Source organism: Hyperoodon ampullatus (genome assembly GCF_949752795.1).
Source record: "Hyperoodon ampullatus genome assembly, chromosome: 4".
Lineage (NCBI taxonomy): Eukaryota > Metazoa > Chordata > Mammalia > Artiodactyla > Ziphiidae > Hyperoodon > Hyperoodon ampullatus.
Window position 1 is genome coordinate 48,159,759 of NC_136917.1, and position 71,717 is coordinate 48,231,475.

Sequence of the window (71,717 nt, forward strand, 5' to 3'; positions counted from 1 at the left end):
AGAGGTTCTGACTGAGTGGACGGGACTGGGGGAGCCTGGGAATGTGCATTTCGTAAAGTTCCACAGAGGCTCCTGCCTCTCTGCTCCCTGCCTCTGCCCCTCCCCCACAAATCTCAAGCTCAACCAGGCTGGGAGAGCTAGGAAGTCATTTGTTTTTACCCAAAGTTTTCATTCGTCGGACAGCAGGACTCTGAATTAATTAGAACCCGTAGAAGTCCTCTATCTGAGCCAGGGTTTCCCAGAGTGCTGGAGAGGTTGTTAAAATGCAGGTGCTCGGGCCGCACCCCACATCTGCCAGAGAGGAATCTCTGGGGGCACAGCCGAAGAATCTGCATTTTAAGCAAGTTCTCCAGAGTAGCCACTGAGTCCAACTCCGTCCACACCCCTAAGAGATGAGGGAAACCGAGGATCAAAGCCTAAGAGTGACTTGGCCCGGTCACATCACACACTGATAGCAGAACTAATTCTAGACTGAGGCTCTTCTCAGTGCAGTGCTCCATCCCCAGCACTTCTCAACCATCTAGCATGGCTGAGGGCTCTTTGTCACCTGAGACACCCCACTGGCTGTCCTGGGACAGGCCTCTGCTATCTAGAAAAGCTTCAGTTTACAATCCATTGAATTGATCTTTGGTTTGACAGTCACCTTGTGTGTACGGGGGCGGCCAGACTGGCCGTGCATGTGAACATCCTTTTCTCCACCCTCCCCTGCGGGCCTTGCAAAAACGTCAGACAGACGGACAGACATGACCAATGGGTACAAACAGAACCCCACTTTATTAGCAGTTAGTTCAAGATTGTACATTAATGGAGGGAAGGTTCCCACTTTTAACACAACCCAAAACGGCTGGTTTGAGAGCCCTGACCAGGTGAGCGGGGTAGCGCCCCCCTCTCTACTCCTCTCCCCACTCCCACAAGGGCAGGAAACCTCTGCCTGCTCCCCTCATGTGCCCCGCACCCTCTCCAGTCAGCCCTCTCCTCTCCCCAGGAAATGACATGAATTTCATGCACAAATTACAAAAGGAGCCCTCTTGCTGATCATAAAAGCTACTAGCACAGTCATAGAAAACCCTCTCCGCCCTCATTCTCCTCAAGGGCCACAGAGAGGAAGGAGAGAGGGAGGGGCGAACTTATTAGGATAAAACACAGCCAGAGTCTCCCCATAGGCCCTTGACATAGACCCCACACAAAGCCCATGCCTCTCCCTTGTGGGAACTAAAAAATGTCTCTGGCTGTCTGAGCTGGCGAGGGGAAGCCTCTGGGGGCAGGCAGCCCTGGGCGAGCAGCCTGGGGACCCAGCAGTGCCTCGTGGGCAGCGGTGCGGGGGGCCTGGGACCTCCATCCTCACTTCAACTAGAGCAGACCTGCTTCCTTCTTTGACGTCTGAAAATCCATGCTGTAGGCCCATCTGCTCATTCTAGATGGGGAAATTGAGTCCCTGGGAGGAAAACTGTCACTCAGCTACTCAGCGTACTCAAGTGGGACACAATTTCACATCTCCTGCCTCCAGCCCAGCGCTCTCCTCCGCAGCCGCAGCTTGGGTGGGGCAGCGCCCCCGCGGAGCCCTTCTTTGGTGCATCCCAGGGGCTGGCTCTGCTTCAGTGCACACAGGCCACGGGCCTCCAGGAAATGAACACCCAGAGGCCACAGAACAGAAAGAGAGATGCTCTTTGGTGCCCTGTGCTCCGTCACCAGGAGCAAAGGGGGCAGCACAGGATTTTCTGAGTCCGGGATGTCTCATTCCCAACAGGCCCACACTGCGTGGTCCAGCCTCCTTTCTAGACCCTCCCAGGCGCGGCTGTGATGCTTCCTCCCTCGCCCTCTCCAGCTCTGGCCGGCCCCTCTGCTGATTTGGCACTTGGTACAGGTGACAGCAGAGGGGCATCTTAGGATGGACTGAAGTTTTCAAGTCAGCACAAAAGGTACCAATCCCCATAGCGTAAATTACCCCTGCCAATACAGGGGTTAGAGGTGTTCTATGACACCAGGAAGAAACAGACAAATCCAGCATGTGGGACTTCTATAAGACAGCAGCCTGCTAGCCTCCGAAATAATGTCATTCAAACAACCAGAGTGGGCAGAAGGGAAAGTTTACTGACTTGAAAGAGATTTTAGAAAACACAGTTCCAAGATGCAACATGTGTACCTTAACTAGTTCCCGATTCCAAAACCAGGTATAAGTTATTTGGGAGAACTGTGAATATGGATTGATCAGCAGATGTTGCTGGGAAATTACTGTGGTGATACTGGGTGTGATACTGGGCCAATTGTAGGAGAATGTCCTAACTCTTAGGAGATGCAGGCTGAAGCATTTGGGGTAGAGTCTCCTTATATTTGCAACTTTTAAACTAGTTCAGAAAAAATATGCTTGTACAGAAGGAAAGATTAAAATGCGGCAAAACATTAATTTTAAGTCTGAATGGTGGGCAGTGGGAGTTCATTATAAAATATTTGGTACAACATTTACTTATTTACTTGCTCTTTCTCCTAACAAACCTGTGGGGACAGCTCGATGTTGGGACCAGCAATCTCTGCAAGTCAACCTAGCAGTACTCTTCTACTGGGAACAGACCACTGCTCCCTCAGCTGGGCCCCAGAGGCACTGGCTGCTCCTACTTAGGGGCTCGAAAGAGACCAGTCTTTAAACCTCAGACTCCTTCTCCAGGCGCAAGATGCCCGCACTGTGGGCAGCTCTAGAGCCCCGAGTGACGGAGGCAGCTGCACATCCCACCTGCACCGAGCTTGAGGCACAGGTGTGTGGAGGAGATGGCAGAAGGGATGGTAGAGTTTTTTTTCTTGTTTTTGGCCAGTGACTTAGTAAACATGGAAGATGCTGAGGATACTGCACCCACTGACCTCTGGTTTTCTCCTCTCGTGGTGGGGGGGGGGAATTCTGTGTGCTCAGCAGCTGAGAGAACCTAGAGGGACTTCTCTCCCCTCCCCAGTACCTACCGGTCCTGGAAGTGGGTTCTCGAGAGAGATTCGTTAGTGGGAAGGGAAAAAGTAGCAGTGACAATACAGACTGAGAACATGTGACAGGTCAAGTCTCCAGCCTCCCAGAAGGGCCTGGACAAACGTCTCCAGCATTTCCTCTGCTACCACAGGGCCTCAAACCTGCCTGTTTCTTCCTCAGGCCAGAGGACGAGGGGAGCGGACCTGCCCGCCCCACGAGGACAGGCTCCGGGCAGCCTGCCCAGGTGTCCAGGCCCAGAGGGAAGATCTCAGACGGTGGGAGCTGTGCCGTCCTCACGGGTCACGGAGCAGAGCCCCGCGCTGGCAGATGGGAAGTGAGGCCCCGGTTTTGCACTATGGAAGCCGCTGCCCCCTCTGGGAGTCTGGTTCCTGGTGCAGGTAAGTCTTCACAAGCGTACACGCAGACATGCCACCCTGTCCTCAGACACTCCGCTTCTCATCCCCTGCAGGGTTAGCAGCAACCAGGGTTCCCAGGTTCTAAGGCCCCAGTGAGAAGCATGATGGAAACGCTTCACTCAGGAGGCAGCAGAGCCATATGCAGCTGGCCCCGTAGGACATTCCACTTCTCCATCCCAGTGGAGACCCTGGGAACTAAGACCCAGGCTCCCAGGCTGGGAAAGGACCGTTTGAGGTGGGGAGAGCACGACAGGGACGCAAATGCAGATCTGGAACTGAGAAGGCTCAAAGGCACCCTGGCTGGGAAGGAGTGGTTTGTCCCCATATCCTGGAATGACCAAGGGCGTGACTAAAGGAGGGACAGCAACCTGGCACCGAGTAGGGTCCCAAGGATGGGCTCAGAGGCAGCGTGGCACTGGAAGAAGAGCACTGGGCTCAGAATTGGGAGCCTCGAGTTCAATGCCTGGCCCGGCTCCCAATCAGTTCTGTGACATCAGCCCCAGAGGCCACCTCCCAGTTCTGGACCTGTGTCCACACCCGTTGAAGGACCCTTCACCCCAACATGGTAGAGTCTTCTGAACAAGACAAGGCTCTCCAGAAAGGATTTCCCAGGTGTCAGTTCAAAGCTGAACTGGCAGTGGGAGGGGCTGGGGAAAGGCACCCCAGCCTTAGTCACTTCACATTGTTAAAAGATGGGGGCGGGAGGGGTGGGTAAGAGCAGGCCCCAACCAGAAAATAGCCCAGAGATCCCCTTGTCGGCAGGGGGCCTAGAGACAGTTCTGTGGCTCCCAGGGCAGCTCCCAACCTAGCACCATGTGAGGGGAAGGGGAACAGGCCAGCCTTTAAGCCCCGGGGTCTCCTACCCCAGCCTGGCTGTTTCCTTTGGCCAAAAGTGCCCCAGGGTCACCGCGCTTCATGAAGCCAGATCTCCTGGAAAGAGTAGGTCTTCCTTATGTATCTCGCCACCTGTTCACCTGGGGCAGCCCCGGGGCAGCCATGGCAGTTGACCGCTCCCAGGGCACTTCCATACAGTGTCCTTGAGGCCTCCACACATGAACACGGCCCCCACCCCCCACCCTTCCATCCCATTCTCTAGCACTGAGATAGGACGCCCTTTGGGACTGGGGCTTGCCACCATTTTGTACGACTGAATTAAAAACAAACCCAACCAAAAAAAATATAATATATATATATACATGTTATATATATATATGTAACACAGTGCGACCCCAGCACCCAGGGTATAAACTCTGGCACCAAGAAAAAAAAATATTAAAATACTTTAGCTTCTTAGTATTTGGGAGGTTAAGGGGCTCTCTAGAAACCCTTGGCCACCGGCAGCTGGCACAGAGCAGAGATGGCGGTCTCATCAAGTCTGCCCAGCATCTGCCAGAGGCCAAGGCCAGGTGGGCTTAGGGACAACATATGTACACTGGGACATGTATACGGCCGACTCCACGACCGCCTCAGTCCTTTACCACAGGAAACACCACACGTCATATCCCAGGGGGAAGAACCGGGGTAGGGTTGAGGCCTGGGTCTCTGGGTCCAAATGCGTGGCAGTGCCCCAGGGCCCTGAAGGAGGCCTTTAGGACTGGGTGGGTACTGTAGGAACCAGCGATTCTTTCTCTAAAGAGGGAAGGTGAGATGGGAAGGTATGAAGCAGAACGGGTGTGGAGGTCCAGCGTTCTCGAGCTGGACACGCTCACGCCCAGCCTAGGGACCACCTCTGGGTTCCCAGCTGACCCCTCTGAAAAGCCTGGCTTGAACCATCAGGGAAACGTCCAATCTCTCCCCCTGGCTTGGCAAAAGCCCCAGCTGGGCTCTTCTCCTCGTTGTCTGGAGGACAGGGAAAATAGGGCAGCTAATACTGAGTGGACACCCTACTGGAGCAAGCAGGGAGTGATGGGATGGAGAGAGTAGGGTGGGTAGAACACAGGGACGGAAAACAGAGTCTTGTGGACTCCTTCCTACCAGCTTATGGTCTTCCACCAACAGGAAGTGGCCTCCCCATGAAAAACTATGAGCAGAATGGACCCCGGTTGGCGAAGGAGGTCCTAGAGGCCACCAACCCAGCACTGGACGCTCTGAGGCATGTGTGGACCTGCCTGGGCTCTTCTCCTGGCCCTACCTGGGCTGCAGCAGAGTATTGCTTGTAAGTGCTTGGCCAGCCCGGGCCCAGCTCCCCACTCTGCAGGTCAGTCTGGCTCAGCGTGTGGCGGGACGTCCCTGCCGTCACATTCAGTCTGGCTGTGGTGGCCGTGGCTACCTGGTGTTCTGGAGCTCCTCCCGTAGCCAGGTGGGCAGTGTCTGGCCCATCTTGTACAGCAGCTTGGAAAGCTCAATGTTGTGGTCCCGGTAATAGTCCTTCAGGAAGGCGCGGGACTGTAACAGGAAGGAAAGCTCAGATCTTGGTCATGTGCTGACTCAAGAGTGACCCCCCTCTTCTTTAAAACCACCATCCTGTTGGCATCATCCCACACTCCCATTATTTATTCACAATCTTCTTCAAAATCACAACCTTCAAAAGAAAACTCATATAATAGAAGCACCAAAATACAGCACACAAGGTCAAAATTCTTGTGATTGATAGGGAGAAGAGAGAGAGAATTAAAACCAGGAGCAAACAAGAAAAGGGAAACATAGTATTTTGTTGAGGATTTTTGCATCTATGTTCACTAGTGATACTGGCCTGTAATTTCCTTTTTTTGTGGTATCTTTGTCTGGTTTTGGTATCAGGGTGATGGTGGCCTCATAGAATGAGTTTGGGAGTGTTCCTTCCTGTGTAATTTTTTGGAAGAGTTTCAGAAGGGTAGGTGTTAACTCTAAGTCTAAATGTTTGATAGAATTCACCTGTGAAGCCATCTGGTCCTGGACTTTTGTTTGTTGGAAGATTTTTAATCATAGTTTCAATTTCAGTATTTTTGATTGGTCTGATCATATTTTCTATTTCTTTCTGGTTCAGTCTTGGAAGATTGCACCTTGCTAAGAATTTGTCCATTTTTTCTAGGTTGTCCATTTTATTGGCATATAGGTGCTTGTCACAGTCTCTTATGATCCTTTGTATTTCTGTGGTGTCAGTTGTTACGTCTCCCTTTTCATTTCTCATTTTATTGATTTGAGTCCTCTCTCTTTTTTAAAAAAAACGTATTTATTTTATTTTTTGTTTTTGGCTGTGTTGGGTCTTCGTTGCTGTGCGTGGGCTGTCTCTAGTTGTGGCGAGCCGGGGCTACTCTTCATTGTGTGCGGGCTTCTCATTGCAGTGCCTTCTCTTGTTGTGGAGCACTAGCTCTAGGTGCCTGGGCTTCAGTAGTTGCGGAGCACGGGCTTCGTTGGTCCACAGCATGTGGGATCTTCCCGGACCAGGGCTTGAACCCATGTCCCCTGTATTGGCAGGTGGATTCTTAACCACTGCGCGACCAGGGAAGCCCTCCTTTTTTTCTTGGTGAGTCTGGCTGAAGGTTTATCAATTTTGTGTATCTTCTCAAAGAACCAGCTTTTAGTTTTATTGATCTTTGCTATTGTTTTCATCTCTATTTCTGCTCTGATCTTTATCCTCAGCAAAATACTAGCAAACTGAATCCAACAATACATTTAAAGGAGCATACACCATGATCAAGTGGGATTTATCCCAGGGATGCAAGGATTTTTCAATATCTGCAAATCAATGTGATACACCATATTAACAACTTGAAGAATAAAAACCATATGATCATCTCAATAGATGAAGAAAAAGCTTTTGACAAAATGCAACACCCAGTTATGATTAAAAACTCTCCAGAAAGTGGGCATAGAAGGAACCTACCTTAACATAATAAAGTCCATATATGAAAAACCTACAGCTAACAAACATCATTCTCAAGGGTGCAAAGCTGAAAGCATTTCCTCTAAGATCAGGAACAAGACAAGGATGTCCGCTCTCACCATTATTATTCAACATAGTTTTTAGAAGTCCTAGCCACGGCAATTAGAGAAAAAGAAGAAATAAAAGGAATCCACATTGGAAAAGAAGAAGTAAAACAGTTACTGTTTGCAGATGACATGATACTATACGCAGAAAATCCTAAAGATGCTACCAGAAAACTACTAGACCTCATCAATGAATTCGATAAAGTTGCAGGATACAAAATTAATACACAGAAATCTCTTACATTCCTATAAACTAACAAACAATGAAAGATCGGAAAGAGAAATTAAGGAAACAATCCCATTTACCATCGCATCAAAAAGAATAAAATACCTAGATGTAAGGCCGGATACTATAAAACTCTCAGAGGAAAACATAGGCAGAACACTCTGACATAAATCGCGGCAAGATCTTTTTTGACCCACCTCCTAGAGTAATGGAAATAAAACCAAAAATAAACAAATGGGAACCAATTAAACTCAAAAGCTTTTGCACAGCAAATGAAACCATAAACAAAACAAAAAGACAATCCTCAGAATGGGAGAAAATATTTGCAAATGAAGCAACCAACAAGGGATTAATCTCCAAAATATATAAACAGCCCATGCAGCTCAATATCAAAACAACCCAATCAAAAACTAGGCAGAAGGGCTTCCCTGGTGGCGCAGTGGTTGAGAGTCTGCCTGCTAATGCAGGGGACGCGGGTTCGAGCCCTGGTCTGGGAAGATCCCACATGCCGTGGAGCAACTGGGCCCGTGAGCCACAGCTACTGAGCCTGCGCGTCTGGAGCCTGTGCTCCAGCAACAAAAGAGGCCTCGATAGTGAGAGGCCCGCGCACCGCGATGAAGAGTGACCCCCCGCTTGCCACAACTAGAGAAAGCCCTCGCACAGAAGTGAAGAACCAACACAGCCAAAAATAAATAAATAAACAAATGTGGGTTTAAAAAAAAAAAATTATAAAAAAAAGTATAGCACATAATATTTATAAAAAAAAAAAAAAAAAAACTAGGCAGAAGACGTAAATAGACGTTTCTCCAAAGAAGACATACAGATGGCCAGAGGCACATGAAAAGATGCTCAACATTGCTAATTATTAGAGAAATGCAAATCAAAACTACAATGAGATAGCCCCTCACACCAGTCAAAATGGCCATCATTAAAATATCTACAAATGACAAATGCTGGAAAGGGTGTGGAGAAAAGGGAACCCTCCTACACTACTGGTGGGAATGTAAATTGGTACAGCCACTGTGGAGAACAGTATGGCAGTTCCTTAAAAAACTAAAAATAGAACTACCATATGACCCAGCAATGCCACTCCTGGGCATATATTTGGAGAAAACCATGGTTCAAAAGGATACATGCACCTCAATGTTCACTGCAGCACTAATTTTTTTTAAATTTATTTATTTTTGGCTGCGTTGGGTCTTTGTTGCTGCACACGGGCTTTCTCTAGTTGCGGCCAGAGGGGGCTACTCTTTGTTGTGGTGCACAGGCTTCTCATTGCAGTGGCTTCTCTTGTTGTGGAGCATGGGCTCTAGGTGCGTGGGCTTCAGTAGTTGTGGCTCGTGGGCTCTAGAGCACAGGCTCAGTAGTTGCGGCGCACGGGCTTAGTTGCTCCGCGGCATGTGGGATCTTCCCAGACCAGGGCTCTAACTCATGTTCCCTGCATTGGCAGGCAAATTCTTAACCACTGCGCCACCAGGGAAGTCCCTGCAGCACTATTTACAATAGCCAAGACATAGAAGTGACCTAAGTGTCCATCAATAGATGACTGGATAAAGAAGATGTGGTATATATGCACAATGGAATATTACTCAACCATAAAAAAGAATGAAATAATGCCATTTGCAGCACCATGGATGGACCTGGAGATTCTCATACTAAGTGAAGTAAGTCAGACAGAAAGACAAATATCATATCACTTATACGCAAAATCATCATAAAAATGAACTTATTTACAAAACAGAAACAGACTTACAGACTTAGAAAACAAACTTATGGTTACCAAAGGGGAAAGGTGGAGGGGATGGGGAGGATAAATGGGGAGTTTGGGATTGACATATACACACTACTGTATTTAAAATAGATGACCAACAAGGACCTACTGTATAGTACAGGTAACTATGCTCAATATTCTGTAATAAGCTAAATGTGAAATGAATTTGAAAAAGAATAGATACATGCATATGTATAACTGAATCACTTTGCTGTACACCTGAAACTAACACAACATTGTTCATCAACTGTACTCCAATATAAAAGTTTTAAAAAAAGGGAAACATATTAGAACACTCTCTCATACCACATATAAAAACAAACTCAAAATGATATACAGACCTAAATGTAAGACATGACACCATAAAACTCCCAGAAAAGTAACATAGGCAAAATATTCCCTGGCATAAATCATAGCAATGTTTTCTTCAGTCAGTCTCCCAAGGCAAAAGAAGAAATAAAAGCAAAAATAAACAAATAGGGCTTCCCTGGTGGCGCAGTGGTTAAGAGTATGCCTGCCAATGCAGGCGACACGGGTTCGTGCCCCAGTCCAGGAGGATCCCACATGCCGTGGAGCGGCTGGGCCCGTGGGCCATGGCCACTGGGCCTGCATGTCCGGAGCCTGTGCTCCGCAGCGGGAGAGGCTGCAGCAGTGAGAGGCCCGCGTACCGCAAAAAAAAAAAAAAAAAAAAAAAGAACCTAGGAAAACTTAAAAGCTTTTGCACAGCAAAGAAAACCATCGACAAAATGAAAAAATATTTGCAAACGATGTGACCAACAGGGCGTAATTTCCAAAATATACAAACAGCTCATACAACTCAGTATCAAAAAAAACAAACAATCCAATCAAAAAACGGGCAGAACGGGACTTCCCTCGTGGTCCAGTGGCTAAGACTCTGTGCTCCCAGTGCAGGAGGCCCCAGGTTCGATCCCCGGTCAGGAAACTAGATCCCACGTGCTACAACTAAAAACAAAAAAAATCCCGCATGCTGCAACTAAAGATCCTGCGTGCTGCAACTAAGACCAGGCACAGCCAAATAAATAAAAATAAAATATTTTTTTTAAAAAGGAGTAGTGCAGAAGACCTAAATAGACAGTTCTCCAAAGAGGACATACAGATGGCCAACAGGCACATGAAAAGACGTTAAACATCACTAATTATTAGAGAAATGCAAATTAAAACTACAATGAGTACCACCTCACACTGGTCAGAATGGCCAAAATCAAAAATCTCCAGACCATAAATGCTGGAGAGGGTGTGGGGAAAAGGGAACCCTCCTACACTGCTGGTGGGAATGTAAATTGGTGCAACCACTATGGAGAACTGTATGGAAGTTCCTTAAAAAACTAAAACTAGATCTATACAATATGATCTAACAATCCTCCTCCTAGGCATATATCCAGAAAAGACAAAAACTCTATTTGAAAAGATACATGCACCCCAATTTCATAGCAGCACTACTTACAATAGTCAAGATGTGGAAGCAATCTAAGTGTCCATCAACAGATGAACGGATAAAGAAGATGTGGTACATATATATACACTATAAAATATTACTCAGCCATAAAGAAGAATGAAATATTGCCATTTGCAGCAATGTGGATGGACCTAGAGAATATCATACTAAGTCAGACAGAGAAAGACAAATACCGTATGATATCACTTATATGTGGAATCTAAAGAATAAATCTATTTACAAAACAGGCTCAGAAAACAAACTTATGATTACCAAAGGGGAAAGGGAGGGGGAGGGACAAATTAGGAGTATGGGATGAACAGGTAATACTGCTGCATAGAAAACAGAGACGCAACAAGAATCTGCCGTATACCACAGGGAACAATATTCAGTATCTTGTAATAACCTATAATGGAAAATAATCTGAAAAAATATATATATCACTGAATCACTTTGCTGTGCACCTGAAACTACCACAATATTATAAATCAACTATACTTCAGTTTTTAAAAACTTATCAAGGGGTAATGGGAAAAAATGGGAAATGTAATCAGAGTCACAGTGTGTGCCCTTTCCCCTATATCCTTATACATGCCATCCTCTCCTACAAGAATGCCTTATCCTTCCAAGCCATAGGTCCAAATACTACCCCATCCTTCCAGGCCCAACTCAAGAGACACCCCTCCACCCCCCACCACCTCATCTGAGAAGCCCTCTTACCCATCCAACTTCAAGTGGCATGTCCTTGTTCTGAAGTCTCACAGCACTGGTTCATACCTAACTACACAAAACACTTCCTCCCTAGTATTCTACTTATTGGCACATGTGACTCATTTCCCTCCTAGACTAGGAGCTCCTTGAAGGCAAGAACAGGTCTGATTCATTCTCAAAGCCCCATAGCATTCAGCCCTTGTAGAAGAAATACTCATTTGACTAAATCAATTCTGATCCACTATATCCCCTAGCCCACATTTCCTCCTGTTAAGAACACCACCCAAGAAATGCCAAGGCCATTGAGTGCTGGGTGTCAGGTAAAGAGAAGACTCCCTCCAGTACAGGGACCCCCATCATTTATTCCCCTGCCGCAGGCAGCAGGTCTGCTACTTACATCCAAGTCCATCTCTGGGTATTTCCGGCCCTTGCTTTTGCCTAGACACTTGGTTTTTCCTCCTTCGAGCAGCTGGCACCAAAATCCTTTCTTTGGATCAAACCTGTGAAGGTGGGGAAAGCCTGTGGATGGGAGCTGGCCCGGCCCAGCCCAGCCCCTTCCCACTTCAGGCAATGTTCACAGATCTCAGGAATGGCAGAGCCTACTAGAAAATCACAGGATCCACTCCCATATGCACACTCTGGTTTGTGGAACTGATATTTGCATCTGTTTGCCCAAGCTTTGTCTCTGGGCTCCACTAAACACACCTGCCCCCTCTTCCCAGCAGAAGGCAGGCCGCACGCTCTGAGATCTCTCTTCTCCTGACTGGGCAGGCTCAGTTCCTGCAGCAAGTCCCTAACATGAACACTTCTCATCCTTCCTTACTCTGGGGATCCTCTTAGCACTCTCCAACTCAGGGGTGAGAACCCAGTAGGGGGAAAAAAGTTTAGTGGAGGTTCTTTTGCTTTTTAATAAATTCAATCTTTATCAAGAAATGCTGTATCTACAGTTGCATTTAAGCATGTGTATCACTGGAAAGTTGTTTTTTTTTTTTTAATAAATTTCAGAAATGATAGAGCAAGACTGCCTTCAGAATTGAAGTCATGCTGGACCTTCAAAGGTATTTTGGGGAGAGGAGATCTGATGCTGTCATGGGGAAGAGAGGCATAATGGCATCAGAATTCAGTCCCAGATCAGGAACCATTAGGAGGTTCTTGGGCATGAGGACAGAAGGAAAACAGAGTTCACATTTGGCAGGGGAGGGAGAGAGGGACTTTTGAATGGGTCCCAGGGTAGGCACATGTGATGGTAATGGTGGCGATGATGATGATGAGAGCAGCTATCATTTACTGAGATTAGTACATCCTGGGCACTGAGCCAAGAGCCCCACCCACATGCTTTCATTCAAGACAGTGATCCTCCGGAGGTAGGAATTATTTCCTTTATCCCCAACTTACGGAGAAGGAAAGTGAGGCTTGAAGGAACTGAGACACATGTCCAAGGCCCACAGTTAAAGAAGATGTCTGGGATCCTAACCCAGGCATCTCTACTGCCACAGCCATACCCGCAGCTGCTGCTCCTTTCTACCCTCAAAGGGAAGGACTGACTACCGTTTTCCACCTTCCGTTTTCAACTTCCAAAGTAAGGAGAAGGGAATATTCTTGCTGAAGGGCTTTCCTAAGAAGATAGCTGGGGAAGGTGACTATTTCTCCTTCTCTTCAGACTCCCTCATTCAGATGAGTGTGTGACCTGTCCGTGATACACCCTAGGAGACAGCCTCTCCCCAGCCCTGAGCCCCTCAACATAGGCTGGCACTTATCCATCTTGGGACAGCGTTCTCAGTGCACTTGCACTGGGTTTTGAGTGATGGGAATGATTAGTCAATGACAATATTTATAGTATCTTTTTCCTTAAATTATATTTAAGTCATAATCTAATGATAAGAAACCCTTGTGGGAATTGGAATTGCTCATTGCTGGTCTAACTTACTTAGGTAAAACACTCTGAAAATGTTCAGCCCAGAGTGAAAAGAACACCCCAGGTGTAGGACTGACCAGAGTCATCACCTCACTTTTTCTTGAGTCAATATCTTTATTAATATGACTCAAGTCCTATTAACTTTCCTGCTAAACTGCCATCAGGGACATGCGTACTTTCTCACATTTGCTGACTAATCTGTGTTTTTCTCCTAATCATTCAAGCCTTTGGCTTTTGGGCCCAGGTGCCTGCTCAGGACATCCCCCTGTTCAAAGGCCAAGGTAACACTCACGCCAAGGTTTTGTGGTAGTCAATGGTGTTCGTCACCCCAAGGAACTTTTGCACTGTGTCCATCACTTTGGCAGGTTCCGTTCGCAGCAGTTTGCCGTCCAAGACCAGAATCTGGAAGAAAAGAAAAAGGAGAGTGTGATCTGAACCTGTTTTCACTCCAGTGGCAAACAGGCCCCCAGTCTTCTGGGTCAGCAGGCATGGTTATAAATTGGGGACCCCACACTCTGTAGACTGCTTTTTCCTCCACCTGTGGATGGGAGGTGCCCCCATGCCTCAGTCCTGGGCAGTCTAACTCCCTGCTTTCTGCCAGCTTCCTCTGACCGATGCCATCCTCTCCTAGGGTTTAGGCTATCAGCAAAACCCTGCCTGCCCCTCATATCCCTATGACACCCCCTCTCTATCTGCCTCTCTCCAAGTTTCTGGACCACATGTCACTCTCCTGCCTAAATCCTCCAAGGGTTTCCCTAAAATGCCTCAGCAATCTGGCCCCATCTACCTCTGCAACCAGGCTCTCCCTCTGTCACATACGCCTGTCTCCCTCACTCCCAGGGGCCTATCCCAGAGCTTTCTGGGTCCCCTTAGGGATAAAGAGCCTGTTGTGATGGGACAAGGGCTCGGGATAAACAAGACTGAAACCTTTGAAGACCCCAAAGATCTAACTCTCCAATGACACCATGTCTGGCCCTGTAACTGGTAAAAGAGATTTTGAGGCTTTCTGCTAACCGCCCAGAGCCAGGGCTGTGATTGCCCTCCCGAGGGTCAGGGACAGGCAGCTACCTGGTTGGCATGAAAGGCGCTGAGCCAGCGCTCGATGTGGGTGGCATACCAGCCGGGGACCAGGCAGCGGTTCTGGAGGGCGCGCAGTTTCAAGGATGCGTCGGGCGCAGCTGTGATCACCTCGTGGAAGGTGTACTTCAGGGCTACTGGGTCATCATGGGCTCGCTGGTGCTGCAGACAAGGGGAGAGAGAGGGTCAGCATGTCACGTGGAGGGACCAAAGGAAGAGGCTTTTGTGGGACAGAAACCAGGAGGCAGCCAGAAGACCCTGAGCTGGAACCAGGAGCCCTGGGTTCAAGTTCTGGTTCTACCTGTCATTACCCTTTGACTTCAGGGAAGTCATAGCCCCTGGGAGCCCTAGTTTCCCCATCTTTGAGAGATGGGAGTTGGACTAGATCAGAGCTTCCAAATGCTGGTTGCTTCACACCACCTCTGTGATTTCTGCCATATCCACAAACCACCTGTATGTGACAAGTCAACATAAGTTTCTTTATGTTGAATCATCTTTCTTATTCACGTAAATGTATTTCAAAATAAAACTCAATACTGCCTCCATAAATAGAAAACTAGAATCAGTTGTCATATATAAAGGTAATCATTCATAAATACAATAAAAATAAAGCAATGTTCTCAAACACCAGGCAGATACAAATGTCTGCTACAGGCCCTGATACAGTCAGGAGGGTGGGGCCCCTGTGATGGGATTGGTGCCCTTGTAAGAAGAGGCACCAAAGAGCTCGCTCGCTTGCTCTGCCATGTGAGGACACAGAAGGTGGATGTCTAAAAGCCAGGAAGAGAGCTCTCACCAGGAACCAAACCAACTGTCACCTTGATCTTGGACTTATACTTCTAGGCTCCAGAACTGTGAGAAAAAAATTCTGTTGTTTAAGCCACCCAACCTATAATATTTTGCTGTGGCAGCCCAAGCAGTCTAAGACAGAAGGATTGGGAAAGAATTGGAAAGGGGAAAACACCAGGTTTGAACCACTTAAAATAATGCCACGGGCAGTCGGCATCTGCATAATTCCCAAGTCCAGAGATCAGGAACCTGTCCACCAGGGGTAACCCTCATGAGCCCCTAACACCTCCACTGAGGATCACACAGAGCTTGGGTGGTGGAGGTGCAATAATGGTGCATAACAGCTCCCCCTCCTGACCTCCCCTCTGAGGCAGGCCACTGTCCTTCCTCTCCCTCCAGCACCTTCCTGGATCCTCCAGGTAGGAATTAGTCCCCCTTCTCCTTATCCCGCCTCGACCATGGACAGAAGAAAGAACAGGGTCTTAGACCTGGAGGAGCTGGGTTCAAAATGGCAGCACATGAACTTGAGCTAGTCACCTGGATTGCTGAACCTTGGTCTTCTCATCTGTGAGAGGGGACATGCACAAAGCCCTCTACCCTCTAGAAAACTGCCGTGACGCTCCAATGAGGTGAAGATGTAGAGCAGGAGCATTAGAACAGAATGGGGACGGACGTCAGCCAGGGCCGCTTTCCCTCTACAGCCTTCTTCCTCTTTCCTTCCCCCGATAAGAGCAGACAGCCAATCTCTGCTCATTGCCAGGAGGTGGGGGGCACTCGGCAGAGCAGAAAAGAGAAGTGGCCTTTATTCCCCCAAAGACAAAGCCCAGAGGGAAGGAGAATACTGAGGTATAGACAGAAAGTCCTAGAGAAGCAAGTGGGAGAGAGAGACTGCCCACCAGATGAGGAGGGTCCCCAGGCTTGGGGAGTGAGAGGAGAGAGAGAGGTCTGTGGGAACAGGGAGCAAAGAGGGTCTGCACCTGCCTCCTGCCAGCCTGTGGCCACAATGAGGCCCCAGAGAGGAGGCTCAGAGGGTGGCCAGACCTAGAGGGGCCTTCCTGGATCAGCTCTAGACGAGGAAGCCCCCACACCCTGGCACTGGCATAATCCCAGGAAGCCTGGCAGGCAGGGGAGGAAACCCCCAAAAGGCCAACGTCTAAGCTTCCCTGTAAGCCCAGTGGAATGATGTTCAGAAAAAATTCAGTCAGGTCATTGAAATTAAAGAAAATTCTAGTTCTTACATAGTCTTACATAGTCTTACATAGTAGGAACTAGGAGTCACACTCTCTAGCACAAACCGCAGTCCACGTAACTTCCTTACCTGATCGGGCATTTGCATTCTCCACTAAGAATGGCAGGTCCTGTGTCTTGTCCTTCTCTGATTTCCCACCCCCCTCCCACCCCGTGCCCAGCAAGGAGGCCACAGTTAGTATGAGCCCAGATCACTGTTCACCAAATCTAGGCTTCATCAAGATGGAACCAGTCTCCACCTCTTGTTGGTGTCAGAGTCACAGGCAGGTCCCCAGACGAAGCTGGGAGGGTGAGCAGGTAACTTGGCTGGTATTCAACATGGATTTCTGCCTGGCTTCTCCTCTGGGCTAGAAGTGCAGTGGAGGTGGGACCATTCTTACCCACCACGGCATTCCAGGAGCCTACTGAGGGCTGGCACAAAGGAGGCGCATAATAAATATTTGCTGAGGGACTTCCCTGGTGGCCCAGGGGTTAAGAATCCGCCTGCCAATGCAGGGGGCACGGGTTCGAGCCCTGGTCCGGGAAGATCCCACATGCCGCGGAGCAACTAAGCCCGTGCGCCACAACTACTGAGCCTGCGCGCCTAGAGCCCGTGCTCCGCAACAAGAGAAGCCACTGCAATGAGAAGCCCATGCACCACAATGAAGACCCAACACAGCCAAAAATAAATAAATAAAATTTAAATAAATAAATAAATAAATAAATAAATAAATAAATATTTGCTGGTATTTATTGGTGGCTGAGCAGTAGACAGAGCCCGTACCCCCACCCAGGGCCCCACCCCGGCTCACCTGGTACCAGGAATAGGCTCGGTCTGCTGGGTTGATGAGGATGGTCAAGACCTTGGCCTTGGGTAACAGGGCAGCCGCCCGCCGGGGAGCCACTTCTGAATCAAAGTAGTTGGCGCTTTTCTCAAAGTAGAAGTCAGAGGTGGTGTTGGAGGGGATAGGGAAGAACTCCATGTACCTGCAGGAAGCCCAGAGAGGAGGGCTCACAGGCAAGACCCAGGATGAAAGGGCCTGAGGGATGCAGCTGGGAGGGCCGCGGTGGCTGGGGGTGGAACTTGAGAAAGCAAGCAGGCACATGGCTCTCAGTCAAACAAGGACTCACTTCTGGCAGGGGTCCTAGAAGGAGTGGTCACTTGGTAGTCTCCCTTTTATGAATTCATTCCTTTTTGGGGGAGACTCTGGGGTCAGGAGGATGTGAAGACTTGTGGGTGTGGTATGGGTGGCAGGGTATGGGAAGGGGGCCGCATCTTTCCATCCTAAATGGGATGGTCCCAGAGTGAAACAGGCAGGGCCCTAACTCTCACTGCCGCTAGGGGGCAAGCGGGGATGCCTCTGACCCGGGGACGCCAGCACTGAGGGGAGGGACGCCCTGTGCTGCCTCCAGACTGACCTCTGATGGTGCTTTCTAAGCTGCTACTGTGGACCAGGAGACAAGGCGGGGACGGGGTTCACCTCCTGCCACCCACACCCCCTCCCTGGCCTCATACGGGTGAACCTGATAGCTTCCCAGGTGAACCTCCCACGTCCCACCCAGAGTGACTGTCCACACCAGTCCTTTGAGATCACCTGCAGGTTGAGGGTCCCTCAGAAAACTAAGTGAACACTCAGACCCTCCCAGGAGCACCTACTGAGGCAAAATAGAGGTACAACTTCAGGGGTTTGTGGGAACCAAAACCCACAAAGCCTACCCTAGTTAAGGATGTAGGATCCCTACTCTATCCTGTGAGATATGGTTTCTCTTAGGTGATCCCAGGGGACCCCTTTATCAGGAATCAGAATCACCTGGGGGCTTGTGAGATTTCTGCATCCCTACAAACAAAATCAAAATCTTGAGAATGGAGCCGAGAAACTGCTAGCTCTCTCACATTTCTGAATTTTCTTTACAAAATAGCATTTTTACACCCACAATCCATTGTTTGTTACATCTAAATGGAGAAAGCTCTGAGAAAGAAGCTTTTTTTCCTAAGTTTGTAGCAAAGACATTTGGCAGCAAAACCTGACTTATGAATCTTACTTGGCATAAATATTCACATACTTTGCTACAGATATATTAATGTATTTGCTAATGGGCACTGCCCCAGACCTTGGTGAAGGTGCTGTTAAATATACCGTGTCTCTCTAAATCTGGAAAGAGATGACATTCAATAATGCATCTGGCTACAGTGGGTTTTAGGTAAGAGATTGTGGCAATATTGGAGTGAGAAATAGACAGGAAGATTGACAGACAGATGACTGGTTGATTGAAAGATAGACAGCTAGAAAGAGACTGATGGAAATACACACAGAAAAATACCACAACACAAACAGAAGAATGCCCATGATATCTCTACGAAGGTAAATCACTGACATAAAAATAATAAACAGGAGTAATACATGTGTTACAACCGCTGGTGACAGGTTCTGGTGAGAATCTGCAATTTCAACCATCTCCCCGGAAGACTCCCTGAAGGCTAGAGAGCCACCTCTGAAGGGCTCACAAGAACACCTCCTGCTCCACAGTCAGCCATCCACAGTGGGAAGGGCCAGCCTTCGGGTCAGAACCCTTAGATTTCAGCCCCAGCTCTCGGGACCTCGGGCATGTCCCTCTTCTCTTCTGGGACTCAGGGTGTTTCTGTGCAGGCGAGGGAGGGGCTGCACTCTGATTTCTAGTATTCTCAGAGCCCAGGCAATAATGTAAAGGGGCAAAGGGCTTCCTCATCAACTATCCCATCTGTGACCAGGCTCCAGAATCATGACTCAAGGGTCACTGTGTTTTGTCCCTGTTTACAGGAATTAGCTGTGTGTAAGCGAGCGCCAGCTGCTTCCGGCTGTGGCCACAGCAGACCTCCTCCTGGGCAGACTCCATGGCAACCATCCCATCCCACTGTTGACAGAAAGGCCCACTCACCAGTCGATGCCTTTGTGATAGTTGTGGCCATTAAAAAACTGGATCTCCTCAAAGGTCTCGGAGCTGGGATAGTTGCTGCTGAGGTCGGGGTGCATGCCCAGGAACAGGTAGAGGGCCGTGGTGCCTGTGGGGAGGGAAGGTAGGTGAGACCTGGGCCCAGCACCCCAACACAAAGATGGAGTCTGCAATTCTGGGTTCTGGTCCTGGCTCTCCATTACTCACTGGGAGATACTGGAAAAGTCCCTTCCCTTCTCTGGGTTTAGTTTCCTCATCTCTACCATGAAGGAATCATACTAAACTCAGGATGGCTTGCATGTGGGCACGCCAACTCCTGCATGCACTGCAGACATCACTAATCCATCACGACATTCCTTCATCACTAAACAAAGACTTGGCCTCAGAATCCTCTCACCACTGTACTCTAGCAGTCATGTCCACTTGATTACTGTCTCCTCATAATCCAGGAATTAGACGGTTTCTGTTGGTCCCTCTGGCTCTGGGCCTCTGTGCTCTCTGGCACTTGGGAGGAACTCAAGGACAAGGGAGTTCCAGACTCTCCAGTGTGCTGATATGAAATTCTTGAAGGGCTAAGAAATCTGGCTCAGATGCCTCCTCTTTGGGTACCCTTCCTTCACTCATACTCCCTCCCCTAATTGACAGTACAGGACCGACCCCCTCCTTTAGAGATTTCATTCCTTTCCTACATGTGAGTCTACAGTTAATATGCCATAATGAGAGGTTCCAGAAGAGAAGGAGACTACAGAGTTTGGTGATCAAGAGTGTAAGTTTTGGGGTCACAGAGACCAGGGTTCCAGACCTGGATCTGCCATTTCCCAACTAAATGTGTGAGGGAAATCACTTAACTTCTCTGAGCCTTGAGTGTTTTGTCTGTAACATGGGAGCACCCATGCGTGCCATATGGTGCGCGTGGTAAAGACTTAGCAACCATCTCTCCTCTGCTCCCTCCTGTACCTCTGGCAGACATGACTAATTGATCACAGTCTTCTTTGCTCTGAACCAGTTTTACCTGGCACTGCTCCAACATGCAGAGTAGCTGATCTGGGCTTCTCTGATTTTACTCTGAGACTCGCAGCAGGACACAGGGAGAGCTCCCTGAGGCTGTGGTTCAGGACAGATAGGAGAATCCAATGCCCAACCTCTATCCTCTTCCCACCTCCACACTGATGGGCATTTCATGTTCACCCCAGCTTCACTCTCACTTCCTGGGAAAGAGGGGGCAGATTACTGGGGAGTGGGACTAGGGCATGGTGGCCCCCAGAATTCTGTGGCTAAGAGAGCAGGCACTGGGGGAGGCTGGTCAAGAATGGAGAGACCTGCCTGTTTTCTGGGGGCCAATGATGAGGAGCTTTGGGAAGCGGTCACATGTCTTCTCCTTGGACCAGATGTCTTTGTGGCGTTTGTCTTCACAGGGATCCTAAAACAACAAGGGAAGAGATGTCAGGGGTGCTCAAGAATGGACACTGGACTCCCACTGCACATGGATATGTGGCTCTTACAGCCCTGAATGACAAGTGTAACTGCATGTGCCCTTGTCACATCCCCATCTTGGGACACTGAACGGCTGGCAGGCAGTGACCATTTCTAGTCAGTCTCACACTCCCAGACATAGCCTAGTAAAATGCTCAGCACAACACTTGGCTCATGAGCTCCTATTGTTGAATTTAAAAGTTCAGCAAGAGGTCAGCAAACTTTCTCTATAAAGTTTAGTAAATCTTTTGAAATGTTTAGTAAATATTGTATTTTAGGCTTGGGTACTATCCGGTCTGTTGCAACTACTCAACTCTGCTGTTGTAGCTTGAAAGCAGCCACAGATGGTACGTACAAGAATGAGTGTGGCCATGTTCCAATAAAACTTTATTTACAAAAACAGACTGCAGGGGCTTCCCTGGTGGCGCAGTGGTTGAGAATCCGCCTGCCGATGCAGGGGACACGGGTTCGTGCCCCGGTCTGGGAAGATCCCACGAGCCGCAGAGTGGCTAGGCCCGTGAGCCATGGCCGCTGAGCCTGTGCGTCCGGAGACTGTGCTCCGCAATGGGACAGGCCACAACAGTGAGAGGCCCGTGTACCGCAAAAAAAAAAAAAAAAAAAACAGACTGCAGGCCAGACTGGATCACAAGCCATGGTTTGTGGACCCCTGAGACCAGCAATTCCAGCTTCTGCTTCCAGTTTTTTACAGCGCCCTGGGGCAACTTCCCCAAGAACTGTCCTCCAAGCCCTCTGATCAGTCCCCTTTCCCATGTTCAGAGCCTGCTGGAGTGAGAAGGTACATGCCAGGCAGGGCAGCTGCTTTCCACACTTGTTTACACTGTGTTCACCTACAGTTCTGTGGTGCTGTTTTTCAGAGGCTGTGAGTATGTATGCACATAGGTCTGCGTGGAAGGTCCAGTGTGCACAAGAACAAGCAAGCATACCCACGCTGGTGAGCAAGTGTGCACCTGAGTTTACACTTGAGAGAGCATGAGGGCCTGAGGACTGAGTCCCTGAGACCATACCTGGGGTGCATGCCCATGGGTGGTAGGCCTTCCATCCCTGCAATGAGGCACCCAGGCCACCCATCCCACCCACCTGCCAGAGCGGGTCCTTCTCCTCAGAGAAGATCTGGAAGTACTTCTGGGCCAGCTGCACTGGGGGCAGTGTCTGCAGCCGGAGGTTGGTCCAAGAGTGCAGGAAACGCACCAGGTGCTTGAAGGTGTACAGGCCCAGGCGGTCGTTCCCGTAGTTGGACAGGTGCGTCATGAAGATGCTAATCTGCTCCGGGGAGGGAAGATGCGAGGCAGGGCCAGTCAGCCTCTGAGTCCCTTTCACTACCTTCACCCCCACTTCTGACCCTCTGGTCTTGCTTGAGCTTGTAGGGCCGCGCTCAATGACCAGTCCAAGGTTCACCGGGGCCATCAATAAACTCACTGTGTGAGCTTGGGCTAGATATAGCCAGGTGAATCTGGTCTGACACCTGAAAGGGGAAGCTGACCTCCTGTGCAGTCATATGGGTGCTCTTTTCTACCTTTTTGGCAGGAGGGTGAGGGGGTGCATGGAAGATAAGGGGTACACGGTTACCCCATAAAGCTGATAACACCACCACTCGATATCTATCTAATATTATTAAAGCATGGATGGTTATTTCCATTTTACAGATAAGGAAAGAGAGACCCAGAAAGTTCAGCTGAACTATATATATAGTGCATCTTAAACTATCTATCTATCTATCTATCTATGTAGATATATAGTTTAATATATAGCTTAACAGATTCAGTTTACTATGTATATTTATACAATATTTATATATTTATACACACACACAAAGACTGGAAAAAGAACACAGACAAAAATGCCAACACTAATGGACTTCCCTGGTGGCGCAGACTAATAAGAACCTGCTGTATAAAAAAAAAATTAAATTCAAAAATTAAAAAAAATAAACAAACAAAATAACAAGTTAAAAAAAAAAGGGGGGCTTCCCTGGTGACGCAGTGGTTGGGAGTCTGCCTGCCAATGCAGGGGACATGGGTTCGTGCCCTGGTCCGGGAAGATTCCACATGCCGTGGAGCGGCTAGGCCCGTGAGCCATGGCTGCTGAGCCTGCGCGTCCGGAGCCTGTGCTCCGCAACGGGAGAGGCCACAACAGTGAGAGGCCCGCGTACCGCAAAAAAAATAAAAAGAAAAAGAAGGGACTTCCCTGGTGGTGCAGTAGTTAAGAATCCACCTGCCAGTGCAGGGGACATGGGTTCGAGCCCTGGTCCGGGAAGATCCCACATGCTGCGGAGCAACTAAGCCCATGTGCCACAACTACTGAGCCCACGTGCCACAACTACTGAGCCTGCATGCTGCAACTACTGAAGCCCGTGTGCCTAGAGCCCGTGCTCCGCAACAAGAGAAGCCACCGCGATGAGAAGCCCACGCACCACAACGAAGAGTAGCCCCCGCTCACTGCAATCAGAGAAAACCCGTGTGCAAAAACGAAGACCCAACACAGCCAAAAATAAATAAATAAATAAATTTATTTTTAAAAAAGTGCCAACACTATTGTATGGAAGTGCAAGATTAAAAAAGGGACAAAAAGACTGCTCATGGGCTTCTGTGGTGGCGCAGCGGTTGACAGTCCACCTGCTGACGCAGGGGACACGGGTTCATGCCCCGGTCCGGGCAGATCCCACATGCCGTGGAGCGGCTGGGCCCGTGAGCCACGGCCGCTGAGCCTGCACGTCCGGAGCCTGTGCTCCGCAACGGGAGAGGCCACAACAGTGAGAGGCCCGCGTACGGCAAGAAAAAAAAAAAGACTGTTCAGATTCTCTACCAAGGTCATGCAGAGGAGCGGGGACACAGCCAGGGCTAGAGTGTGGGTTTCCCAACTCCTGGCCGCATACTTGCTCCTGCCCCTCCCCCAGGCCTGCCTCGGCTGCAGACGACTGTCCAGCAGCCCCTCCTCACCACCAGCCAAGGGCTGTGGAGCACTCACAGGGTTGAGGAGCACTGTGAGGAAGAGCTCGCCCCCGTTGATGATCTTGTCCAGCTCACTGGAGCCGCCTGGGTACTCGTTGTAGAAGATCGTGTGTGTGAAGAGGCCGCAGGTCTGCCGCGGGAGGACCTGAGGATGGGGCGGGAGAGAGGAGCTATGGCTTCTTCAGGCATGGATGGTGACGAGCAGGGTCACCAGAAAGGTGACCTCAGAAAGGCAGCCTTTTGTGTGACCACACACACCCCAACCCTTGGGGGTCTTCTCCACCAAAGACCTGCAGCCTGTGACACTCCCCCAAGTGAGCCCAGGTGCCCTTGCCATTTTACATATGTAAACACTTTTCATACTTCTCTGTACAAAATGAGCAGACTCCAAAGTAACAGGGACAGGCAAGTGAGAATGTTTCTGGAAACTTGGACTGTGTGCCCAGCGAGGGTCCCTGCCCCTCTCCAGAGCAGCTCTCCCAGGCACACTCTGTGACTTCTCTCCTGGCTTTAGAACCTGCCTCGTAGGACTCTCGGTTGTATACTGGTTTAGCTGTTTAGTATGCGATCCAGGAGGGCAGAGAACTCACCCGTCTCATCACCGCCTCATCCCCAGAGTCAGTAGGAACGCCTGGGAGGTCAGTGGATAGATGGATGCAGGCATGAATCTGGCCTTCCCATAGCTGCCCATCTGGACTGATGAGAACCGTCTAGCCACTCCAGTGGCTGAGGCCAAAAACCTGGAGTCATCCTTGCCTTACCTCTCTCTCCCATACTCTATATCCAACACATCAGCAATTCCTGTTGGCTGTAACTTCTAAATATGTCCAGAATGTGATCACGTCCCAGCATTGCACCCTGGTCCAAGCCACTATGCCTCAACGGGAAGACTGCAGCGGCCTCCTAACTGGTCTCCCTGCTCCCCACTTGGCCCCCTACAGGCTTTGCAACTCATAGGAGCCAGAATGATGGAAATCCTCTTAAAATATGAGTTAGATCATAAGAGCACTCCATTCAAAACCCTCCCATCACAGACTAAAAGCTAAAGTCCATCCAGCGGCTTTATGTTGCCCTGCATGATCTGGTCCATCAATCACCCCTCTGACCTCATCTCCTACCACCTCCTCCCAACTTGCTCCCTTCCAGCCATACTTGTCTCTTAGTTGGTCCTCAAAACCACGCAGCACAAGCCTGCCTCAGGGCCTTTGCACTTGTTTTCTCTGCCACGCATGCTCTTCCTCATGTAGCAGCATGGCTCATTCCCAGGAAGGCTCTCCCTAACCATCCTGTTTAAGCTTCTCCTCTCCCCAGTACTCCCTGTCTCCATTCCCTGCTTGATTTTTCTTCACAGCATTTATGCCAACTGACCATTGTATACTTTACACAGTTATGAACGCACTGTCTCCTGCCACTAGAATGTCAGGTCTACAAAGGTGAGGACTTTTGATTTTGTGCACTTCAGTATTCCCAGAGTGTAGAAAAGGGACAGACATACATTTTACATAAGCCAACAAATGGATGAGACAGAGGCCTATCCCAGGGCCTCACTAGAGGCCCATTAAAGAATGCTCATCTCCTGATCCCCTGTCACAAAAGCATAGGAGTAGCTCATGAAAGAAGCAGACTGGTAGTCCTCCTTCCCTGGGATAGCCTCAGGTGACAGAGGGGACAGTAGAAAGTGGCCTGAAACCCCTAACCAGCTCCCCAGATTCATGCTTCCCAGGATAGCATGTGCATACCCGCCTCCCAGGCTCTGGGCCACACTCACCATGATGCTGTTGTGGATGAAGCCACGGCGGTAGCGGGCTGGCTTCAGGTGGGGGTACTCCTCTGTGCTGGTCACGCGGATGTTCCACACCTGCTTCCAGGCCTCGTACAGCTGCACGTGCACAGGGTACACACCCGAGTGGTGGGGCGCCACTGCGTACCCCATGTCTGTGGGAATGCCGTGCTCCTGGGGAGAGGAGGGCCAGGGCAGGGTGAGCACAGGATTTCTTCCCCTCTGGGCTTTATCTCCCCTTTGCAGAGAAAAATCAGAGGCTAGAACGGCAGAGCAGCAGGTCTGAGCCCTTGAGGTGCAGATGGGGAAGCTGAGGCTCAGGGCCCAGAGTCTCAGAAAGAGGCGCCAGCCAAGCCGGGACTCCAATTCGGCCCAGCGTTCACTTCCTCCAGCACCAGGAGTGAGGAACAAGGACGGGTGCTGTTCCTGCCTCTCTTGGCCTCTGACTGGCTGGTGGCTCAGGCTGAGCCAGCAAGCAGGCCTCATCCCCTCCTTGCTGGGCATCTCCTCCAGCCTTCTGGGGTACCCACTCTAGCCTGAAGATGAGAGCTTGGGCTCAGGAAGCAAACAGGCCTGGGTTTAAGTCCTGCACGGACCTCTTATTAGCTGGTGTGGCCTTCCAGAGCTCCAGCTTCTCGTTTAAAATGAGGCTATTGAGATACCGGCCTCTTGGGATCCCTGTGAGGCTTCAATGAGACAGCAGCTATAAAGATGTTAATAAAAAGCTGTCAGACGAACTGCAAAAGCAGCACAAGGCCAGTAGTTCTGACCCCCAGCCCAGCCCTGAGCCCTCCCGGCTCTGCCCTGTAGGGAATCTTACTCACGACAGCGAACTTCTTGTTCAGGGCCATCTGCTCAGCTAGTACGGACTGGTTGTGGAAAAGGTGGGGCTGCATATGGCTCCACATGTGGGGGAACCACCAAAACTCCTTCACATACGACAGCAGCAGGTCGTCCCCAGCGTCCTCAGCATCGGTACCTACAGCCCGAGCACAGGCAGCTCAGCCCAGCCCACCAGCCATGAGGCCCGGGGATGGGTGTGCACAGCCACAGCCCACCTGAGAGCTGCTTAGAGCAGTTCTGTGAGCTACAGTGTGGGGCAGATAGAGCTCCAGTCCAGGGCCCTGGATTCGAATATGGCCTTGACTCAGTGGGTGACTTTGGCCAAGTACTCCCCATCTCTGGCCCTTGGGGCCTGTCTATGCAATATGCAGTTCAGAGGCAATGATTCTGATGTTTTCTTCTAGCTCTGACTTGCTTGCTCTGATCCTATTCCTATTTTTCTACTGGGTCATTTGTCTTTTACTTATTGACTTGTAGATGCTCTTTGTATATGTACAAGATGTTTAACCCTGTCTTGTGTATATCACTACAACTACATCGAATATGTTAAGGGTTAAGAATATAAAAATACACACAGACAACCAAGTGTTGCTCTTATTTGGCTTTGGAACTATGCTGCAGACTTTCCTCCCAGAATTGCAGACTAATAAGGTTTGCCTAGAATTCAAGAGAGGCTGTCCTCACTGTGGCCCACGCAAAAGGCAGCTCAAGGGAACGCTCACTACAGATGACTACTCAGAGGCTGTTCCCTCCTGCCCAGTCCCAAGGGGCAGCTTGTGAGGACCTTGGGAAAGCCCCCAAGAGGAGGGCAAGTAAGAACAAGGCAATCCTGAGCCTTCAACCTCAACCCTTAAGACTCAAAAATAAAAAATAAACTCACTCCAGATGAAGGAACAAGATAAAAACCCACAAGAACAAATAAATGAAATGGAGACAGGCAACCTACCTGAAGAAGAATTTAGAGTAATGATAGTAAAGATGATCCAAGATCTTGGAAAAAGAATAGAAGCACAGATTGTGAAGATACAAGAGATGTTTAACAAAGAGCTAGAGATTTAAAGAACAAACAGAGATGAAGAGTACAATAACTGGAATGAAAAATACACTAGAAGGAATCCACAGCAGAATAACTGAGGCAGAAGAATGAATAAGTGAGCTGGAAGACAGAATGGTGGAAATCACTGCCACAGAACAGAAAAAAGAATGAAAAGAAATGAGGACAGTCTCAGAGGCCTCTGGAACAACATTAAATGCACCAACATTTGCATTATAGGGGTCCCAGAAGGAGAAGAGAGAGAAAGGGCCTGAGAAAATATATGAAGATATTATAGCAGAAAACTTCCCTAACAGGAGAAGGAAACAGTCACTCAAGTCCAGGAAATGCGGAGAGCCCAATACAAGATAAACCCAAGGAGACACATGCTGAGACACATATTAATCAAACTGACAAAAATTAAAGACAAAGAAAAAATATTAAAAGCAACAAGGGAAAAAGCAACAAATAACATACAAGGGAATCCCCAAAAGGTTATCGGCTTATTTTTCAGCAGAAACTCTGCAGGCCAGAAGGGAGTGGCATGATATATTTAAAGTTATAAAAGGGAAAAACCTACAACCAAGAATACCCAGCAAGGCTCTCATTCAGATTTGATGGAGAAATCAAAGCTTTACAGACCAGTAAAAGTGAAGCGAATTCAGCACCACCAAACTAGCCTTAGAACAAATCCTAAAGGAACTTTTCTAGGCAGAAAAGAAAAGGCCACAACTAGAATCAAGAGAATTACAAATAGGAAAACTCACCAGTAAAGGCATCATAAAGTAAAGGTAGGAAATCATCCACACACAAATATGATATCAAAACCAGCAATCGTGAGAAGAGGAGAGTACAAATGCAGGATATTTAAAATGCATTGGAAATTAAGAGACCAGCAACTTAAAACAATCTTGTACATATATAGACTGCTATATCAAAACCTCATGGGAACTGCAAACCAAAAGTCTACAATAGACACACACACACAAAAAGAAAAAGCAATCCAAACACAATACTGAAGATAGACATCAAATCACGAGAGAAGAGAACAAAAGAGGAAGGGAAGAAAAAAAGACCTCCAAAAACAAGTCCAAAACAATTAACAAAATGGCAATAGGAACATACATTTCAATAATTACCTTAAACTAAATGGATTAAATGCTTCAACCAAAAGACATGGGCTCACTGAATGGATACAAAAACAAGACCCACATATATGTCGTCTACAAGAGACCCACTTCAGACACAGGGACACAGACAGGCTGAAAGTGAGGGGACAGAAAAAGATATTCCATGCAAATGCAAATCAAAAGAAAGCTGTAGTAGCAATACTCATATCAAACAAAATAGAGTTTAAAATAAAGACTCTTACAAGAGACAAGGAAAGACACTACATAATGATCAAGGGATCAATGCAAGAAGAAGTTATAACAAGTGTAAATATTTATGCACCCAACATAGGAGCACCTCAATATATAAGGCAAATGCTAACAGCCATAAAAGGGGAAATGAACAGTAACACAATAATAGTAGGGGACTTAACACCCCACTAACACCAATGGACAGATCATCCAGATGGAAAATCTACAAGGAAACAGAAGCCTTAGACCAGATGAACTTAACTGATATTTATAGGACATTCCATCTGAAAGCAGCAGAATACACTTTCTTCTCAAGTGAACATGGAACATTCTCCAGGACAGATCACATCTTGGGCCACAAATCAAGCCTTGGTAAATTTAAAAAAATTGAAATCATATCAAGCATCTTTTCTGACCACAACGCTATGAGATTAGAAATTCATAACAGGAATAAAAACTGTAAAAAACACAAACACAATGGAGGCTAAACAATATGTTACTAAACAACCAACAGATCACTGAAGAAGTCAGAGGAAATCAAAAAATACCTCGAGACAAGTGACAATGAAAATACAACAGTCCAAAACCTATGGGATGCAGCAAAAGCTGTTCTAAGAGGGACGTTTACAGCAATACAACCTTACCTCAGGAAACAAGAAAAATCTCTGAATAAAGGTTATTCAGAGATTAATAGGCTAATAAACAACCTAACCTTACACCTAAAGCAACTAGAGAAAGAAGAACAAAGAAAACCCAAAGTTAGTAGAAGAAAAGAAACCATAAAGATCAGAGCAGAAATAAATGAAATAGAGACAAAGAAAACAATAGAAAAGATCGATGAAACTAAAAGCTGGTTCTTTAAAAAGATAAACAAAATTGATAAACCTTTTGCCATACTCATCAGGAAAAAAAGGGAGAGAATTCAAATCAATAAAATTAGAAATGAAAAAGGATAAGTTACACTGGACACCACAGAAATACAAAGGATCATAAGACAATGCTACAGGCAACTATGGGCCAATAAAATGGACAACCTAGAAGAAATGGACAAATTCTTAAAAAGCTACAACTCTCCAAGACTGAACCAGGAAGAAATAGAAAATATGAACATACCAATCACAAGTACTGAAATTGAAACAGTGATTAAAAAACTCCCAACCAAAGTCCATGACCAGATGGCTTCACAGGTGAATTCTATCAAACATTTAGAGAAGAGTTAACACCTATCCTTCTGAAACTCTTCCAAAAAATTACACAGGAAGGAATACTCCCAAGCTCATTCTATGAGGTCACCATCACCCTGATACCAACACATGGCAATGATACCACAAAAAAAGAAAATTAAAGGCCAATATCACTGATGAACATAGATGCAAAAATACTCAACAGAATACTAGCAAATCAAATCCAGCAACAGATTAAAAGGATCACACACCATGATCAAGAGGGATTTATCCCAGGGATGCAAGGATTCTTCAGTATCTGCAAATCAATGTGATACACCACATTAATAAACTGAAGAATAAAAATCATACAATCATCTCAATAGATGCAGAAAAAGTTTTTGACAAAATTCAACACCTATTTATGATAAAAACTCTCAAGAAAGTAGGCATAGAGGGAACTTACCCCAACATAATAAAGGCCATATATGACAAACCCACAGCTAACATCATTCTCAATGGTGAAAAGCTGAAAGCATTCCCTGCAACATCAGGAACAAGGCAAGGATGTCCACCATCACCACTTTTATTCAACATGGTTTTCAAAGTCCTAGCTATGGCAATTAGAGAAGAAAAAGAAATAAAAGGAATCCAAATTGGAAAAGAAGAAGTAAACCTGTCACTGTTTGAAGATGACATTATACTATACATAGTGAATCCTAAAGATGCCACCAAAAAACTACTAGAGCTAATCAGTGAATTTGGTAAAGTTGCAGGATACAAAATTAATACAGAGAAATCTCTTCCATTACTACACACTAACAACAAAAGATGAGAAAGAGAATTAATGGGACTTCCCTGGCAGTCCAGTGGTTAAAGACTCCATGCTTCCAATGCAGGGGGCACAGGTTCAATCCCTGGTCAGGGAACTAAGATCCCACATGCCACATGGCATGGCCAAAAAGAAAAAAAAAAAGCAAGAGATATTAAGGAAACAATCCCATTTACCACCACATCAAAAAGAATAAAATACCTAGGAATAAAAGTACCTAAGGAGACAAAAGACCTGTACTCTGAAAACTATAAGACGCTGATGAAAGAAATTGAAAATGACACAAACAGATGGGAAGATATACCATGTTCTTGGACTGGAAGAATCAATATTGTCAAAATGACTATACTACCCAAGGCAATCTACAGATTCAATGCAATCCCTATCAAACTACCAATGGCATTTTTCACAGAACTAGAACAAAATTTTTTAAAATTTGTATGGAAAAACAGAAGACCCTAAATAGCCAAAGCAATCCTCGGAAAGAAAAACGGGGCTGGAGGCATCAAGCTCCCTGACTTCAGGCTATACTACAAAGCTACAGTAATCAAAACAGTATGCTACTGGTACAAAAACAGAAATATAGATCAATGGAACAGGACAGAAAGCCCAGAAGTAAACCCATGCACCTATGGTCAATTAATCTATAACAAAAGAGATAAGAATATACAATGGAGAAAAGACAGTCTCTTCAATAAGTGGTGCTGGGAAAACTGGATAGCTACATGTTAAAAAATGAAATTAGAACACTCCTTAACACCATACACAAAAATAAACTCAAAATGGATCAAATAATGTAAGGCCAGATACTATAGAACTCTGAGAGGAAAACATAGGCAGAACACTCTTTGACATAAATCAGAGCAATATCTTTTCTGATCCACCTCCAAGAGTAATGAAAATAAAAACAAAAATAAACAAATGTGACCTAATTAAACTTAAAAGCTCTGCACAGCAAAAGAAACTATAAACAAAATGAAAAGACAACCCACAGAATGGGAGAAAATATTTGCAAAGGAAGTGACTGACAAGGGATTAATCTCCAAAATATATAAAACAGCTCAGGCAGCTCTATGTGAAAAAAACAAACCACTCAATCAAAAAATGGGCAGAAAATTTAAATAGACATTTTTCCAAAGAAGATATACAGAAAGCCAAAAAGCACTTGAAAAGATGCTCAACATCACTAATTAGTAGAGAAATGCAAATCAAAACTACAGTGAGGGCTTCCCTGGTGGCACAGTGGTTGAGAGTCCACCTGCCAATGCAGGGGACACAGGTTTGTGCCCTGGTCCGGGAAGATCCCACATGCCGCGGAGCGGCTGGGCCCATGAGCCATGGCCGCTGAGCCTGTGCGTCTGGAGCCTGTGCTCCACAACGGGAGAGGCCACAACAGTGAGAGGCCTGCGTACTGCAAAAAACAAAAAACAAACCCCCCCCAAAAAAACTACAATAAGGTATCACCTCACACTGGTCAGAATGGCTGTCATCAAAAAGTGTACAAACAGGGACTTCCCTGGGGGTCCAGTGGTTAAGACTCCGTGCTTCCAATGCAGGGGATGTGGATTTAATTTCTGATCAGGGAACCAAGATCCCACATGCCACGCAGTGCAACCAAAAAAAAGTCTACAAATAATAAATGCTGGAGAGGGTGCAGAGAAAAGGGAACCCTCCTATACTGTTGGTGGGAATGTAAATTGCTACAACCACTATGGAAAACAGTACGGAGGTTCCTTAAAAAACTAAAAATAGGGCTTCCCTGGTGGCGCAGTGGTTGAGAGTCCGCCTGCCGATGCAGGGGTCACGGGTTTGTGCCCCGGTCTGGGAAGATCCCACATGCTGCGGAGCGGCTGGGCCCGTGGGCCGTGGCTGCTGAGCCTGCGCATCCGGAACCTGTGCTCCGCAGCGGGAGAGGCCACAACGGTGAGAGGCACGCATACCACAAAAAAAAAAAAAAAAAAGCTGAAAACAGAACTACCATATGATCCAGCAATCCCAGTCCTGGGCATATATCCAGAGAAAACCATAATTTGAAAAGATACATGCACCCCAATGTTCACTGCAGCACTATTTACAATAGCCAAGACACGGAAGCCACCTAAATGTCCGTCAACAGACAAATGGGTAAAAAAGATGTGGTACAGGGCTTCCCTGGTGGCGCAGTGGTTGAGAGTCCACCTGCCGATGCAGGGGACGCGGGTTCGTGCCCCGGTCTGGGAGGATTCCGCATGCCGCGGAGCGGCTGGGCCCGTGAGCCATGGCCGCTGAGCCTGCAAGTCTGGAGCCTGTGCTCTGCAACGGGAGAGGCCCACGTACCAAAAAAAAAAAAAAACAAAAAAAGATGTGGTACATATATACAATGGAATATTACACAGCCATAAAAAAGAATGAAATAATGCCATTTGCAGCAACATGGATGGACCTAGAGATTATCATACTAACCAAGCCAGACAAGAAAGGCAAATATCATATCACTCATATGTGGAAGCTAATTTTTTAAAAAATGATACAAATGAACTTATTTACAAAACAGAAACAGACTTAACAGATATCAAAAATGGTTACCTAACTTATGGTTACCTAACTTATGTTTACCTAAGGGAAAACATGGTGGGCAGGGATAAATCAGGAGCTTGGGATTAACATACACTACCATGTATAAAATAGATAACCAGGGCTTCCCTGGTGGCGCAGTGGTTGAGAGTCCGCCTGCCGATGCAGGGGACACGGGTTCGTGCCCCGGTCCGGGAAGATCCCACATGCCGCAGAGCGGCTAGGCCTATGAGCCATGGCCGCTGAGCCTGCGTGTCCAGAGCCTGTGCTCCGCAACAGGAGAGGCCACAACAGTGAGAGGCCCGTGTACCGCAAAAAAAAAAAAAAAAAAAGATAACCAACAAGGACCTACTGAATAGTACAGAGAACTCTACTCAATAGTCTGTGATGGGGGAATTCCCTGGTGGTGCAGTGTTTAGGACTCCACACTTTCACTGCTGAGGGCCTGGGTTCAATCCCTGGTCAGGGAACTAAGATCCCACAAGCCAGGCAGCACAGCCAAAAAATAAATAAAAATTCTGTGATAACCTATGTGAGGAAAGAATCCAGAAAAGAATAAATATATGTATAACTGAATGACTCTGCTGTACACCTGAAACTAACACAACATTGTAAATTAAGTATACTCCAATAAAATTAAAAAAAAAAAAAAGAAAAACTCGTGACAGTGCTCATCTCTGGGGTGGGTACATTTATAGGGCATTTTCATTTTCTCTGCTATATATTTCTGTAAAATTCTTAAAATTCAACCAGTTTCTTTCTAAGGCTGAAGTAGTACAAAGAATATTAAAAGGTGGTGGTGAGAGGGAGACAAGAGGGAGAAGATGCCCACCCCCTGAACAGCAGAGCCTGAGGCCCGGGGACAGATGAGTGGGGGCCATCGTGTGTCACTGCTGTCTCCAAATGCCCTCTGCCTGGGGCTGCGACTGCTCTGTGGGCTGTCTGGCTCTGGGAGAGGCCACAGAGGTCAAATGTGGCCCTAAGTGGGCCCATCCGCCCACCTGCTGACCCCATGGCATAGCACTCCGAGGGTCTGGATGTTGAGGGCCCCTGGAAGTTGCTAGTGGGGGCAGAGCCAGGCCCACTTACCTGTGTGGAAGAATTTCCCTGAGTAGCCCAGGTTGAAAGTGAAGTTTGGGATGTGTGTCCGTAGTTCGTTCTGCGTATCAAATAGGGCCTAGGATAGGCAGAGTGGGGAGAAAGGGGTGAGGGGAAGCCAGAAGCTCCCCGCTCCTCCCAGAAGGGTCCAGAAGGGTCCGCTCCTGCAGGACCAACTACAAAGTTGGCAGGGCCCATAGAAAAATGAAAATAGGGACCCTTGCTCAAAGATGGTTAAAAATGTCAAGAAGGGGGCTTCCCTGGTGGCGCAGTGGTTGACAGTCCGCCTGCCGATGCAGGGGACACAGGTGCGTGCCCCGATCTGGGAAGATCCCACATGCCGCGGAGCAGCTGGGCCCGTGAGCCATGGCCGCTGAGCCTGCGCGTCCGGAGCCTGTGCTCCGCAACGGGAGAGGCCACAACAGTGAGAGGCCCGCATACCGTAAAAAAAAAAAATGTCAAGAAGGAAATAGCAGAGCATTATCTTGAATGGGCCCCCTCCAAGCATGGGGCCCTGTGTGACTATACAGGTCCCATACCCATGAAGCCAGCCCTGTGCTGCCACCTCCACCAGGCCTCTGGCAAGACAAGACATAGACTCTAGCCTGGTTCTGCCATGCCCTTGAGGAAGCTATGCAACTTCTCCAGGCCCCAGTTTCCCCAGGTGTGAAATAGGGATAATAATAGCTCCCTCATAGGGCTCTTGGGAGGATTAAATGAGATACTGCATGTAAAACGGCCTGGCATTTTGGTAAGTGATGAAAAATAGTGCCATTATCATGTCTGTGGTCACTGCCACTGTGAGCCTCATGTCTTCATATGTCAAATGTGGGGGATTTCACCTCGTTGGTGACTGCAAAGCTGATGTCAAAGGACCACGACTTTTCCAGAGATGTACTGTGTGCCCAGCAATGCAGTGTTTCCATGCACAGTGCACCCAGTGCTTTGCAAGTCAATGAAGGGATGCTGACACTTGTGAAACAAACATACAGTTGTCCTCTGGAGTCAGGACTCAAAAAAATCCCTACCAGGTATGATGCACAAGGCTGCTAGGAAACCTATAAGAAGAGCCCGCTATCAGAACACTCTGCAAACAAAAAGTCCTGGCCCTCCTTGGGGCCACCACCGGCATCTTACCAAGGCCATGCACTACCTGGTGGACATCCATGCTCTAGCTGTGTGGCCTTGGGCCAGTTACTTCACCTCTCTAAGTCTTAGTGTCCACCTCTGTAAAATGGGATTTAAAACAATACCCACCTCACAGAGCTGCTGTGAGGATCAGATGATGCAATGCACAGAAAGGGCTGAGCACAGAGCCTGGCACTTGCCAAGCCTTGAATGAGCACTGCTGTTGGTATCATTTAAGTTGCACTGTACAGCCCATACTGTACAAGTTAATGAGGCAACATTCAAGTCTCTGCAAGAAAAGCTCAGTTGTAGCCAGTCCTTGGGATTAAAGAAAAAAAAAAAAACCTGTCCCTTCTGACTCAAAAGGATGTTTAAAGCAAATGGGACCTGGCTGGCATAGAGCTCTACAGTCTGCACTGAGCTGAGTACACTGAAGAGGGCATCTCTTTTGGTATTCTTCTACAGAAAAGGCTCCAAACTGCTAGCATTCCTCTCATTCCAATAATGGGGAAAATAAGAACCAAGAAGGGCAAGCCCAGGGTTCACAGGAGACACAGTGAGCCTGGCAGCCTGATTTCCTCATGGGGTCGACCCTGGACCAGTCTCAAGGACTCATCCTGGACAGGAAGCAAAGACCTAGGTTACAGCAGGAGACAGCAAGGCTGGGCCACCTGAAGAACGCCCTAAGGAGAAAACAGAGTAATCTACTTTGCTAGAGGTGGGTCGTGGCATTGCATGAAGCCTCAGAGCTGGAAGGCTCAACAGGAGTCGTCTCAAAACTTTCTTTCAATAGGGGAGCCCCTGAGGAAGTGAAATCTCAGGAGCAAACGCAATGGGTAAAGCAGATCAAAGCAACACTGCTCTGTCCCAGAGGTAGAGCCGGGAGGGCTCAGCGCCTGGCATCTGCACGTGCCCCCTCACCCCAGCCATCCAGGTCCTTCCCATCCACCCCATCTTGTCATTTCACCGCCGAGGCTCAGACAGGGGAAGGGACCAGCCCAAGCCACCCAGTCAGTTAGGGGCAGATTGGGACTGGAACCCAGGTCTTGACTCCCCAGACAGTGCCTGCGCCTCAACAGCATCTGCTCCGCTCTCCCCTGGAGGTGTACGGAGGAGCAGAGAGTTCACTCTAGACCAAGGCAGGAGGACGATGGACCCCGCACCCTGCCCCAGCCCAGGGCCTTCCTTCCAGGACCCACGGCCAATCCCAACACAGTACCCACACAGAGGAAAGCATTCCTCTTAATTAAGTCTCTTTTTCAATCCTCCTCCTATCGTCAAAAAGAAGTCTTGTTTGGTGCTAATACGTTTCTAACTCTCACTAATCTCGTATAAGAGAGGACAGGTCATCAGTAGGCAGCAGTACTTCGCTAGAATTTAATCCCCTGTTTCGTTTTCATTGGATCTATTGTTATGGTTGCCCTCTATTTATGGCAACTGATACTGATTTCCCCATTTACACTAGTGATGTTGTTCCTTTTGCATACAACTCTGAGTAAAGTAGTGAGTAGATGAAAATGGTCTTAATTTGCAGGCTTCTCTTTTATAGTGATACATGTGTAAAATTTCATGGTTTGCAAAATGCTTTTACATACAGTTAGTTTAGTTTGGTAAACATTTTTTGAATTAAACACATGCCTTTCACTATCTATACAGACCGCAGTTAAAGTATGCCTTGTATATGATTCACACTCTAATTCTTGTTTTATGAGTTTTGTAGGAGCTTTGGTACTGACACAAACATTTTTGAGAGTTAAAAATCATGTCTGGATTAAGAGGTAGGTACTCTCTGCACAGCTACCATCTCTCCATAGTTATATTCTTGAGCTCCATACAAGCAGATGCAAAATTCCTGTATATTCAATACTTCAAATAATTTTAAATGGCACTTGCTTCTAATAAGACAATAAAACCAAGTGGCCAAGGGAGGGGGACTGACAGCACAGGGGAGGTGCAGACAGCAAAGTCACGATGGAGACAGTAAGGTCTGAAGGTGGTGAGGCCCACCCTACATGGTCTGGTGCCCCCAGCCATACCTTCACGTCCTCCACCTTCATGCGCGTGCCCTCCTTGCCCACAAAGATGTCATCAATGTCCACCAGGATGTAGCGGTCCAGAGGCAGCGAGAGGCGCTTGCCTGTGAGGAAGGCCACGGCGTCGACGAAGACGAGCTTGTGCAGCCAGAAGTTGAGGTTGTTGCCGAACAGCACGCGCTGGATTCCGTCGTGGAGGCCCAGATCCTGGACCACAGTGGCATGCAGCGCGGCGTGAAGGCCGGCATCCGCGCCCAGGTGCGGGATGGACTCGGACGACCGCGTCTTGGCCAGGAGCACAGGCTCGTAGGTGGAGTGGTTCGACTGGAATACGGTCCAGTCCTCGCCAGGCAGCACGCCCTTCTCCACCTCGCTGGGCCGTGTCACGTACAGCAGCGGGGACTTGGGGTTGATGCTGCAGTCCTTCAGGCCCAGGTTGGAGTGCAGGAACAGGGGGAAACCTTTGAGCTGCGCGCTCAGCAGGCTGTTCTCGTTGGCCTGCAGCCGGGGGGGGCGGAGTGGGGGGAGAGAGCCGTCAGAACCACAGGCCCAAGGGACCACGGAGTATCAGTTGTGGACTCATAACAGTCATGTCAACAGTACTCAGTAACATTCACAGAGGGCTCGTCACATTCCCGATCCTGTGCTGACCTAGCGGCGCAAACCCCGCTCTGCCTGTCATCGTAATATACCAGCTAACACACATGCCGTGCTCACCAAAGCCAGGAACCAAGCTCGTGCACTCTACATGAAGGGGTGCCGTAAGCCTCACAGTGACCCCACGACGGAGGCATCACCGCCATTCCCATTATACAGACAAGGAGACTAGGCCCAGAAAGGCTAAGTAACTTGTCCAAAATCACACCCAGGAAAGTCTAGCAGTGGAGAGCACGGATTCTGCCACCAGACTGCGTGGCCTTGGGCAAGTCAGGTAACCTCCCCACGCCTCGGTTTCCTCTGCTGTAAAACATGGCCAAGAATGGTAAATCCCTCAAGGGGTGATGGAGGAGGTTGAGCGCTGACTCCCGCAAAGTGCTTAGAACAGGGCCAGCGGCATTGCCCATTGCTCATTCAGTCCTCACATCAGCCTCAGGAGGAGGGTTCCTCTGTCATCCCCACTTCACAGACGAGGACACCCAGGCTCTGAGGGTGGTGCTGCCCTGAGTTGCACTGTGGTCAGGACGAGCCACACCTCACAGCCAGATGGCTGACCCCTGAGCCCACACACCTGACCACCAGGCTCCCCTGCCTGGGGTTTCCAAGCTGGCTTTTGTCACAGTCCTTTCTTCAGGAGAAATCCTGGGCAGATGCCAACAGAGAAGAGATCAAAGAGGAGGTATCTTCTGGGAGTGCAGGAGCAGACACTCTGCCCACAGTGCTCCCAACCCCCATGTGCCCCCAGCACACCCAAGGCCACGCCCCAGAGGAGCCCAGCTCCCTGTGCCTCCCTCTCCTCCCAGGACCCGCTGCTGCCAGTTCCCTGGGAACCTGCAGGCAGTACCCATAGCACCCCCTTTTCCTCTTCCCTAGACTCAGCCCCTGCTCCTTATCCCTCACCCTCCCAGCCACCTGCCTCTGGATACAGTACAATTTGTCCTTGTCCCTGTGCCAACTCCTTTTGGTCTTCTTGGCCTGACAAACTGCTCACCCTTCAAAACCCCATGCATCAGGACTTCCCTGGTGGCACAGTGGTTAAGAATCCACCTGCCAATGCAGGGGACACAGGTTTGAGCCCTGGTCTGGGAAGATCCCACATGCCGTGGAGCAACTAAGCCCGTGCACCACAACTACCGAGCCTGCGCTCTAGAGCCCGCATGCCACAACTACTGAAGCTCGAGCACCTAGAGCCTATGCTCTGCAACGAGAAGCCATGGCAATGAGAAGCCCGCGCATCGCAATGCAGATTAGCCCCCGCCCGCCGCAACTAGAGAAAGCCCACATGCAGCAACGAAGACCCAACGCAGCAAGGGAGGGAGGGAGGGAGGGAGGAAGAAAAAAAAACATGCATCTACCCTCTTCTCTTCATTGGCCTCCCTGGGACATTAAAGCCTCAGCTGTAGCACTTCTCACCTTGGCTGCTGCACTATCTGTTCAGAGTCTCCCTCACCAGTCTGCACCTTCTCAAGGGCAAGTACTATGTCACTTCCACCTTGGATCCCTGGTGCCAGCACAGGCTTGACACCCAGTGGGAGCAAATGCATATTGGATGAGTAACTGGATTTTTAAAAAGAAAGAAGAACAGACAGATCCCAAATACCTGGCACATGACAGTTTTTCATTACGGGTTTCATTTGTTTATCCCACAATTATTCACTAAGCCAGGCACTGTGTTAAGTAACAGGGATACAGTGAGAAAAACAGACATGGCTCCTGCCCTTGTGAACTGTAAAGGTGAGCAGAGAAGAGAGAGAGTAATCAAAATAGCAGAAATATACGTAAACGTCAATGTGACACATGCTACACAGAGGAGGTTCATAGTCCTAGAAGAGCAGATAACTGGGCATCGTCAGCTGGCTCAAGAGAGGCTTCCTGGAGAAAGGGACTGAGTAAGCATCAAGTAGGGGAGAGGCGGGAGCCAAGTTCAAAGAACAGCAAGTGCAAAGGCCCTGAGGTTGGAGAGAGCTCAGCACAGTCAAGGAATATCAAGAGGCCAGCAGAGTGATCAAGAGGGAGGAGAGGAGATGAGGCAGAAAGGTCAGCTGGGACCAGACCTGCGGGACCCTAGAGGCTTGAAGTGGCAGTGGGAAGCCATCAAAGACTCCATCAAAGGGTTCTGAACAGAGGGATGACAGGTTCCAATTTGCATGTTAAAAAGATCCATCTGGCCACTGTGTGAAGAATGAGTGGGGTGGGATGAATCAAGAGTGGACAAAGGGCAGCAAATGAGGTTGGAGAGGCAGGCAGAGTGGTACACAGGGCCACCCTGTAGAGCTCACCACATGAGCGCTGAACAAGGACACTCAGCCGAGGGCTGAGCCCTGGGCCTCAAGTAGAGCGATATCTGCCCAGGGTGCCTTTCAGTAATAACTTTCACGCAGAAGTGCTTTTTTCTAATTCCCACGAAGGCTCTGCAGGGCCCTTGCCTTCGTAAACCGAGATAAGGGGCCTGCGTTTGACTCTCCACACACCAGGAGTACCTGCCAACTCCCACCCTGTCCTGAGCCAGCCTCTGGTGTTGACAGCCCCAAACTGAGAGGCCCCTCCCCCAGCCCCCGGCTCCCCAAGACCACTAAGCCATCACTGGGGACAAAGGCGGTGGGGGCCGGCGACATTTCAGGCCCCGTCCATCACCTGCTGTGGCCTGGGAGGCCACACTGGATCACAGGCACTGAGGGATCCCATTTCAAAGCCCCGATTCTGAGCTGACTGCCAGGCGCTGGCAGCTCAGCCAGCTGCCCAGCTGGGAGGCATCAAGGAAGGGAGAAAGCCAAGTTGCCGACTGTCCACCCCAGTCTGCAGTGAAAGCAACCATCTGGGGAAGGGAATGGAGAGTAAGCCTAAGCATCGCAGAGACTGACCCCCACTGCAGGCCTCGGCCCGTGGGAGGGGAATCCCTCCTGTTCTTCAGCGCTGGGGACCCACGCAGGAGACACCAAATCTTCCAGTGGGGTCATCAGGCAGAGGAAGGAAGAGCCCTGATCAGGGAATGGGAGACCTAGTACAGACTTAGGTAGTAACTGGCTGCATGACCTTGGGAACCTTGGGGTCCCCAAGGTGCTACCTCTCAGGGCCTCACGTCCCACACCCGTAGGTCAGTTTGCTCCGACGCGCTCACCCGTGGTTGGCTTAGAGGGGCTGAGCGTGGTGGTCGAATCTTGGCTCTGACTTATTAGCTGTGTCGGTCTAGAGAGCCACATAACTTCTTGAGCCTTGATTCCTCACCTGAAAATAAAGTGCCCACTTCACAGGGTAGCTGTGAGAATTACATACGATAAGGCCTGCAAAGCAATGAGCTCAGGGTCTGGCATGTAGCAAGTGTGCAATCAAGCATCAGTGGCCCTTGTCACGGCTCTACCAGGATGTGCTCAACCCCGGGGCACCTGGAGCTGCAAGGCTGAGCCAGGAAATGGGGCTACTGATGAAGACCCGCTCCCACCCTCAGGGTCCTCAGGGGCACATGTTGGCCAAGCCACAAGACAGATAAAGAGCTACCACCAGCTGTGTGTGCTGAGGTGAGATGACAAGGCATGCCAGCTTCCATTTACTGGGTGGCTCTGGGTACCAGGCACTGTGCTAGTGCTTCCCATCCACTGTCCTATCTTCAACATGGCACAGTGAGGTGGTGCTGTGATTGACCCCCACTTCACAGATGGGTTGAATATACTGCCCAAGGTCACTCTGCCTCTAAGTGACAGAACGAGTTGAACCAGAGTCTGGACTTTTCAGCCCCTGCTCTCCCACTGACCTGGGAATCCAGTGCCAGCGGGCATTGGAAAGTGAGTGTCTCCAGATCCCTGGAGTCCCAAGCCCGATGCACTGCATTGAAGCAGGCCTTGCAGAAGAGCAGAAGGATGCAGCTTGACCACCAGATGGCTCCCGTTAGAGCAGAAAGTCACAGGTCCCTGATCAAAACCAAGGAGGGGTCTTGTCTTACACAGCAGGGTAGGAAGAGCATGGAGACCTGGAATTGCCACTGACCCCACAGGGAGACTCTGAGCACCTCCCTGCCCCTCCTTGGGCCTCGTGTTCACCTTCCGTAGAGCAAGGAACTGGGGCCTGATAGGATCCAAGCTATGTTGTACCGACTGGGCCCAATGACCACAGCCCACTGCTTGGTCCCCACAGACTGTGGGAGCTCTGTGCACAGTTGTGGCCTCTGATGCAGATTCTACTAAATAGCATAAATGGTATTTGAAGTTCCTGGACTCATCCCACAGTGTAGGGATAAAGCCTCTGGAGCCAGACCACCTGGGTTCAAATCCTAGGTCTGTGCTTATTAGAGGTGTGAGTGTGGGCACATTGCTTCACCCCTCTTTGCCTCAGTTTCCTTCTCTCTTAAATCAGATGACATCCACCTGGCTTGGAGGATGGTTTATGAGGGTCAAATGTGTTCATTCACATAAAGCACGTAGGACGTGCGTGGCGCTGGGTGAGCACTCGGCAAGTGTCAGCCATTGTGATGTTTTTCAGGCTTGGGGCTCTGAATCAAGCCTAATGAAGTTCATGGCAGGAAAGGGAACAGAGTCCAGGAGCAAAGGGAGACAGACAATGAAGCTGTCTGACGCTATGCCACTGCCCAGCCATAAACCGGGCCAGCGTTTCCCAGACAGTGAGCCATGAAATAAAGGGTTTTGTCATTAAGCCAGCTGGGGAACAAATCTCACCAGGTTGCTCTACTGCAGGACTTCTAAGGGCCTTCAATTTCTTGGCCCACAAAACCTGTTTTAGTGGCAGAGCAACCCGATCCATTAGTGCATGAAAGAACACAGCCGTGAGAAACCCTCAGCTAGACCAGGCTCCTCCCAGCACGGAGCACGGGTCCAGGGCAAGGCTGTGCCGCCAACGCCTGGGGACGAACGAGCAGCCATCGGTGGACACGGCCCACTTCTGACCCATCTCCTGCTCCTCTCCCCAGTCACGCCAAGCAAGAGCCGGCCTTGGGACCCATGTGTTTACCGCTCCCTCTGCCTGGAAGGCCCTTTGCACAGAGAGCCACGGGCTCCTCTCACTCCCTTCTGGTCACTTTATCAAAGATGACATCACTGGTAACGCATTCTATCAAAACCAGCACCAACTGCCCATATCCATCACCCACGTGCCCTTCCCCGCTTTCTTTTTTTTTTCTGTACTTATCACCACCTGTCACATGGTATGTTTATTTGTTCACTGTCTAGTCACCCACCCCACCCACTGCACTGCAATGTCCACAGCACCACAGCTGTGACTTTGCATACTTCAATAACCTCTGTGTCCCCAGTGCCTAGCGAAGGACCTGGAACATGTTAAGCACTCAGTAAGTATTTGCTGAATGATGGAACAAACACCCCCGAGCACCCAACTACAGTCCCAACCACCCAACTTGCGCGTCAGAGTTCTCTGACCAGAGCCTCTGGATCCCCCATCCAGCTGTTCACAACCTCCTCCCCAAGGACAGCTTCTCCATGACACTTTCAGCAAGGACTGTGGTCCTAGCAGTTGCTCTGGGTACCCCGCGGAGCCCAGAGCAGCTCACCTGTCTGCTGGGATTTCTTTCTCCTCTTTCTTCCAATGCAAAATGGCTCTGGTTCAAGAGGTACATAAACTCCACACCCCCTCCACAGCCAAGAGGAAAGAGCACAGGACACAGAGCCCCCAGCTGTCTAAGACTGGGTTCAGACCCTGGCTCTCCCACTTACTGGCTACATGACCTCCTGTGACCTAACTTAATCCTCCTGAGCCTTGGTTTGCCCATCTGCAAAACAGGGACATGCCTCATCCATTGGGAGGACTGCCATGAAAGGTTCTGAGGGACCCAGCAGAGCATATGCTCTCCTCCCTTGCACCCATCCCTGGGGCCTCCCTTAGGCACAAGCCTGCTGTGTGCCGGGTCCCATGCGTGGAAGGCAATGCCCCTGTCGTGTGCTCTCAATGAAAGCTAATACTTAAAAAGTACCTACTAGACACCAGGCGCTCCAAGTGCCTTACCTACACTCACCCACTTACCTTTCGTGACAACCTAGGAGGAGGCGTTACCGTTAGACCCATTTTACAGGTGAGGAGAGTCAGACACCCAGTTAGCAAGTGTGGGGATAAGAATCCAACTCAGCTGGAGCTCTCCACAGCTCGGGGACCCGCTCCCCACATACCTTGAAGAAGCCGATGATGCCCACGCCGTAGGCCACGCAATACTTGTCCAGCAGCTCCCGGTTCCAGGCATCCAGGTTGACGTACTTGAGGATGTTCTCATAGATGATGAGGGCGAAGCGGCCGCGGCCCTTGTCGGTGAGTGTGGGCATGTCACCCTTGCCCGGTGCAATCTCTGTGCGGTATTTGAAGCGGCTGGACTCCAGGATGGCCACCACCTCCTGGCCCAGCTGGGAGTAGAGGCTCTCCACGAACACCAGCACCAACGGGTCCGTGCGGGAAGGGGCGGCCACCTGTATGGGCTTGAGCGGCAGCAGGCGGCTGGGGGCCACGGGCGGCGGGTCCCCACAGTCAGGCTCGGGGGCGTCCACTGAGGGCTCCAGGCCCCGCTTCCAGCCATATAGGTAGTAGGCCGAGACAAAAACGCTGAACAGGCAGAAGGCGAACAGCAGGAAAAGTACAGCCTGCGGGGACATGTGCCGACACAGCCTGCGGAGGCGCGCCAGGGCAGGCATCGTGGCCCCCGAGACCTCGGCCACCGGGGGCCCGGCCACCCTGGCTGCCCCAAGGCCCCACGCAGGAGAAGACTCCCAAGTTGTCCACCAACCAACAAGTTCACAGAGACTCAGCGAGCAAGGCCCCAAGTGGGCAGTGGCAGTGGCAGTGGCAGTGGAGGATCCGGGCCCCGGCCCTTCCTCCCAGCCAGAGGTGCAGTCCGCGGCTGGTTGCGCTCCTTCCTTCCTCCACGCCCCTTTATGTCACCATGGCAAACCCCCACGTGGTCCTGTGCACAGCAGAAGTGTCCCAGGGCATTAGGGCCTCCTGGGGGGGCTGGACAGTGGGCTGAAGGATGCTGGGCATGCCTGGGGGTGCCGCATGCTGCTCGCTCGGTGGGGCCCCCGGGGCTAAGGCTGTGGAGAGAGGAGGAGAGTCAGAAGGCGGAAAGTCAGAGTGTGGGCTCCGGGGGTCCGCTGACTGTGGACCCACAGGTCCTGACCTCGCGGTGGGCCCAGATTCAACGACCGCTACCCAACCTGAGTTCATGATTTGGGGCAAGCTTATCAATTTCTCTGAGCCTCAGCCTCCCCATTTGTTGACAACAGTACCTGCCTCACAAGAGGCTGGGAGATTACATCCACTAATGTGTATAAATCACACTGGGCAGTACCTAGCAAATGATGTCTACAATGATAGATGCTATTTATCATAATGATCAGTCCAAGACTAAACCAAGAAAACTCCAGAAGCAGGAAGGACAAAGTAAGACAATAAACATTTGCAAGGCCTAGGAGCTAGAGGTGGAATTCTAAATCACGACCCAACACCACGTTCTCACCATCTTCCCCTCACTTACCCACGTGCTTCCCCACCCATTTCTCTGAATGCACCCAGCAGCCCCATCTGACAGACGAAAAGACTAAGGCTCAGGCTAGGATTCAAACTCAGGGCTGTGAGGCATCAGCAGCTTGGCTGTGCTAGGAGCCCCTCTCAAACACCAGTGGTCTCATCTGGAAAGCACCACCCCTGCAGCATCGGGTTGGGGCCAAGGGATAAGTGAGTAAACCTGTCAGAGGAGCCCAGCATAAGCAACACTCAAGAAATCGCAGCTGTCAGTATCTGCCCCTTAATGCAACAGGCATCTCTCATCCTCAGGGTACCTGCCCACAGTGGCACAGGACAGCAGGCGACTGAACCCCCCAACGTGAGGATCCCAAGTGGCCCAACATCCTCACCCAAACAGCGCCCCTGCCATACCACGGCCCTCCAGTCTCCCTTTAACGTGAGTGGAGGCAGCTGCTGAAAGCTGGCAGAAGAGCTCCCCTGGAGATGGGAGATGGGGACAAGGACAGAAGGTGTGAGGGACTGGGCTGCTGCCAGGGAGGGAACGTGAGCCTCAGACCCAGAGTCGGGGTCGGGGGGAAGATCTTCAAAATCCCTCCCGGCCCAAGACTATATGGTGTGCTTAGCGTGGATACAGTATACCAGAGACCCTACAATTGTACTCCTAGGAACTTATCCTAGAGGGAGTAATTGCAGAAGTGTGTCAAGATTTCCCCACAAGAATACGAATCCCAGTACTGTTTATAACAGCAAAGGATGTTGTTTATAATAGCAAATGACCAACCATAGGGGATTGTCTTTAGCAATTATAATGCAAGCATGTGATGGAATCCCAGGCAACCATTTATAATATGTTGAAGGAGGACATTTACTGACATAGAAATATAATTACCAGGACTTCCCTGGTGGCGCAGTGGTTAAGAATCCGCCTGCCAATGCAGGGGACATGGGTTTGAGCCCTGGTCCAGGAAGATCCCACATGCCGCGCGGAGCAACTAAGCCCGTGCGCCACAGCTACTGAGCCCATGCGCCACAACTACTGAAGCCTGCACGCCTAGAGCCCACGCTCCACAACAAGAGAAGCCACTGCAACGAGAAGCCTACGCACCGCAAAGAAGAGTAGCCCCCGCTCACCGCAACCAGAGAAAGCCTGCACAGAGCAACGAAGACCCAATGCAGCCAAAAATTTTAAAAAAAAAAAAGAAAGAAATATAATTACCATATATATTGCTAAAGTGGAAAACATTTATAAGACCGTATGCATGGTCATATTTTTGTGAAAAATTTTATGCATAAGCCAGAAACTGGTACTAATCCAAAAAACAAAACAAAAATGGTAACAATTATCTCTGGTTTTTATTTGCCTTTGTTTCCTAAATTTTCTACAATAATCATTTATTATTTTTGTGAATATAAGAAAACAAATGTTTTTAAAAGATGTGCTCAGAAGCAAGAGGCAGGGGTGTGAAATGAGGACATGTCTTGGACATCGGGTCTGCTCCCAGTTCTGCCATAATGTGCTGTGTGACCCCAGGCACACCCTGCCCCTTTCTGGGCTTCTTGCCTGTTAGAGAGGGGCCTGGGCCAGATGGTGTCTGGGGGCTCTTCCACCTCTGATATTCTACAATTCAGTCTCTACTATGTGCCAGCATCACAGGGAAGCTGGGGCAGCCAAGAAAACAAGCACCTACAATGCAGGGAGTGTGACAGGGGAAGGGAGGGTATTTGAGAGAACTGAGGGGCACTTAATCCCCCTGCAGGAGGAAGGGGGTGGACCACGGAAGGCTTCTTGGAGGAAGTGGTAGCTGAACTGGCCAGAAGACCAAGTAAGGGTTGACCAGGGGTAGGAACAGTGAGGGACACATACACAGCTTGGAGTTAAGGCAGCAGGCGGAGCTTTCCAGGGAGTCCCTGCAATTGCAGCTGAGAGCAGGGCCAGAAGGGTCAGGCTTCCTGGGTGGAGCCACAAAAGCTGAGGTGACTGGCCCTGCAATTATTCCCAAAGGGCACCCATGTCCCACTTCCCATTGATAAGGGCAGCCCTCTGCCCTGCAGTCACAGCGAGCCCCACCCCTTGGCCCGGGGCCAGGGCAGGAGCACAGTGTGTGGGAAGGCAGAGCTGCCTCGAAGGTGCCCTGCCTGCTGCCTGGGGGGACCTGCCAACTCGGGCCACCTAACCCCACATCCCCTGCAGGCCTGGGCACTGCGGTCTCTGGCCTTCGGTCTATTGCATTAACAGCCTTTCAACATGTGTGCTAATGACGACACAACCAGCAGTCTCAGGCATCTCGGGGTCACAGATCCCTGTGTGAATCTGACAACATTTCTCCATAAAAAACATGCACATATGGTAGAAAATGTTTTAACAATTTCAGAGTCCCCGTGTCCCCAACCCCATCCATGGACCTAAAGCCCTAGTTAGTAGAGCCTAAGGATTACATGGGGCAGACTAGAGCCAGGCAGCTTCGTTCAAACCCAAGCCCTACCACCCAGTAATTTTGTAATCTTGGGCAAGTTATTTAACTTCTCAGTGCCCCCAGCTTCCTAATCTGTAAAATGCGAAAACCTGACATACTTCTCAAAGTTGTGAAAATTAAATGAGTGGATACATAGGAGGTGCCATGCCTGGCACACAGTGCTGAGCAAGGGTCAGCCCCTGTTTTCATGCACTCCTGTTGCCTATTTAACATACTCACAATGTGGGTAACACCTGAGCGCACAAAGTACCATCAAGTTCCGTGCTCTCTCTCTCTCTCAAGTCTCTAACAGCCCTTGAAATCCCAAATCCCCATTTTGAGAAGCCGTGTCTTGCCCGAGAGCTGGATGGATGAGCAGAGGCCAGATAGAGGCCAGCAGGCTAGGGAGAAGGCCATGCAAAGCCCAGGCCCGAGAGAGGGCAAAGGGAGAAAGAGAGTGGGCCAACTAGCCCCCGTCCCCAGAGAAGGCCGAATACCCTGGCAAAGTGCTGACCACCAGTGAGCTGGCAACGGGGGCCTCCAGCACTGGCCCCACTGCAACCCCTCAAAGGCCTGGCACCAGCCATTCAAGGCCCTCCATGCCCGCCTGAATTCCTGCACCCCTGTGGCTCAAGGGATGGTAAACTGGGGGTTTCTAACCCCTCTGCAGCCACCCAGGCCTCAAGGACAGCTGGGGGGCTGAGGCCTCAACACCTCCCTCCCGCCCTGGGCCTGCCTGGGCCTTGCCGACATCACCAGCCGTTTTCCTAAACTCCAGCCTCGCCCAACCAGTCACCAATCTTGGTCATGCATCTAAGCCTTTGCTAATGAAGTTCCCATTGCTTGGAATGCCTCCTCCTACCCCTTGGGACACTTACTCATCCTTCAAGACCCCAGTTCCAATGTCATCACCTCTCTGAAGTCATCTCCACCCACCACCCCGTTTCCCGTCCCCATGTCCCATTCCTTAGGCTCCCACCCCATCCCTAAACTATAGCATGGAAGTTGAAAACCAGGACCCTCAAGCTAAAACAGGATGCAGCATTCTTTTTTTTTTTTTTTTTTTTGCGGTACGCAGGCCTCTCACTGTTGTGGCCTCTCCCGTTGCGGAGCACAGGCTCCAGATGCGCAGGGTCAGCGGCCATGGCTCATAAGCCCAGCCGCTCTGCGGCATGTGGGATCTTCCCAGACCGGGGCATGAACCCGTGTCCCCTGCATCGGCAGGTGGACTCTCAATCACTGTGCCACCAGGGAAGCCCGGATGCAGCATTCTTGTTCCTTGACAGCATTTTTCTTTGAGATTAGCTATCAACATCTTAAAATCAGGAGATGTCAGATAAAAGTCAGAACTTCCGACTTCTTTAAAAAGAGTACATTTTAGGGACTTCCCTGGCAGTCCAGTGGTTAAGACTCCGAGCTTCCACTGCAGGGGCACAGGTTCGATCCCTGGTCGGGGAACAAAGCTCCCGCATGCAGCACAGCACGGCCAAAAAAAAAAAAAACATAAAATAAAAGAATGAAATATAAAAAGAGCACATTTTGGTGACACATGCCCACTGGCCACCATCAGCTGACGCTATAAAGCGCCGGCCTCAGATAGGTTAACACCGTCCCATAACCAACCTCCCTCTCTCATTTGGCTTCCTGCCCAGCCCCTGAGCACACCTGAGTGTGTGGTCCATGCAGAGCAGACTTGGGGCGTTTCTACACACGGCTCTGTGCCCTTGAACCTGCAGATCACGGGGCAGGACCAGGATATACTGACCTGTGCATGGGCAGGCCCTGCCTGGTACCTGGCACACAGAGGCCTTCCCCACATGCCTGGGTGCCCCAAAGGGCAGGGACAAGTCTGACTCATTGTGGAAGCTCCCATCACTTTTCCCAGCAATGGTCCTTACTGAATACTCAGGATATAAATGATGAGCAGCTGTTATTATTCCCAGTTTACAGATAAGGAGACTGAGGCCCAAGGTGAAGTGACTTTCAGTCCTCCATGAAGCCCAGGTGTTTCTATAATAAAAATAATAGCAATAATACCATTATAATTATCATCATTGTTATTTTTAACTGCATTTACCCTGAGCCAGGCACTGTGCTAAGCACTTTTACATACTTTATCTCAATTAATCCTTTCAACTAGTACTGTCATTATTCACATTTACAGTTGCAGAAAATAAGGCTCAGAGATGTTAAGTCACTTGCCCAAAACCATACAGCTAGTCAGTGACAGAGCTGAAATTTGAACCCAGACCCCATGAAATGGTGATGGATCCAGAGCCCATAGGGGAATCTTGGCAGGGACAGGGGAGAGCATGAGGGGGCCTCAGCTACCGAGGCCTCCAGCCCTCAGCCAGGCTTCCACTGTGCTCTCCCAGCCCTAGGCCTAGCTTTCCCTGCCAAGGTGCTGGGGATAATGAATGAGATGCTCTGGTTGTCATGGAGATGCCATGGCAACACTGCACTTTCGGGAAATACCACGGTAACTGTGGCCACTGCTCTGGAGTTGAAAGTCACTCACAACCCCACCCCTCACTCCAAAATACTCTGGTGCCCCCACAATCCTCTCTAGGACCCTAAGGAAAAGGAGGCAGAGGTACAAGGGACTTTTCGGAGACCAAGCTGTCTAGAGAGCAGGACTGGGGAGGAGGTCCAGCTCTGCCATGGATAGACAGGTGGGCTCCAGGAATGAGACCAAGAGCTCCCTGTGCCTTTTATGGTAAAATGCACTTAACAACCCAACTCCCATGTACTTGCTGCCTACCACGTGCAGCAGGCCTCCTGTGAAGGGCCAAATGCCTCATGCTGTTTCACCCCAACCATCTGAGGGGCAGTGATGCAGTGGCTGCTAGCATCTCTGTTAAAGGCTCAGACTGGAGCCAGCTTGCATGGTCTTGAATCTCGCCTCCGTTATTTACCAGCCTGTGACCTTTGCGCAAATCTCTTGACCTCTCTGAGTCTCCATTTCCCCAAGTATAAAATAGGGTTTATACTACTTATCTATCTTGCAGGGCTGTTGCCAAGACTAAGAGAGATGATATGTGTAAAACTGCTCAGTGTCTGGCACATAGTGATACAGGCTAACAAAATGATTATCCATTTAATGGAGTTGGAAACTGAGGCTCAGGAAGGAACTGACCCAAGGCCACATATCAAATTGATAGTGGATCCAGAAAGAGGAAGAGATGTCAGGCTTGGGAGCACACTGCAAGTCGGGAACAAGCAAAGGATCCATTCCTTATTCCCTCATTCTGTACCTGAGCACCGCCAGGTACCAAGCCTGGCACTGGGCACCGAAGATGCAGGCCTTCGGGCTCCAAGGTTTTATCTGGTGTGATGCTGCTGCCGGGTGAATGGAGCAGGTCCCCAGAGCCCCGCATGCTCACCCAGCCCATGCTCACCCTGCCTGGGTCACTCCTGACCATGCCCCCTACTCCCTCCCCTCTCACAGGCACACGAATGGACAGGCAAACTCACATGGTGCCGAGATGTTCAAATGGTGTCATCACGGGCATCTGGGTCACAGGCACGAGTATGGGGCGGGGAGATGAGAGGAGTGCAGGGAGAGCCCCACAAGCAGGCTCAAAATTATGTGAATGGGCACCAGGCCTAGGGGAGGAGGAGTGGCTGCCGGGCTGGGCACTGGTAGCCCCACATGCAGTCCCAGGGCCACTCCCCAGAGCTGACTTGGCCCCTCCCATCCTGTCACACCCCCAGCACAGTCACGCCACCACCCATTACCCAGCCATACCCCACAGCCACGCTGCTCCACCAGCTACCCCGCCCTAGCCTGCCCCACCCACCACGTACAGCAAAGAAAATCCTCCACATTTGCTTCCCAGCTGTGCAGGAGTTTCTCCAGCGCAATTACACCCTTGGGAGGCCGAGACCAGAAGCAAATCCCTTCCTCTGCTGTAATCTGCTGCACACCCCATCCCCCATAGCCCCGCAGTACCGCCCAGCTGGGGGCTAAGATGCCGCCCATCAGTCACCCCAGAGTCCATGGTTGCCACCAAGGGACTGTCAGAAGTCTGGCTCAAGGGTCTCAGGGTTACAGAGTATACAGTTCATCTTGTGGTGAGCACATGGGGACACTGAGGCCCAGAGAGAGAAAAGGACCCCCTCAGGGGGCGTTGCCAGGCCTGCCCCACCCCCACCTGCCTTGGCCCATTTTCTTACCCACTAAAACCCTGCACGTCCTCCTCCAAGGCCAGCCTCAGCCGAGAGCTGGACTCTGCCAGCTGTGGATTTCAGAAGTCCTAGATGACCTCTCCTGCTCCGTACCCCACCATGCAGTGCCGGATTTATGCTGCCAGATGTCGGCTGCAATTATAACTAGAACACTGGTCCCCGACTTCACCTAAAGCTTTCCAAGGCAGAAGTGGTCTCCCACCCACAGCAGGCACTTAAGAGCGAAGTGCCCTTGCCAATGACCTTTCCCTTTTTGAATGTGCTATGAGGAATCGCCAAGCTAAATGCATTAAAACATGAACTTCCATTTATTAGACATGATATGCCTGCACTACATGCTACTATTAATCCTTACGATAGCACCATGACCTACGTTCCCTTCATTTTACAGATGAGGAAACCAAGGCCCAGAGGGGGCCCGTGACTTGCCCAGCCACAGAGCTAACAAGCGGGTAACTGGGAATCTCAGCACAGAGGCGCCAGCTCATCATCCTTCAGCAACACACGCCCTCCATGTTCACCTAGGACAGCTGACATAAGCCAGCGCCCACACACCCCATGCTCCACTCCCTTTGAAGACCACTTTCTGTTTTTATTTTCATGCATTTTACGTGTGTTTTAACATCAAAAGCAGCCTCTAACGATCCTTCTTGGAAGCAGACCCACAAATCACACATCAATTGACAAGCAAACAAAGCATAAAGCGCTGGTTCACTCCCAAGTTCTCAACCTGGGATTTGTTCTGGGTTCCCTGGAGGGGGATGCCCAATAAAAACCTCAAGAACTTATACCCGCCACTTGTTGAGAATCTGTGTTTCTTCCAACAAGCCCTGAGTTGAGAGTTTATCTTTGCACCAGCTCTGAAAAAAAGAGTTTACTGAGCAAACAAACAAGACAGCTGGGGGCAAGGGCGTTTGCAGAGTCAGGAACAAGACAGGTCCGGACCAGCTGCCCTCTGGTCCCACTGAAGCTCTAGGGCAGACCAAGGTGGGCAGGACCCTCACAAGGCAAGCTCTTCGTTAGCCTACGGAACTCCCCAAAATAGGACTCTCTCCACCCAACCCCCAAATCCATCTACGCAGTCAAATCCATTCCTAGCTATTTTTCTTAAGCTCAGATCACAGGCACTTGAAAAAAACAGAAAGATATTTCTTTGCAAATATCATAACCTCCCTCGCTGACAGCAGCCAGCACTGACTGAGCTCCTGGTAACTTGCCAGCCCCACACCAGCTTTCCCTGACTTATCACACCCAATCCTCATGCTTAGAGCTGGTGTCACCGATAGGTGCACTCACAGACAGGAAACCTAGGCTCAGAGAGGGTACGAAGCAACTGACTCAAGGTCACACAGCTGGGCAGGGGGAGAATTAGGACAACCCCAAGCCGGCCCACCTCGGAGCCCCTGCTTGTAACCTCCGGGCAGCTGCCCAGCATTCCACACCATTCCTGAACCAGGTCGGCGGCCCAGAACGTACCCAGAGACAGGCTTCCTGCAGGTAACCAGCCCCAGCTGCCTCAGTGCAGGCTGATCGGCTCCTCTGGCAATGGGAAAGCCTTCCTTCACGGGCAGACAGGGGCACCACAGATCCCCAGAGGCAGGACCTCAGCCAGAGGGTCTTCACCTTCCCCCGCCCCAGGGGCCTGTGTCATCCCCAGATAGGCAGAGACCGCACATGAGTAAGGGAGGCTGCCTCTATGCCCCAGGCAGAGGCCTCATGCTGAGGAATGGGAGAGAGAGGTGGTGAGGCTCAGAAGCAGGAGATCTCAGCTAAAAGGGCCAACTCAAAGGACAGCGGTGACTGGACAGCCTCACAGGTCTGCTGCACGCCAGGTACAAGCACTTCCCAATCGTGACCTCAGTTATTCGTCATCTTCTCTCAAAGAAGTACAAACAAGTTTACCATTATTCATTCCCCCATCTGCCACCCCTGCAGAGGAGCCAGGAAATGCTGGTCAGCCCCAGCCCCTGCCCTCCCATTTGCCCACTCCAGGTTGCCGTATGATCCCTGACAGATTCTGAGAAACAGGTGTATGGGGGGTGGGGGAGCCCTCCATCTCTAGGATGCGGAAGCAAACTCCACGTGGGCCTGGAGTCCACATCAGCATTCCAGCGCTTCCACTGGCTCCCTCTGGGCAATACCCTTCCCTTCTCTGAGCCTGTTTCCTTACCTGGACAGCAAGGGGTAGAGATTAGATCAGAAGTTTGTGACCTCCTGGGGTTACAGAACCCTTTGAGAGGACTTCCCTAACCAGCGCAGTGGTTAAGAATCCACCTGCCAATGCAGGGGATCCGGGTTCAAGCCCTGGTCCGGGAAGATCCCACATGCCGCGAAGCAAGTAAGCCCGTGCGCCAAAACTACTGAGCCTGCGCTCTAGAGCCCGTGAGCCACAACTACTGAAGTCCACGTGCCAAGAGTCCGTGCTCTGCAACAAGAGAAGTCACCGCAATGAGAAGCCCACACACCACAACGAAGAGTAGCCCCCACTTGCCACAACTAAAGCCCATGCGCAGCAACGAAGACCCAACGCAAAAAAACCAAAGAAATAAAAAATAAATAAAATTAAAAAAAAAAAAGAACCCTTTGAGAGCATCATGAAGGCTGTTAGTGGACTCTCCCCAGACAGATGCCATGCTCCATACAAATTCAGGGAGGTTGTGACCGCCTCCTCTCCAAAAGCCAAGTGAAGAACATGGAAACTCTGTAGCAGCCCCTCTGACTTAGACAAGCCATAGCCTCACCGTCAAGATAGGACTGAAGCCATGAATGTAACATCTGAGCCCCTGGGACCTCGTCATTCCAGCTCCCCCCGTGGCCTTGCAGTAAATCTTTAACTCCCAGACCTGCTGGCTTCAGGTGGATTTGTGAACTTGCTGAGCTGTCAGGAGAAGCTCAAAGATAAGCTAAGCCCTTCCTTCCCACCCCTCAGCCATAGTCTCCTTTTCCATCAGGAATCTGCCAGGTCAGCCCTGGCCCATCTCCCTGGGGCAGTGCTGGGGGCTGGGACACTTGAGGAACCCACTTCTTGTCCTGAATGCAGACGGGACCCAGTGCCAGGCTTAGGGGCCGGCTCACCCTAACCCCTGCACCGCCTGGCCCCCTCCTGCATTGGTATGAACACGTACACACTGCGGGTACACACACATCAGACAGACCTGGGAGGACTGGACAGGAGGGAGGGGACACGGGGCTGTGGTCAGAGGGTACAGGGAGGCCGGGGAGAAAATGACAGGACCCACCTGAGCTCCAGGCAGTAGCCGCTCAGCTCCACTCCACTTCACGTCACCTCATCCTCTTAATGGCTCCACGCTCCTCACGTTAACACAGTCACAACTAATCCCAGAACCAGGACAAATGGCATGACTGTCCACCCAATTCCCTCTCTGGGAGGGAGCGGGTGGCCCTAGGGCACCCTGAGTCACCAACCACGTTCCCAGAAGCCTCCAGGCCTCCCCATGTCCCTTGCCAGAGGCCACCGACCCCTACCTCCTGAACCTCAGGAAGAGGATGTCTTGTCTGACTCTGCCCCATGCCCAGGGGACTCCTCAGCAGGCAGGGATCCCGCTCGCTCACCCCTGCCCTGCCAGAGGTGCCTTCCATGGAAGAGGAGAAAGCATGTCCCTGACCCTGATGCCAATGGGCCCTAGGCTTCCTCTCAAGAAAGGTGGCAGCCAGGAGCAGCTGAGCCCTCACTGTCAGCAAGGGTAACTGGGCTCTGGCTGCAGCCCTGCCTGACTGCCTATGCAATCCAAGTAGGGCCCTTCCCCCACCCCAGACCTCAGTTTCCCCGCCGGTCCTGAGAAGAAGAGGAAGAAGGACTGATAGCTCCTATCAGGCCAGCAGGTGGTCAAAGCGCCTGTGATGTTGGCTTTTGGTCCCTGACCCAACCCCGCTCAGTGGCCAGGCCCTTCCATTGCCCTCCCTGCCCTGTCCCCTAACCCCCGCAAAGAAAGAAGGGTAACCGCCAGAGTGCGGAGGTGCTAGGGCTGAAGAGGGCCTTACAAAGCCCAGAGAGTAGAAGCAACTCGGCCATGATCACACAGGCAGCTGGATGAGGGCCAGGCTAGCCTGGATTTGCGCTTCAGCAGCAAACATGAAAGAGTGTCCACCCGCGAGGGTATTTGCCTTTTTTTTTTTTAGATGTTGGGGGTAGGAGTTTAGTAACTTATTTATTTATTTTTGCTGTGTTGAGTCTTCATTTCAGTGCGAGGGCTTTCTCTAGTTGTGGCAAGCGGGGGCCACTCTTCATCGCGGCGCGTGGACCTCTCACTATCGCGGCCTCCCTTGTTGCGGAGCACAGGCTCCAGACGCGCAGGCTCAGTAGTTGTGGCTCACAGGCCTAGTTGCTCCGCGGCATGTGGGATCCTCCCAGACCAGGGCTCGAACCCGTGTCCCCTGCACTAGCAGGCAGATTCTCAACCACTGCGCCACCAGGGAAGCCCTGCCTTCTTATTTATTTAAATTTTTTTTTAGTTATTTATTTTTGGCTGCATTGGGTCTTCATTGCTGTGCAGGCTTTCTCTAGTTACGGCGAGCAGGGCCTACTCTTTGTTGCGGTGTGTGGGCTTCTCATTGCAGTGGCTTCTCTTGTTGCGGAGCACGGGCTGTAGGCGCATGGGCTTCAGTAGTTGTGGCTCATAGGCTCTAGAGCGCAGGCTCAGTAGTTGTGGCACATGGACTTAGTTGCTCTGCAGCATGTGGGATCTTCCTAGACCAGGGCTCAAACCCATGTCCTTTGCATTGGCAGGTGGATTCTTAACCACTGCACCACCAGGGAAGCCCTGGTATTTGCCTTTTTAGAGGACACCAAGGAGAGCACAAGGAAACTTACTAAGTAGCAGAATTTCAGGTCCCAAGAGCAGCAGTGGGGAAAATAATGGCATGTCTGTAAGTGTAGGACCTGGGGATGGAGATTGCCGACTGTCCAAGGCCCCTCAAATCAAACCACAAGGGTGGCCTAGGCTCCTGCCAGCCTGGGGTGATCCCAGGAACCCCTGCAGGGATTAGCAACTGTGGCCACCTCTTCACAAGTCACCTGAGGCCCAGCCTGCAGGCCCGGAGGTGTTGATGGGGAGATTGGCCCAGATGCACACCCCAAGACCAGGCTTCCCAGAAGCCTTGGGGAAACTGAAAAGGCTCCAGGCCCTGTGGCCAGAGTGGAGGGAAGCCAGGTGCACCGGGGGCAACAAAGACGAAGGGAAAGGCTTGAGGCACTTGGAGCCACAGAAGGCCCCTAATCTCCTGGAGGCCTGGTGGGCACAACCCAGGCCTGCTGAGACCAGCGGAGCTTCATCAGGGCCCGCATGAAAGCAGCCTCATCCCCCCAGACTCGCTGGGGCTTGTTGCCGTGACAGGAGCCCGCCGCTAACATGCCTCCCCTCCAGGGTGAGGGGTTCAAATGCTTACATGGAGGCGCAGCTGGCAGGGGAAGGGGCGGCAGGTGGGGAGAGGGGGCGGGAGGACCTCGCTTTCTCTGGATCACAGACTGCTAGAGAGCAGAGGCAGAGTAAAAAGCCCCGGCAGGTGACCTACTTATCGAAGGTCCTTCTTAAAGGGGCCAGGGGACCTTGGTGAGACTCTACAAGATAGCTGACAGGTGTCCCCAGACCCCCAAGGTTCGGGGACCAGTTCCTGGGGTCAGGAGACTGGCGCTCTAGTCCCAGACTGGGCTAGGGTGAGGCATCCAGGCAGCAGGCACAAACATGAAGGAGGCGCCCACTCCCAGGCGCTGGCATGCACCTGCATGACGCTGGTGAGAGTCGCACCGCGGCCCCTGAGTGGCCCTCACAGTCTGCCTCTAAGTGCCTCCCTTGCCTCACCCTAGGCCCAGCCTTGCACTAACCTGCCAATGACCCCACCAAGCACCCGCTCCTGTCAGGCCTTGCTTTGTTCACCAGTAAAATGGAATGGTGCCAGATGACTCCAGGGGCCCTTCTAACTCGAAGGTGGGCAATTCTGCAGGGAGTGTAACTGACCTCCACTGCTCATCCCCAGAAATGGGCACAATGGCCCCCACTCCCGCCACCCATAAGCCCATCAGGCACCATGCTCCACCATGATACAACCTCTCCCTATAACCGTGTGCTATGCCCTTTGCTAAACACTTGGCCTCTGCTTCATCAAGGCCTCATTTTACAAATGTGGAAACAGGCTCATGGAAGTTAAGCATCTTGCTCGAGCTTCCAGTTGGGAAGGGCTGAGCTGAGATTTGAACCAGTGCCTGGCTGTAATCCTACATTCCATGGGATCTGCCACAGATAACCCAAAACTCACTATGGCTCAGAAGATGCCATCGGGTCTTTGCACCTCCTACATCTTCGAGTGTGCAGTGCTGAGGCTAATGCTAAAGGCGGGCTGCTGGAGGCGGGAGCAGGCAGGCAGGAATGGGAAGCCTGTGTGGGTGCTGAGCATTTGCAGACTGACCAGCCTCCACCCCAGCCAGCTGTCCACTGCTGTGGCTACAATGTCCTTGTCACCATCAGCACACCACAGCCACCACTGTGCCATTTTTAAATCATTACACAGATGCAAAGCTTTTTCACAGATGCTGCTCTGGCATCACATGACAAGCTTCTAAGATCATGGCAGAGATTTCTTCCCTCTTTCTCAAATGAGGAAAGTGGGGTTCCTGGAGGAAGAGTGACTTCCCAAAAGTACACGGTGAGGCAACGTTTGGCAATGAACTTGGAGCCCACATCTTCTTCCTCCAGGTCCAGAGCTTTGTCTACTCTTCCATGCCCTCCTTGACTTTTCAGTTCAACCAGCATTGATGGGTCTTTGTAACAATGACCTTTTTTTTTTTGGCTGCGTGATCTCAGTTCCCCGACCAGGGATTGAACCCAGGCCACGGCAATGAAAGTGTCAAATCCTAACCACTAGACCACCAGGTAACTCCCAACAACGACCATTTCTGAGAGCTCATTCTGGGCAGGTATTATACACAGCACTTCACATATTATCTCATTTAGCCATCAAGACAACCTCATAAACTAAGTACTGCTACTGTTTTCATTTCGTAGACAGAGACACTGAGGCTCAGAAATGTGGAGTATCTTGCCCAGTTCACCGTGTTAGGAAGGGGGCAGAGCTGGGATTCAAACTGAGGTCAGTCTGGCTCTGGGGCCTGCGCTCAGAGCCTCCGTGCTTTGTCTAGGACCAGAGGGGAAAGGAGAGCAGACACACTTGAACAGCATGTGTGCCTGGCAGGTTATGGCAAGATTAGGATAATAGGAAGACAAACAAAGCTCTTAGAGAGCCCAGAAGATGGAGTTTGTTTCAAACGTCCGGGCAGGAGGCCAGGAGTCTGAGCAAGGGACACGGGAACAGAGGGAGGTGACAGATAGGAGGGAGGCGGCCTTGTGAGACCTTGGTCAAGTGCCTTGCTCTCTCTGGATCTCAATTTACCCAGCTGTTAAGAAAAGTTCCTGGAATATCTCCAGAGCCCTCTCCATCCCGAAAAGCCCTTGGACCCTGGGAAAACAAGCAATGCCTGGTGACAGCCTGGCTGCCAGCCCTGGGGGAATCTGAAATGTCCTTGGCCGTCCTGGCACGATTCAACTGCTGGGTAACAGGCTTGCAAAAGCGCAGGGCTCGGCCAGCATGCCTGGGCACCACTGAAGTGTGGGTCCTAAGGGGGCCACATTCCGCCCATTGTCAACCTCTCCATGGCCCCACTGGAGCAAGCACCACCCAGCCGGGACCCAGACCAGCAACCAAGGTCATATCCAAGTGCCCAGTGGAATGTCACTCCAGGCCTGCCCTGCCCCCGCTGATCCTGTCCAGGCAACTCGAGTACATTCAATATCACCCACCCTCAGAGCCCCACACTCACATTCCCTAAGGTCAGCCATTGGGACGTAGAGACAAAGGGTTCTGTAGGAGATCTTCGGGAAAATGACCACCCCCATCCCCAAGGGACCTGTTCAAGACAGAGGTTGCCGGGGCTTCCCCTGGTGGCGCAGTGGTTGAGAGTCCGCCTGCCGATGCAGGGGACGCAGGTTTGTGCCCCGGTCCGGGAGGATCCCACAGGCCGCGGAGCGGCTGGGCCCATGAGCCATGGCCGCTGAACCTGCACGTCCGGAGCCTGTGCTCCGCAACGGGAGAGGCCACAACAGTGAGAGGCCTGCGTACTGCAAAAAAAAAAAAAAAAAAAAAAAGACAGAGGGTGCCCATGCCAAGTCAGTGAAGACCCACAGTTAAAGGAAGGGCAGGAGAGTCCATCAGGGCTGGCCCTCAGTTCTCACTCCGGCAGGTGGAAGGGGCTCAGCCCAAGTCTCCGAACTCACAGCAGCCTCCTCAGACCACATGAGTACCAGGTTCCTACTCGATAGCCTTCCATGGCCCCCACCACCTACCAAGCAAAACCCCTTAACCTGACCGACTGCACAGTCACTAACAGCCCCTGTTAACTGGGTGTGGTATATGCCAGGGCATTGGCTAAGTGCTTTGTGTGCATTGTCTCATTTAACCCTCACAGCGACTCTGTGATGCAGGTACTATGGTTGGCCCCTTTTCACCGATGAGAAAATTGAGGCTCGGAGAGGTTATGGCACTGGCCCAGAGTCTCACAGCCAGGCGGCCAAGCAAGGATTTGCACCCACACTGGACTTCAAGCCAGGTTCTTCACCTCTGTGCATCCAGCCCCCTCAAGAGCTCCCTGCCACCCTCAGAACCCAGGGGCCAGCTTAACACGTCTGTGTGCAGGAGAGGAAACCAAGGCACAGAGAGAAACCTCTCTCTGTTGGCAGCCGAGCCAGGGAAAGGCCTGAGGCCTCTGGCCTCCCCTTCCAGGGCTCCCCCTAGCCCCCCACCCAAGAAGCACGGCAGGCAGAAAGGCCAGGGCCACCACCAAGACAGTGAGTCCTCAGAATCTGCCTTTTTCCTCTGTCCAGGAGGAAGGGAAAAGCAGGAGGAGGTTTACAAAGAAAGAAAAACAACACGAAAGGCCCAGGAAATACTTATTCTTACAGACAGATTCTCAGAGTTCGGCAGGTCCTACAGGGCACCCCTCACACCCCTTCAACGACAGGAACGTGCAGGCCCAGGACCAACCTCTACCCATGTGTCTCCCCTCCCACCAGGTATGCTCCAACCTAAAACATCTGACCTGAAATCTCCATTTCTCTCCCCAAACCTGCTGTCCTGCAGCCTTCCAGTCCCTCAGGCCAGAAACCTTGCCGTTGACACCTTCTTCCTCTCACAGCCCACACCTAATCCATCGGCACATCCAGTGAAACCAATTCAGAATCTGACCCCGGGCCGCCTCCCCACATCCCCACGCTGAGCCGTCCTCCCTCACCTGTGGCACCCACTGGCTGGCGGGCATCCCGCTTCCAGCCTCCAGGCTTCTCTCCACGCAGCAGCCCACAGGATCCCTCTCAAACATGTGTCAAAACAAGGCAGCCCTCAGCCCCAGCCGCTCAGCAGCTTTTCTTTACTTTACCCTTTACTCAGACCAAACAGCGAAGTCCTCTCGAAGGGCAGGAGGCCCTAGGCAATCCCCTCCGCCCCTGGGCAGACTCCCTCTGGCCACATCTCCTCCCAGGACGGCTCTTATTCTTCCGCCCCTGCCACACCAGCCTCCTTGCTGCTGCTCCTCGAGCACACCCTGCACCCTCTTGCCTCAAAGCCTTGCGTTGCTGTTCCCTCTGCCTGGAATGCTCTTCCCCACATACCCCGTGGCTCCCTAGCTCCCCTCCTGGAGTCTCCTGTCCCCTTACCAGAGACTTTCCATGACCCCCAACACAGCAGAGACACTCCCTTAAGTCACACTGTCCACCCCCAACCCAGCTTTATTTTTGTGGCAGGCACTTCTTGCCAGCTGACAAATAGCTAGTATTCATTGGTTTGTTGACTCTCTCCCACTACCAGAGTGTCACCCCCAAGTCCAAAACAGGAACTGGGCTGTTTTGTTCACTGCTGTGCCCAGAAAAGCACCTGGAACAAAGTAGATGCTCAATAAAAATGTGTTGGATGAGGGACTATGGCTGCCCTCATCTGAGCATCTTTTAGTTTCTGCAGTCCCCTAGGAGACCAGGGTTGCCTGGAGGCGGAAATGAAACTCCACCTGTGCCAGCTGGAATCTTGATGGCTGTCACATGAACAGTCCTGGGACAAGTAACTGCTTGGACCAGAACAGGACTTACGCCAGTCCCTGTCCGGTACCTTTGCCCACCATCTTGGCCACTTTTGGGTCTGACAGCTGGGCCCACAGGGTGGCTCCAGCCCCAGCGGGAACATGGACTGGGCTGCAGCTGGGCTCCCTCCCAGCCCACCAGTGCTGCTGGGGTCCAGCATCTGACAAAGGCTGCCCCATGCTCCCAGCTAGAGGAGGCGGAGGAGGGAGGCCCAGTGCCATGCCTGCCCTTTTCCCGTTGTCGGCAGGAGGACTGTCAGAAGGAAGCTTTGTTCTCAGAATAAAGAGCATGAAGCCCAGTGCCAGGCGGAAACGGGCACAGAGGCAGCCGGCCCATCAGAGACAGTTTAAGGAAAAAAAAAAAAAATGGGATGGAGGATGTTTGAGAGGTAATTTGCACACCCAACCGGTTTCATGCCTCCAGGGTGGCTGTGACGATGGTGGCTTCACTTTTCCAGACCCAAGCCTCAAGGCTGTCACAGACAAGCAGACTGTCCCATCTGGGTGATCTGGCACCGACCCTGCAGAGTGAGGTGAGGACAGAGGAGTGGGTTCTTGCCCGGGAGTCAGAAGATCTGGGGTCCAAGCCTGGGTTTCCACACACTCATGTGTGACACGGGGGGAGTCCCTCCCTCCATGTACCTCAGTTTACCCTTCTGTAAATGGCTTGTATAGGCTTGTGCTTGGAGCCTCAGCCTGCCTGCCACAGGATCACACAGCAAGGTGCCCCTCAGCCTGTGGCCAGGTCACCGGGTAGCCCAGGCCAGTCCTCCAACCTCCTTGGGCACAGCTCCTGCCCACTCAGACCGGGGCTTCCAGCCTGCCTCCTGCCCTGACATCAGGGCATTCCTCTTCTGAGCTGTTAGCTGAACAATGTGAAATCTCTGTGGGCCCTGCCCAGACACTGGCACCTGCCCGGATCCCCCGTCATCCTCTCCAAGGATGGCTCACCAGACGCTTTCAGCCACAACCAACAGGAGGAGCCCAGCGTATGAGTGCACCCAGGGTAAGAGAGAAGCCCGGAGAGGGAAAGGGGTATGCGATGTCACACAGCTGCCACTCAGGGGTCCTCCCTACCAGCCCTGGCCTCCCTGAGCTAAGGGAGGGTCCTCAAAGCGTGTCCACAGACCCTCGCGTCTGAATTTTCTAGGGAGGGGGACACTGTACCCTGGACTGAAGGAATCAAAGATGGGGGCCAGAAACCTGCATGCTTTTTTTTTTTTTTCTACAAGTTTCCCAGGTTTTTCTTGTCCCCAGCACAATTGTGACCTCTCAGCTAAGACCTCTTCAAGGAGGAGATAGCTTAGCCGGCCTCCAGGGAAGGTTCGGATTTCAATTAAAAGAGTGAAATACGCCTTGGACAGACAGATAGCTGGACAAAGAAGCTGGTGGCTAAAGTGCACACTCTAGGAGGAGAATAAAGCAGAGAAAGGCCTGAAGGAGGGGAAGCCTAGTCCACGAAACACCTGAACTGATCCTTCCCCCCATCCCGCTGTCTCCCCAGGATGCCGAGGTCTGTACTCGATGCCATCTGAAAGCTGCCGATCCCAGCCTCCCTCTCCCCTCAAGCTCCTTCAAGCCCCCTGGGAGAGTGAAATGTGGGGACAGCTTCAGGAGAAATGCCCCTCTCCTTGCTTATACTGCACCGTGGGGACAACCCTCTGAGTGACTGTTTATCCGCAGCTTAAGAAGCTGCCTGGGTCAGTGGCTAAGCAGCCACAGCTTATCTGGGAGGAGGATTCTCTGGCCATGGGGCAGGCTGATCCAGAGGCTTCCATTAAATGGAATCTTCACAGCTGGTGAAGAGCAGCAATGCCCCGCCTTCATTCATAAAGGAAGCGCTTATTATGCTCCTGCTGTGTACGCAGCCCTGAGCCTGAGCACAGTGCTTCGAGGGACACAGAGATGAGTCAGACCCCCACCCCCACGACCAAAGAGCCCACAGAGCAGACAGATGGGGGACCACACCACAGCGCAGGAGAGAAAGCCGGCCGTGCCTACAGGACGGGGTCAAAATTCAGACACCTGGGGGCTAGAAAGACTGTATAAGTGTGCGAAGTGGGCGGGGGAATGGGGCAAAGAGAAGCTTGCGTGCTTCATCTCCAGTAGTGGCCACTGGAGAACTACACTCAAAGTTGTATGATCTTCTCATTTTTGAAGCCAGAAGTTGGGATTCTTACGTAAAACCTCCTGTTAGCAACTAGCTCAAGATTTGGCATGGGCCAAGTAAAAGCTGCCCATGGGGCGGATGCGGCCTGCCAGTTTGTGGCCTTTGTTTTCTTAAAGAGAATAGAATGCAAAGCTCGATAGATGAGACTTCCCTGCAGCCAAGGTATCAGGGGAGGCTTTCTGGGAGAGGAGCTTGGCGCTGGGCTGCAAGGATGGGTAGGTCACTTGTAAGGAGGGAGTCATGGTGGGGGAGTGTACCCGTTCAAGCCATAGGGGCCATGGGTCAAGGGTGCCACCCCCCAGCCTATAGCCTGCCTATCCCCCTAAAAAGGGGTTCCTGTCTCCACCCCCAAAGCAGGCACAGAGGCATCAGCTCTGTCTGTCCCCAGGTAGCCAGGGGAGGGGCCGCTTGCCCAGCAAACCTCCAGACTAAATCAATTGGTAGCAGAATAGCACGGGTTCGATTTCATCCCTGGAGCTTGGGGAACAGCTCAGCTAATGCAATAGCCCTGTGGGGGGAAGGGAGAGGAAGAGACAATGGAGGACAAAACGAGATTGAGAATCATGTCCTGCCTGGCCGGGCCCCACTGGTTACATAATCTTGCCTTAGGACAAAGCTACGTTCAAGTGAGGGCCTGGGCTGGGGAGCCCGGGGATGAGGAAGGTTCTTCCTCCCTCCCCTATTCTCCAACCTCGCCCTGCAGCTCCTGAAAAGCCCAACAGAGCTGCAGGTGGAGACCAAGACCCCAAGATAAGGCACTTAACAGGATCACACAGCAAATTAGCAGCAAAGCTGAAACTGATAATAATAGCAAACCAATAGTTAACCAAGTGGTTACTTTGTACCAGGCACCAGGATAAATTCTTTACACACATTATCTTGTTTGAAAGCCTATAACACTGTGAGATAACTATTCTTATTTTTCCCGTTTTACAGATGGGGAAATTGAAGCACAGACACAGTAACTTATCCAAGGTCACACAGGAGCTGGCTTAGAGGAGGAGCCAGTTTAGAGAAGCCAACAGTGGCCTCCAAGACCATACTCTGAACCACGACACTACACTGCCACCATGCTACTTTCGACTAGAACCATACTGCCTCTCCAGCAACCTTCTCTCAAGCCTGTAGAGCATGCGTTCGGCCCCCTGCCCTCCCATCAGCACTTTGGGTGACACCAAGCCCTCTGACAACCTGATGAGACCTACAGATTCTCTCTGCAGAAAAAGAATCCACGGAAATGCCCACAAAATGTTGCACAAGATTTTAGGGGCTTACATACCCTTGCACTGGTGAGAATAGATGGATCCAGATCATGGAATACTCCAGAGATAGGAGGTAGCAGAGGAAGAGGACTCCCCCAGGTTCTCTGGTCCCCTCATGTCTGAACTTGGAGCCCAAACGGTTGACCACTTTAGTCCACAGGCATGGACACTTATCAGGGCTCAGGGCCTAGTCATCCCTTCAGGAGAACAGAATGAATCACGATATACAATAGCCCCTGCCTCTACACCCACTGGGTGTGACTCACAGCTCCCAGCTGCTGGGCAGACAGTGCACAGCTGGGCCCCAGCATCTGGACAGGGGTGGCATCACCAAGCATACCACCATGCTTCCCCACCATGCAGGTCACCATCCAATGGGCACACCTCACTGCAGACTGGACCTGGCCTTGTCCTGACTCTAGCAGCTCTGAGTGTTTCCAAGAGGGGACCCTGCACGGTCCCCGCGAGCCTCCAGGCCAGTCAAGGCCACGGGAGCAGTAAGTCGAGACAACCGCCCCTTAAAAGGCGCCGCAAGACCCAGGCTCCCATCCCAAGTCTGCTGTGCCTCACTGTGCAGTCTCAGGCAGCAGCCCCCTCACCGCACCTCTGAGAGCCTCAGTTTCACCAACTGTAAAGTGGGAAGACTACGCTATCAAGTCCTTCCCAGCTCCACAGCCCTGAGTCTATAAACAACAGCATCTGAGAAACTTCACAGAGCCCTGGGACCCTGCTTTCAGGAAGTTACATAAACATCCTTCAGAGAAACAAAAGTCAAACCTAAAGACTCTACTTTCTTTTTCTGTAAGGATATCAAGAAGCCCTTTTTATAGTCTGACTTCCCCCATTCTACTTCCATTGTTCCAGATATCCTCTCAGGACCTAGAAAATACATTTGGTTTCCGTCTGGGGTCTGGGCTTCTTGGTGTTCTTTCTCTTGGATGCTGCCCCACCCTCCTTGGCAGCTTTCTCCCCCAGACACACCCACCTCTACCCCCAGCATTGGTCTGGGCCACTCTGAGGGCTAAAGCTACCCAGCCTGCCAAAGGAGAGGTGGGGGGCAGGGACAGTTTTCAGGAAACAAACCCTTCCCTGGTCTGAACAGAGACAGCTCTGTGTCTGGTCCCAATCGTGACACCACGGTGTGTGGCCCTGTGTGAGTCCCTGCTCCTCTCCGGGCCTCTGTTCCCCACTGAGAGATGAAGGGGTTCCTGCACTGTGTCAGGAAAGCCCTTGGGCTCCTGGACCGTACCCTGGGGACACTGAGGCAGAAGAGAAGAGCAGGGTGGACACTGGGCACTGATCTTGACACCCCACCTCTCCTGTTAGAACCAGAGAAGACCCTGTTTTTTTTCTCTCCGATTCTATCTCTTGCCCTATAGCTGTGGGACCTTGAAGTCAGCACTGTCCCTCTTTGTACCTCAAATGGCCCATCCATAAGAGGAGAATGACAGTGTCTGCAGTGGAGGCCCCAACTTGGAGGCTTGAGCCCTAACCATCCCAACACAATCCCATCACCCCCCCCACGGTAAAGCCCAATTTACTCGTTTGATAGAATATATATTTCTGCAGCTTTATAAAGCCTGCTACCCAAACACTCCAAGACAACCCTCCACCGCCCTTCTTCCAATGAGATGTTTCCAAGCACCCCTAAAGGACTTCTAGATTCTACCTCCTTATGACTGTGTGCCCTCAGTATTTTCACCTATAAAATGGGGCCAATAATGATGTTGACCTTATAAGATTACTTTGGGGATTACTCCAGATAAGATTACATGGAAGTGCTTATCAAGCACCTACAAGCTCTCCACAAATGTGAGCAGCAATTATATGATCACCATTATTAAATTACTGAGATGCTTAAAACCACTGGACTGGTGACAGCTAAGGCCCCTTGGCCCTCTTGGACCACATCTGGTCACTGTAATCACACATGCATGCACATACCCCCGGCCCCAGCACACACCCTTCTCTGAGGCGGGACCCACTCTCTGAGCCCAGCCCTGGCCCCAGCCCTAGAACACAGCCAGCTTGTTCCCGGCACCCATCCTTGCCACCCACAAAGCCTCCCACCTTTGAGTCCCCCAATTCCACCTTCTTTAAGTGGCCCCAGCACTGTCTCCTGTAATCATGTTGGGGTTCTGTTCAACAGAACTCCATCACTGTGGCACAAGACTGTTTCCTGGGCAGGAGAAGCTGTTATAAGACGGTGGCTCTTTGAAGACAGGGTAGAGAGAAACTGGGCTTTCCTTTGGGTCCCCGACCTTTGCTGGTGTCTGAATACGTTAAGAGCCCAAAGAAAGAAGCATCCATTTTTTGTTTTAATATTACCTAACCACGCGTTTGTGGATGTTTAGCACGCACTGGAATCACCTGAAGACCCGAAACAGCTTGTTGGGTCCCCCTCCTCACCCCCGCCACCCCGCCCAGTTTCTGATTCAGTAGGTCTGGGGTGGGGCTAGATAATCTGCATTTCTAATAAGTTCCCAGGTAATGCCAATGTTACCAGTCCAGAGACCAACCTTGAGAACCACTGACTTAACCTGCAGGTGAATCAGGGAGCGCTTCTGTGAACAGGTGATGCTAACAGTCCTGTAAACACACAAGCAGGAGCTGCCTGGTGTGAGCAGAGGAGGAAGGGGACCTGGGCAGAGGGTGCAGCCTGAGTGAAGGCCCTGCGATGATGATACTCATTTCTCCTCACCCGGCCTCTGCCTGGGCACGTAGCATAAACCAGCAGTGGCTGCACAATAACCACAGCAAACCTCCACCGACCGACAGCCCGGACCTGCCTGGACAGGCCGAGCCTTGGTCAGCCCGCAGGTGAGGAGAATCCAAGCTACGCCCCATGGACCAGACCTCGGCTCCCCACCACTTCTCAACCACATGAGCACCAGGATTCTGCTCCACACCTCCAGACACAATCCCTTCCATCCTGGCCAGCTCTGTTTCCTCGTTCCCAGTGCCTCACATTATAAGTCAGTTTCATCCGACCGGAGCAGACCCTCGAAATCACCAGACCCCGATGGCAGTCCCCCGAGTCTGAACCTCTCCAGGGCGAGCCATCCACCTTGCCGGGACTTAGTCACCGTATCTGCTAAAAGCGGGTGGTAACACTGCCCGTCTCCTACTGCTGTTGGGAGGATTAAAATAAGCTTCTTAGTCATTAACTACATCATCAACTACAACAATAACCATAACTAACATGGACTAGGCTTGTAGTTAAGCACCTTCCCTGTATTTTCTTTCTAAATGCTGTGAGATGGGGACAATTATTATCCCCCTTGTACAGATGAAGAAACTAAAAACAGCTTGCCCAAGGTCCCATAAGTACGAAGTGGCCCATCAGAGATTTGAACCCAGATCATCCTGCTCCAGATCCTAGTCCCCAGCCTCTCCTCTATCTGTGTCCTAGTCACCCACCTTGAGTGAGATCTAGCCCAGGTCACCTCTCCCTGCCACCGTCCTCTCCCCGTTCCTGGGGCACAGGGAGGCCGGGCAGGAGGCCTCTGGAGGTTGCAGCCTCCACAGTGTCCACAGTCTAGGGTATGGGTCCCTGGTCTCGAGGGCAGTCACAAGGCCTGCCAGCCAGCCAGGCCAACTTATCTGGCACAAGTTTTAGATACCACTCAACGTGGCCACCAAGGAGGAGGCTGGGACTACAGAACTTGAGTACCTTAACCTTGATGAAAGAAGAGAAGAGGAAAAACAGGTGTAACCGAGAGAGGAAATCCTGCCAGGCTTCCAGGATAAGACGGGCAGGTCCCACACCCTAGGCAAATTGCCCTTTCTCTCCAGGCCTCAGTTTCCTCATCCATACAAGCCTCAAGTCATTAGACAGAAAGTTTAGAAACTCAAACTCCAGAGATTCTTCCCTCTATCTCTAAAAGGATAGATCATCTCCTAGGTATAAACAGTAATTATGATAACCATTGTTAGCTTTGAAAAGCTCCCACTTACTGGGTTCTTACAATGGGTCAGGCACTGATCTGCTCAATCTCCCTAGCAAAACAGGACTGTTACTATCCTCATTTTGCAGCTGAGGAAAACGATGCCCAGAGAGATTTAGGTACTTTGATCAGGATCCCACAGTTAATGGTGGCAGAGCTGGGATGTGAAGCCAGGACTTCTGACTCCGCTCTGCAATGCTGCCTGCACCCAGTGGGGCAGGAATGGGCTGCCCACAGCCACTGCCTCCAGAGCACAGAGCCTGGAGGAGATGAGACGTGTCCTGAAGGAACCGGAATTCAAAGCCAGGTGTGTGAAGGGCCCTGTAGAGGCCCAGATAACAGACCGTGCACATGCAAAGCAGGGAGCAGGCGGCGCGAGCTCTGCAGAATTAGGAAGAGGTCACACTGGAGCTGGGCACTGGCTGGGGGGGGATTTTGGGGTGGGTGAGGGGAAGTGACTGAGGTGCAGCACCCTCACTGTGAGCAGAAATGTGGAGGCAGGAAGGGAGAGTGCGCACACAGGGAGGGAAAAGTGGCAGGTTCTCTTTGAGGGTTGAGGGGGACTGGGAGGTGAGGCACTGTGGTCACATAGCAGGCCACCTCCCACGCCTTGGCCTCCAATAAATAAATGCTCATTTGCAATGCACATTTTAAAATTAGACTAATCCAATCTGTATCAACAAATAAAACAGGTAGGAATAAAAAGGGCCAGGAGGCAACTTGACACAAAGCCTCCTTCATCTAGATAAGAGCTTCAGGCCCCTCTGTAACTCCTTTGGTGACAGACTGGCTTTAGCCCTGAGGCCACACAGTCCAAGACATCCACATCCACCCCTTCCTCTAAATTCCCAACCTGAAGCTGATGGACAGAGCTTTGTGCCAGCCCCACAGGCAGGAGAAAGCACCTTGGCTTGTGACCCCTCAGGCCGGGAGCCCCGGCTTTACCCTCTAATGAGGGGAAGGAGGGGTACAGCCCTGTCCCCCAGCCCACGCACCCCACCCCTCCCACTCCTCACTGTCAAATCCATCAGCCCTTTCCTCCAGCCCCTACTGATTCAGCCTGACTCGTGATTCAGCCTTGTCTCCTCACATTTGAGGAACGAGAGACTGAACCCATTTCACAGACTGGGAAACGAAAGCAGAAGGTTCCAATCCTCTGGGAAACCACAGTCCCTGGCAACCCAGACTTTGGTGGCTGATCCAGAAATTCTGAGGGGCCCCTCAAAGGTCAGCTGGGCTGAGTGTTTTCCATGGGGCAAGGGCTCTCCCAGGCAGCGCGCTGCAGGGGAACTTCCGGAAGGGGCAGCTATGAAAAGCTATGAGAAAAACGGAGTACAAGTGGGCCGAGCACCACCCCAAGATTCTCGGGTGAAAAGGGAACTGAGAGAGGTCACCCAGGCATGACCCTCCCGGTACATGCCTCCGGCACCCTCTCCAACTCTCTGGCCTCTTTGCATATACTGTCAGCAACGGGGACCTTGCTGCCTCCCCAGGCAGTTAATTCCCATTAGCTTCATTGTCACCCTTGGTGCTGTCTCTGCCCTTGAGAGCCACACAGGATAACACTCTGCCCTCTTCCAGTAGACAGCCCTGCAGGGAACTGAAAGCAGTGACACTGCCACTTAAGGGTCCTTCCCCAAACCCCAGACCACCTGTGATGACCCTATCCCCAAGATACCTACAAAGTCCTGCAGCCTCCCTCTCCTTCCCTCTCAGTCCCATGGCCTGAGTCAGACCTTTGGTCAACTTTCTGCCAGACCACAATTAGCATCATCTCTGAGCTGGTCTCAA

The 71,717-nt window shown here is 50.9% G+C and overlaps 1 protein-coding gene across 3 annotated transcripts; it reads right to left on the bottom strand.

Annotated features, from left to right (window-relative positions):
• Positions 1-4,534: 4,534 nt before the first annotated feature.
• On the bottom strand, positions 4,535-44,942 carry NDST1 (N-deacetylase and N-sulfotransferase 1; the record flags this gene model as incomplete). 3 transcript variants are annotated; one of them, XM_079702860.1, is made up of 14 exons in its annotated part: positions 4,535-5,751; positions 11,837-11,939; positions 13,647-13,756; positions 14,423-14,593; positions 17,260-17,434; positions 19,364-19,487; positions 20,702-20,798; positions 21,950-22,132; positions 23,837-23,965; positions 25,589-25,774; positions 26,425-26,579; positions 34,475-34,562; positions 37,648-38,142; positions 44,430-44,942. In XM_079702860.1, the coding sequence occupies 14 exons, from the start codon at positions 44,940-44,942 to the stop codon at positions 5,632-5,634; spliced, it is 2,649 nt and encodes an 882-aa protein (XP_079558986.1). The 3 variants fall into 3 exon arrangements, with proteins under 3 accessions (XP_079558986.1, XP_079558988.1, XP_079558987.1); XM_079702861.1 differs by lacking the exon at positions 4,535-5,751 and adding an exon at positions 6,102-6,149; XM_079702862.1 differs by lacking the exon at positions 14,423-14,593.
• Between the last annotated feature and the right edge of the window lie 26,775 nt (positions 44,943-71,717).